A 54096-nucleotide genomic window follows, 5' to 3' on the forward strand; every position below is an offset into this window, starting at 1 on the left:
TCTGATGGACTGGGTTAGCCTGTCTGAATTCTTCAGAGACTCTGCATTACATTTGCGTGGCTTCATTTCTGGCAATCGGGCCCTCTCTTACCGGACATCCATAAAGATCCCCCTACCCCGTCAGTCGGCCATGTCACCGGTAACTGTCCCACCTCAATCAGTTAGCACAAGGATGAGGAGGCCGAGTTTTCTGCTCCCCACTGCTCCTTCCCGCGGGTGAGTGGGGTTCGACTTCAAGGCTGCTGCGAGTCTGACGAGGGGACTAGAAGAAGAGGGGTTAAAATAGGTCTCAGAATAGCAGGAGGGAGGGGCCGGAACATCTGCCTGTCTCCTGTCTATGTGCTCTGACACAGAGTCCTGGGTGAGACTCTACCTGGGTGGGGGCCCCCCAGCCCGGGGTCGGGAGGAGGAATCAAAGGGTGCTGTGCGAAGGCCCAAGTAAGGAAATGTCAGCAGTGAGGGGACAGAGAGCAGAAATGCAAGGAGGGAAGAGAGATTTGGAGGCAGAACGAGAGTAAGAATCCCTTTCTCCAAAGCCTTCGATTGCACTCTGTTCATTTCTCTTTCTTGGCTGCGGCAGGCCTGGGCTGGGGGGCCTGTCCAAGGAGAGAGTCTCTGAGGGAAGCCTCCCTGGTTCTTGTATCCATGATGAAGTGCTGCAAACCCCTGTGCTCCGGTCCCCTGGATTCTCCCCTCCCACATTCAGATTCTGATTTGTCTGATATTGTGTTTGGCTCTGCACCAAGCTGCCCTTTCCATCCAGGCTCTGCTGCTCTCTTCCCTGGGGCGCTTGGTAGGAATTAACAAAATAACCGGCTTCAGCGTATTTTCAATGACTGTCCATCTCTGGCAGAACTTCCCTCTGCCTCCCCCGCCCGCCCTCCATCCCTGGCTCCTCCAGCAAAGTGCCTGGAGCCACAGTTTGAATGGTTTATTTTTCAAACTCCTAGTTTGAGCTCCGGGTCTCATCTGGGCTGTTGTACATAATGAAGGGTGCACGCTCTATCAAACACAAGTCAGTGATTTTCCCCTGCCCCCCAACTCTCAGCAGCAGGGCTCTGGGCAAATGGAATCACTTGTGAGTGGCCGATTGGTCCTGGAGGGAAGGAAGCCCTAGTCTTCCTGTTTCTGGCTTTGTAGCTCCGTTCATCAACCCCCTGGATAACGAGCCCTTGAGGCGCAGAGTAGCTGCAGTTCTCAATGCAAATCCTAGAGGAAGGATGGTCTGCAAGTGAAGCCACTGGACTTAGATTTGGGTTCAATTCCTGGCTGTGCCACAGATTTCTTGTATGACCTTGGGCAAATCACTCAATCTCTCTGTGTCCTCAGTTCCCCGTCTGAACAGCGGGGCCGATAATACTTCCCTGCATCACCAGGGGTGCTTTCAGGATCAAGTCATTAACTTTTAAGGTGCTCAGACTTTACAGTGACAGGACTATTGAAGTGCCTAGGTTGATGTTGACACCCTCTTGCTGATCGGTGGTAGATTTTGTGGCCTTGGAAGGCAACTCCCTGCTGGAGAGGAGATCAGTCCTGTGGAGTCTGGGTATTTTCTTAGTTTATCTTGTGTATTTACATGAGACATACCAACCCTAACACAGGGGGTGTGTGTCACAAATGACGCACACACCATTCCTCCAGTCCAACAAATGGTGCACACACCATTCCTCCAATGCTGTGTTGTCTGCAGTAAACTCTTTTTAGCCTCTAGTTAAAATTTTTGGTAACCCTCCTTAGCTGTTCCTTTGCTCCACATGTGTTCCTTAAAGGGAGGTTCATGTCATAAAAATAAAATCTGGACCTGTATCGTCTTCAGAAATTCCTTGCCCATGTTTTAATAGCAATGTTAGCTTATGAAATATGAATTCTAAAGGTCAAATTTGTCATGCTGTGTGTGCTGTCTACCTTTTGCCTCTCTCTGGGGCAATGGGAGCAGTCCAGTGGGTTTCACTTTTGTTTATAGTCAGTTTCTGGTCAGTTTCACTCTGGGCTCTCCTGCCCTATCAGGGGGCTGCAATGTCTGAGCTGCACTGCTGGGGAGACAACGGTTTAAAAAACCTGTTTCCATGAAATTGCCAAACACACATTTCCTGGCAGGATTTCCATCGCTCTCAGCTTTTCCAGGAGCTTGTTCTGACACAAAATTAAATCTGTGCCATTAATTAAGGTGAAAGTGCCTCTGGGTCCTTTGCGCTGGCGGTCAGGCTATTCAGGGAAGTGCAGGTGTCCCTGAAATGCTGCTGCACTGGTGGAGTCCCCTACGGGGACATGCCCTGCACCGTCTTGGCTCAGATCCTGGGTCCGGCCAACCTTAAACAGAATCAGGAACATGAAACACGGGGTGACACGGCCATGTAATAAATCTCTGACATCCTGTATTCCCAGGTAGGCTACAGTTCTGTCAGGGAAGAGCTTGCCTCCCTTTGGTGGTTAATATCTACCATGTGAGGGGTCTGAGCACACACGAGGGAGGGTGGCAATGGGGGAGCGCATTAAAAAGGCGTGGAAGATGAATCATCCACCGAAGAGACATCAAATGTGACGGAATAACCATCCAAGCTGAGGGCCACCAGGTATTTTATTGGACGAAGGCATCTCTAGGGCAAGGGAGGCTTCGCAAAGCACTGCGTATAACACTGCGACGTTGCTGTTGGGGTGAAGTCTGCTCTGCATGGGGAAGGGGCAGAACCAGAACTGCTCTGACTCCACCGGATCGCCCGAAAGGGGAAGGGGAGATGTCAGAAATAGTTCCATGAAAGGATCAGAGAGTGCAGAGAACTGAGAGAGCAGCTCCGTGCGACACTTGCTGGTCCCGGTCTGCGAAGGGGACTCTGAAGGCGGAGCAGGGGGTACATCAGGATGTAGTTTTAGCTGCCGGGGCTGCAGACACTGTGGTGGATGGAATGGGCTGAGCTGGTGGAACGAGTGCTGCTCATCTCCTCCATCTCTGCTGCAAGTCAGGGCTGGCTCAGTGCAAGGGCCGACGGTCCTTAGCCCGGAGCCTTAGCCTCCCATAACAGCACGGGATGGAGCAGCGTCTCCCCAAACACCGGAGTGTTACTTGGGTTTAGGCTGGAGCTGCTGAAGTATATGGGCTAGAAACGTTGCATCTGTATCCTCAGCCCATCTCTGCTTCTCTGAAACTGCCGGGCTTGAGCAGCTGGGAACTCCAGCCTGACTGGGGGCAGCGACGGGGGCAATGGAGAAGGGATCCGCGGTGCTCATGCCGTTGGGGAGGGTGGGAGCGAAGTGGGACAACTCAGGCACAGCAGAGTGTAACATGGGCGCCATGAGCAGATGGATTCTGATTCTCCTCTTGCACTGGCACGAGCCAGGTGTAACTCTGTTGAGTCTATGGGGCCACGCGTGCAGGCCCATGGGGAACGCTGTGTGTCTGTAAAGTCCCATGGCCCCTTCCCATCGAGAATCCCTAGTTTGTTAGGCCACAGCCAGAGAAAATGCGAGGACTGCAGGGGGCTACCCAGGGCTGAATGGCCAGTGGCCCCCATGCCTGCTGCTGAGTTTGGGTGCCCAGTTTTACAAGACTTTTATATGCAAACAGCTGGGAGTGGGCCTGGGCAGAAAATGTGGCCCATAATGGAGATGCCCTAGAGACCCTTCAAAAGACCGAGGGAAGTGGCCAAGCCAACAAGGCCTTGTTGAGCTCTAAGCTTTCCACTAACCGCCGATAAACCTGCCCCCCTCCTCCTCCCTCTGGCTGTGCCTCCATCTCATGATGCAGGCAAAGGGGCTACAGAGGGTCCAGGGAGTGTGGGCCCGTCTCCCCTCCCGTCTTTTTGTCACATCAAAGTTGCCCTTTGGCTTCAGAACGTTATTGCTTGGAAGCACTTGCCCTCCCACGTACGCTCCGCAGGTCCCAGGCTTCCCAACGAGCCGGAACTCGCCTGATCCACAGACTCAAAGGAGTGCAGACGAAAAGAAACCCTAGTGCCTTTTCCTGTACCATCCTCTCCCCGCCCTTCCCTGGGCTCGGGAGGGATGGAGCAGAGGTGGGAATAGGGTTGATCTGAGTCCTTACAGCTGCTTGATTAGAAATGACACTGCCCGAAAAGACATGGAGGCTGAAACAAAATAAACAGCCCTGGTAATGTAATAGTTGTAACCTTTAAAACTCAATTACCAAGGGGAGTGTGGGGGGGAGGGTGAAGTGGAGGGGAAATGCCTTGCTCGCTGAAATAGGACTGAGGTCGATGGGATGAACAAGCTTGCTGCCTTCATCCCGTGGCTCTCTCCTGACTGTGCTTGTTTGGGGCCAGATTTTGAGGCCGGTGCTGAGGTTTTTCTCCTGGAAGGACACTGCTGCAGTGGCTTGAATAGCCCATTTCTTGCCCTTTCTCACTCTCAAGTTTCGTCCTTTTCTGATAGAAGGAATAATCTGAGAAGTCAAGGGCCAAATTTTCCACTGCAATCCCCCGAACTGGGTCTTCAGAAAATGTACCCGCAGCTGTTGTGAGCACATGCCTTGCATCTGTTTGTGCAACTGGAAATTTGCTCAGGCAAATCAGGTGACTGTGAAAAAGCCCCAATGGGTTCATGTGGAACATCTCATGCTGCATGCACACCCGTGAGGCTGGCAAGCACAGATGGGTGCAGGAGCATATTTTAGGGGGGCATCTTAGTCTCTGGGTTTGAACATCTCAGCCCAAGAGTGGGCTTTGCACACTTTTTGCAAGGGCAGTTTAAATGTATGGCTCTGAAATCGGTCTGGCTAAAAGAGAGGGAAATGAAACAACATCCACCAAAACAACCCCCAGAATTGGGACGTCGAGCTGGGGTGGGATTCCAATTCCCGGCCACTCTCCTCAAAACAGCTGATGTAGCAGCGTCCCTGGTGCCCGCTGAGAGCTTCACTTGCCATTGGGACGATTGCAATGGGGATTCAATGGAGATTGTCAAAGACACCTCTGGGATTACAATACCAGTTTCCCATTTGCTCTAATGGGAATTAGGCATTCAGTTCTCTTAGCAGCTTTGGGAAACACCCAGTCTAACAGAATTGGCGAGTCAGTCACCAGTTTAGCAAGAGACCTCCAGGTGTTTCCACATTTTCCTTATCCCCACTTCATCCTTGGGATGGGATCCACCTTCCGTGGAATAAGATGGGATCTACTCATTCAATACGAGGTTTCTTCATGCTGTGTCCCTGCTCAGACTGTAACTTTGAGCTTGGACCCAGATTAGTCTGAGAGGGGGGCTCAGTGACCGTGCAGTTATCACCCACTTTTCCAGAGACCGGTCGGAGACATGGAGCCTCCTACAGAGGGATGGAGAGTAAGGGGTAAGGGAGAGTATGGCTTGTACTGCTGCTGGAGGCAATGCTGATAATAGTAAAACGGGACGACCGTGACAGTGGGTAATTCACCCAAAGAAGAGCAAGAGGGTTATTGATGGTTACTATAAAATCCTTTATGTGGAGTTCGTTAGAATCCAGAGGCAAACCACCTCTCCACTCGCATGGCAGCTCTTTAAACACCACCTGCTACTACACCCTCAGCCCTTCGAATAAATCGGAATGTTACACCATGCTCTGGACTTCTCCCAACCCCCTTTTTTTAATTACTTGTTAAACTGCTTATTGCATAATCAAAACCCGGATAGAGAAAGCCCAGACCTCGCGTAACCCAGCATTGGATACATGTACAAAGCGTGCACTGCAATGTGCTGGCTGAAATGTCAGAGCCACTCGTCCCCGGGGTGAGTCAGCGGTCAGGCTGAGACAGGGGACAGGGCTCGGGTGCTATTAATATGAGAAACTGATCTGAGAACATCTGCATGTGAACTCAGGGAATCCTGCTTGCCCAGAGCGAGAGGGCCCGGGGTGGATTCATCATCCACGCAGTGGACAGGCGTCTGTGCTGGCGTAATGCTCAAGAGCTGTGCAGCTTTCTGGGTTTAAAAGCCAGGAAGCTTTTGGTGCTTGTTGAACACCGAGATGCGTGCAAAGGAGGGAGAGATCTGGGGCTAGGAGGAGTGGGGGTCCACTGAGTCTAACAGGGAAACGGCTTCCCTGAAAACAGAGAGGGGAACAAAACGCCGGTGTTCAGATTCGACCCTGGCCCTGGTTGTGCAATCCCATCTGTGCCTGAAATCTTCCACGGCCCCTCTGTACCAGAAAGGGGCAGGCCAGGTCACAGGCCTCCTGTCGTTGCTGGACAGGTAATCTAGGGACAACCTCCCTCCCTGGCTCCCCGTTAGCACCGCAGCAGCACTGGGGGAGCTGAGCTACTGCAAGCAGATGCAGAGACCGACCCTGGTCCGTGCTGCTGCTAATCAGTCAGGAGTGTGGGGTCATGCGGGAGGGAGTGGGATGTGGCTGGAGGGGGATTTTGTGGTGGTTTGGGGCAGGGGAGGGGATGGGCCCTCCCGCACTCTGCAGCCGTGGGGAAGGAGCGCCAGGGGAGCTGTCTGTCCTGGTGGTGTCAAGCCCTGGGTGGCTGTCTCAGCCTGACAGACACTCACACAGTGGGGCTTCCTAATGACACATCTGTGAATAGAAAAATACAGTGTTTCCATTCGACCCAGGGGTGAAAGATGCTTGTTAAAGCGTCGGGGTTAATGCCCCTTCCCCCTGGGTGAGCCAATAACCGTGCACAAGACAAACCGGGTCTAGGACAGCTTGTCTGGCCACCGGTGACCCCCTCCCTGGCCCAGGGCCCTCTGTTCTTCAGCATGGGAGGAGGGGAGCAAGAAGGGGTGGGCTGCGTCCCTTTGAGGCCAGGCCGCTGGTGGGAAATAACCCTGCAGCAATACTTGGTTCTAAACAACGCGACAGGCTCTGTGGGCAAACCCCCCAAAGGCACCGTTGGTCGTGGACGCTGAGCGTGAAGCGGCTGGAGAGCTGTGGGTCCAGAGCTCTGTGCCGGCTAGTGCAGGGAACGGGCTGTCTCTGATCGGGGGGGCCTCCTGCATTTCTGTCTGTTTTCCTTACACTGTGTGACCCGCTCTGGCCCATCATATTCCAGCCCTCCCGGTGAGCATGCTCCACGTTTGACCTCTAACATCCTTTCCCAGCATGAAACACCGAAACAAAAGAAAGCCCCTAGGAAAAGCTCACCTGTTTTACCCACCGGAGCTAGTCAGAAAACAGCAATTATTTTCCACAAAAACTTTTGAAGGAAACAAAACGATTTTTGCTTCGTTTAAAAATTTATCGTGGAAGTTTTGGTGTTATTTTTCATCAAAACAATGTGCTGCTGTTGTTCTGGTTTCTTTTCAGAAAGGAGAGAGAAAGGGGACAACGATTAAAAGGAAAACAGAAAATGTTTTGTTTCAGTTTGGAACAGAACTCTGAATCTTCCCGCCAGCCCCACCCGCTCCCTCTTTCCTCAGCCACGTGGACCACCCCTCCGTTCTCCCCATCACTCAGGCCCGTAACCGGGGTGTCATCGTCACTGACTCTGGGCTCTCTCTAGATCCTCACAGGGGGCTTCCTGATTCTTTCTGCAGATTCTTTCTTCCTGATTCTTTCTAGGGTACGGCCTTGCCTAGCCATCCACACAGCTTAAACCCTCGCCCAGGTTCTCGGCATCTCACCCGTCAGTCACTGCAACGTCCCCCTCTCTGATCTGGACAGATCCCACCTTAACCGCTCACACCAGTCTGAACTCTTCGGCAAGGGTCTCTTTCCTAGCCCTTCCTTTCGCCCACGCCGTCCCCCTCCACTGGCTCCCCTTCTCTAGCACATCAGACACAAACTACTTGGCTTCACTTCCAAGGCCTTTCTCAGCCCAGCCTTGCCCACCTGGCCTCTCTCTCACACCACTGAGATGGCAGCTCCACCGAGCGGCCCACGCCACCACCCTCCAGCGGTACATCTTCAAAGAAACCCCCCGGTGCTTTCTCCGATGCTGCCCCCTGGCCGAGGAGGAGCTCTCATAACTACCAACAAAGCTACCTCATCGTCCACCTTCGAATCGCTCCCTAAAACCTGCTTCTTCCATGGTGCTTGTAAAAACTGGACACCGCCTGTCACGCTGACCAGCGCTGCCCCATTGTTTCTTTGGCCTTCCCCAATCGTCTGTATCCATCTGTTATCTCTTGTCTTATCCTTCGAGGGTAAGCTCCTTGGGGTAGGGGCCAGAATTTTGTTGTGTCTACACAGCACCTGGCACAAGAGGGTCCTAGGCAATCCAGATTCATAATAACACACTCCGCTCAAACTGAATTGCAACCAACTTTGTTTTGATGAAAAACCAGAACATTTCGAAGGAGGCACAAGGAGGCCATGCACGTTTTGCAGCATTCGGAAAGCCGTTTATAAAAGGTGGAGCCTCTCGGTGAATCCCCCTGCAGAGGCCTGAGTGGGCTGTCACTCGCTGTGTGTTGTAACAAGAATGCACCAGGCCGGAGGAAGGGGTAGATCTGAAACCACCCTAGGATGGTGAGACAACGGATGTGCTGCCATAAAGCTGGCTGGGCTAAGGGGAAGGGTTTATCAGCACATGGCAACAGGGTCTTCTAAGGAAGCAATTGCAGTGCTGCTCTGCAACAGCCACCCGGGACTGTCCCAGCTGGTCCCAGGCGATGACCGTCTCCGATCCCCTAGCCTGGCAGTCCGTGGATAGCTGTGCACCCCACAGCATCTCCCTACGCAGCGGGGCCGCCATTGTGCCGAGCGGTGCGGCGTGCTATGGGACTGCCAGGCCGCGAGGGCTGTATTAATGATCGCCAGGCAGCGGTATGGATGCATCTGCATGCACGACGGCGCGTGAAGGCGCCAGGCTGAGCCTGCGGTGATGCGCCGTGAGGTCACAGTGATGACAGGCTGCAGCGAGCGGCGGGTGCGATCCTGGCACAGGATACGCGATGGGTCGTGCACAGCAGGGCCCAGGTTAGCACAGGCTCAGAAGTGCTGAGCGGAAGAGGCAGAGCCGTGGGTCCTGCATTCATTGGGTGCTGCTGCAAGCTGCCGAGTTATTCCTGCCTTTAGCTGGCGCCGGGGCAAAGTGTCCCTCTGCACTGCAACTAGGAATGTGCTGCCCAGCTCGGGTGGACACACACCGTGCTCCCTTCGCTCGAGGTGGCAGCGTAGCCGGGGGCAGCATGGGCGGCAGCTCAGGCTAGCTGCCTGGGTACAAACCCGCTGGACCCCCAGGGTACGTGCCTGGGGGCCCACCCCAGCTATGCTGCCATTGTTAGTGCACTAGCGCACGCCAAGCTAGCGCGTGTCTGTCTAGCCGAGCTGGGAAGCAGCTGCAGTGTGGACATACCCTAAGAGGCGAGCACGGAGCTATGCGTTTTGTTAGCATGGGACGACTGCACTTACCACGTGTGATGAAGTGGGACTGTTCTTAATGTTTCCTCTGAATAGTGTGGGGGTGCCTCAGTTTCCCTTGTGCAGTTCTTAAGTATCTAGGTGGTGGGATAAGGGTGTATGATCACTGCAGAGCCCTAGAGGGCAGGTGTGCGCAGGGATCTGGACACAGAGAATGGCCGACACCCTGTTTCCTGGCAACTGATGGCCTGGGCCCTTCCCCCCTGCAAGGTGAGAGCTAAAGGGTTGGAGAACAAAGGAATCAGGTGACTTCCTGGCCCGGGAAAGGGACAAAGCCCAGAGGAGATGGGGCTGGAGAGAGTTTCAGTTTGGGGCTGGCTGGGGACATGGAGTGAAGTGCAGACATGGTTGTCTGGCTCACTGCCCGCCAAAATGGACCCAGCTTAGGGGTCCTGTTCTCTGCACCTGCAAGCTCTGTTTTAGACCATGTTCCTGTCGTCTAATAAACCTCTGTTTTACTGGCTGGCTGAGAGTCACGTCTGACTGTGGAGTTGGGGGGCAGGACCCTCTGGCTTCCCCAGGAGCCCCGCCTTGGCGGACTCGCTGAGGGAAGCGCACGGAGGGGCAGAGGATGCTGAATGCTCCGAGGTCAGACCCAGGAAGGTGGAAGCTGTGTGAGCTGTGTGTCCTGAAGACAGGCTGCTCACAGAAAGGAGACTTTCCCAGAGTCCTGCCTGGCTTCGTAGGGAGCAGTTCCAGAGCATCGCCCGGGGACTCCGTGACACCACGTCTCCCCAGCCAGGCCCATTCTCTGCCCTCCCACGCCCCCCCCGTACCTTCTGCACGTGCAAATTAGGGAGCTGGTGCGCTGGGGACTTCAGATGTCAGAAACGCCCAGCGCTAACCCTTAGCCACCCCAGGCTTAGCCTCCACTCGCTCTCAGGCAGTAGCCCAGCACACAAAAGAGTGGGGTGTGTGTGTGTGCGAGTGTGTTGAATGTGGAGGCTGGTCTTTCTAGACCGTGCCCTCTCAACGTACATTACTGAGCTCATAAGCCGACGTTCATTCCATCCACGTGGGCGTCCTCCTCTGTGCACCACGTTCCCTGCGCAAGGCCCGGCTCATGCTCTTCTTGCGCAGACGGGTTTTGCATTTGGGTCGGGAGCTGGCTTGGCAGGTCCCCTTTGGGGAAAAACACAAGAGAGAGCCCAAAGGCAAGTCCATCTTGCCTCTCCGGCTGGCTTGATCCGTATCATAGAGTATTAGGGTTGGAAGAGACCTCAGGAGGTCATCTAGTCCAACCCCCTCCTCAAAGCAGGACCAACACCAACTAAATCATCCCAGCCAGGGCTGTGTCAAGCCGAGCCTTAAAAACCTCTAAAGATGGAGATTCCACCACCTCCCTAGAGAACCCATTCCAGTGCTCCACCACCCTCCTAGTGAAATAGTGTTTCCTAATATCCAGATGCTCACAGGGCTATCTCACCAGCCTGCTCTCTCCTCGTCAGCCAGCTTCTGCAGACAGGAGCGTGCCTTCAGGAGCCGGGTGGCCATGTGGCAGTTCAGAAGCAGGGGAAAACAAGGAAGGAAAAGAGTGGAGTGTTTCCTGGAAACATGCTAAAACCAATTAAAACCAGACCCCACCGCAAAAACTCTGTATGCGCCACACTATTCCTAGCTGCCACTCGGAAGGTCTTTCTCAGCCACTGGCCCTGGGTGCAGCAGGCTCCCTTTGTGGTCTGGATGATTTCCCTGAAGATGATACAACATAGAAAAGAATCACACTGGTCCGAAACAGAAGCCCAATACTCGTAATTCACACCAATGGGACGGTTTAGTTTTTAGATATTTTTTTCTGATTTTTCTTTCTTCTCCTCCTCCTTGGAGGCCCAAGAGTCCAGGCCCAGAGTCATCTCTCCGCTTAGCTCCAGGTCTTCCTCCTTTCCCTTGCGCTGGAGCCCCAGGCACTGGGTTACAAGACCCTGCTCCTGCTAGGATGTGTCCCTGTTCCTTTGCCATCTGTTGCTGGTCTAATGGTCCTACCAGTTCCACGATGGATTGTTGCCTGCCAGTTCGGAGGCCTGGAGCCTGGCTTGCCCTCTGCCCCACCCCGCTCTGGGGCGCTAGAAGTCTGAAGGTCTTATCATCATGCGTGTGCCTTTTAGAGAGTAGCTGGGCCCCTGGAAATAGTGCCATCTGATCCCGTTGAGCTTCCGGACATTGTGCTTGGCAGGATAATAAATGCCGTTCAGGTTCGACAGACCACAGGCGTCAAACCACCAACCTGAGTGGGGGACATAGAAGGGAAAGGTTAGAGAACTCGCCAGACCGAGTTTGGACTTCAGACAGAGCGTGAAACTTCTGGGCTCTGAGTTCAGTTTGGTTCTAGCCAAAGGCTTGTTCTTGGGAGCATGCCTGGCTGTCATTACCCCGGTGGGCCTAGACGCGAGGCATGAATAGTGTAAAACAAAAGGCACAGGCTTCCGCCTGGTTAGAATACACAACCATGGGGACTTTTCCAATTAAAATTCGTCAAAAAGAACCGGGTGATTTTAGGAAAAAAATGTTTCTTGACATTGGAAAGAGAGTTTTTCAAAAATCAAACCATAAGAAAGTGGGAAAAAAAGAAACCCAGCCCTGAGTTCTCCTGCCTGCACTAAAGCCAGCTTTGCCGTTCCTCAAACCGGGTGACTGGCAACTCGACCCTGCTCCCGCTGGCTTCAGTGGAGCCGGGTGAAGCCCTGTGTGAATTACAGGCCGCGGCTGAGATCACAACACCCTGGACTTAGGTGCTGTGCACACACAGGGACAGGAGCAATGCAAATGTGAGAACCCCAGGTATCAGGAGCTCCTGTACAAAAAGAAAGTCTTCGCACTGAAGGGACAGGGTTGTCCCTGACAGTATCCTATCACTGGCAAAGTGTGGATAACCTCGCCCTGTGGATGCCAACCCTTGGGGGATCCTGGACCATGTTCCAGCAGTTCAAGGGTGTAGTAATCAGTACATTTTTCCTGGCCCGGGAAGATTATGCCTCATGGCTGTGATTATGCATGTTCTTGCATCATAAGGGGAATGACCTTCAGAGAACCGCCTGGCACCAGGACATTATGATCCTGGTGGGATTATTCTGGCTTTGAGATTGTTCAGACATGGGCTCTTATTGTGCTGTCGCTGTGCCAGGGCAAGTCTGGTTGGAGCAGGAGGTCCAGGTTCTGGCCCATCTCCATCGTCAACAGAGAATTCAGTGCCCGCCCGAGAGAGGAGCAGGAGACAAAGGGCCAGATCCTCCGCTGCTGTAAGTCTAATGCAGCCAATGGGGCTCTGCTGATTTACACCAGCTCAGGATCTGGGCCATGGAGAACATTCTGAAACGTGTGGATTTTCCGCGCCCCGCCTGGTGGGGATTCCAGGCTCCACCATTGGACAGGCACGTACATATCCATCCAAACCAATTCCTTGGGCTCATTTCAAGGGCCCCAGCTCTGCTCATGGCTTTAGTAATAACCCCAGACAAACTAACCCGGATCCGGGTAATCGAACCCCTGGCTGAAACGATCCGAGCTAATCCCCTGATCCGGGATCCCCTCCCCATCCCGGCACAGACGGCTGCCTTGAGTCCGGCACTCCTTTGCTTGAAGAGTTGCCAGTTGGCCAGAAGCATCGAGCCTCTCTCTCTCTCGCTATTCCTAGTCCCACTGTTGCAGCAAGGCCTGGGCATGTGTCTGATATAGATCTGCTGGCCCAAGGCCACAGGGATTTGCCACTGAAACGTGGGGGAGATCTGGTTGTATGGGGGTGCAGGGGGGGACCTGGTGGGACAGAAGGATGCTCTTCCTCTCTCACTGTCTTGGCATGCCCTCCTTGCTCACCAGCCTTCTGTCCTGGTCTCTCCCCGTTCTGGTCTTTCCCCCCTTATTTCTCTCCCCTCTGCTTCCTCGCCATTTCTGCTCCTGAAAGCCATCTTGGGACAGGGCTGCCCTGGCACCCGGGGTGGATGGCAGCATTTTGGAGGTTAGTTGGGTGACAGGGAGTTTGTGGGTGTCCCTCTCCAAATGTGGGTGACTTGGCAGCCCTGCATAAAGCCAGGTGGGGAATGCAAACTACAGCCTTCGACTGCCCGTAGAAAGCACAAGCCCAAAGCTGGGGTCCCCTGCTGGGAGGGGAGAGAGATTGGCATGAGGCAGACACTAGTCACGTCTCTTAAGCCACCTCTGGAAGGTTCTCAGATACTAGGGAGATGGGCCCAGCGTAAGAACCTGACTAGAACAGAGTGTGACAACATCCGACCCGTGGCTGCAGCAGGCGATCAGACTCTTGGGCTCTGTGCATGTCTAGGAAAATTGGGTGAAGAGAGACAAGGGAGAGCTCTTGCTCAGACGTCCGTCTGTCTGCCTACATCCCTCCCTTCCTCATCACTGTGGTGTATTTCTGAGAACACTAAACAATGAGATTCACTGAGAATGGAGCATTCCCAAGAACTCAGCCTCAGTTGCTCCATACCCTGCCCCCTCTGTCCACCACAGCAAACAGGGCACGTGGGGAAGGCTGGTCCCAGGCCCCCCTGCACCGAGGGCCCGCTGCACCCACCTCCCGAAAGCATCTGGGCGCACTTGCAGAGGCAGTTGTCGTTATCCGAGTCGCGGGTGCTGAAGTTGGTTCCCTGGAGGACCATCCCACTCTGCTGCCCGGCGGTGCCACTGTAGCCCTTCAGGGAGATCCTGGAGGAGCAAAGCAGAGAGAGGGCGAGACGGGGCAGAAAGAGGAGAGGAGGAGGAAGAGGAGAAAATGAGGCAGAGCACGAGAATTACTTTTCAAACTCCTGTCAGCGTTTCCTGGGGTTTATTTAAGAAAACGTTCCCCTGTGTCCTTGCAAATAACAACGAGCAGAGGCAGATAAGGGAGCAATCCCATCCCAGAGTTTATCAGCAGTGCCGAGCGATCCAAATGTTCTAAACCCTCGCAGGCTCCAGCCGGCCGCCAGGTCGGGTGGTGCTGCCAGAGCTCATGAGCTAAGCTGGCTGGAAGGCCGGGGTGCTGTCTGCAGCAGCGCTGACGACTTGGTACCCCGCACTCGCCTGAGCGGGCACCGAGAGGGCCTCCCCACTTGTGGTCCTTCTCTCCTATACAGAGTCCCATGAGTCCTGCAGGGCTCAGTCCCGCAAGGTATTACGTGCTCTGGCCCCAGTCCAGCCAAACACTGAAACACAGGAGCGGCTCCAACGGGACCACACGCTTTTTAAAGTGAAGCGTGTATTTTAGTGTCTTGCTGGGGCAGGGCCAGAGAGCAGGGCGCCTGGCAGGACTGAGGCCTGAAGATACTGTGATACTTTTAATGGTGCTTTTAATTCTGGTCTCCTGGCCGACTTTCAGCCAAGATTATTGTGCTCTGCCTTGTGACTCCCTGCTCCTGCAGCTTCAGCTGGCTAGTTTTTACCTGTGATGTTAATGAACCGTTGGAGCACTTGACCAAGGGGGGTGGTGGATTCTCTGTCCCTGGCAGCTGGGATGTGTTTCTGCAAGCTCTGCTCTGGGAGCGATTGTGGGGATGGTGCCTGGCCTGTGTTATGCAGGAGGGCAGAGGAGATGATCACAGCGTCCCCTTCTGGCCTTGGAATTTAGGCATAGTCGTCTTCGCTCCCGGTCCTAACCTGCAGCGCAGGGTTTCTGGGGTGGGGTTTGACGGTGGGCAAAGCAATCCCTCTGCATTCTGCATCGCTCAGCTGCCTTGCCCCCCGGCCTTTGACCGCTCTGGTGACCGGTGTCCTAGCATCGCCAAGCTTCGCTGTTCTAACGGGCAAGCTCAGGCGATTATCCTCAGCTGCTGAAGGGTTGCAGAAGTGGAGACAGCGTCCGTCACAGAGGAAGAGAGCTGATGGGCACATACAATCCCCCCAAACTGTCCCCCCCCCCCCCGCCCCGTTCTGTGTCTTTAGTCGATTGTGTTTGGAAAGTGCCTGAGCTGTGATCCGTGTACCCCGATGGAACCACCCATGGCCAGAGCTGCATAGCCTGGGGCCACCCTATCCCTCCTTGCAGCTGGATATTACTGGGACAATTAAAGGCTTAGCTACCTGACTAGGAGTATGAGCTGCAGTTACACTAGGGAAGGTCAAATTTTGAGGGAGGTTAGGATCCAGTCAGGGCTCAGCTCTGAAGCAGGGATCCCCAGAACCAAACCATAGACCAGAAGGCCCTCTTCAGCAGGGTCTGGGCTAGCTGGATTTGTGTCTCATCTTCAGACTTACTGAAACTTTACTGTTCTGCTGGGGCCATTTTCATAATAGGGGGTTTGGAGAGAGGCAGCCAGGGGCTTGTCCTCAGTTTCCCCTAGACAGGGAGGGAAGAATGAGTCTCCCAGAGTTGTTCAGCTCCCCACCAGGACCTTCAAAGGGCACCTGCTCTCTTTCTCACTTTGCTTTTCCCACAATGCTTCAGTGAAAACCCACAAAGCCTCAGCACTGTATTGATTTATAAGCTGAGCTTTAAAGGTTGCCATTGTTCCATGACTTGATCATGGCTCCGGATACAGCAGCTGGATACGTCAGTTGTATTTCAGAGCAAGTAGTGGAGCTTGATTTCTTGCTTTCGTTAGATTTTTTTGCAGTGAGGCCTCTTAGTTTTGCACAACCATTTGTTCTTTTTTGCCAGCGCAGTTACAACAGTTGCGTGCACAAATCTGAAATGCTGCTTATGCAAACAGTAGCTTATTGCTTGATCCTGTGAGGGGCTCGGAGCACTTTGACCTCCGTTGAAGCCCGTGGGAGTTTTAGGTACTCAGCACCTCACAGGAGTGCTCAGCACCTTGCAGGATTGAACTCTAAAACCCAGCTGTGCAAGTTGTGGCCACAATTACACCTGGAAAAGTACACGTGCAACTAAGTGCATGCCCAGCTCAGGCCTCGGTGTACGCAAAAAAGCAAGAAAAAGAAATCCTTTTTCCTAATGCAATTTTATGCATTTTTTTTCCTTCCAGAAAATTTATTTTGGCTTCCAAGAGGAGAAAAAAGGACAATGAAGCAACACTTCTGACCACAAAGTTCACCCCGAAAAATCACTGCAAAATTGCCACAAATTGACAAAATACCAGGAACGCACAAAATTTCATTCTGCAGGCCACTGTGATTCAGAGGCTGCTGAGATGAACAGCTTGGTAAAGAGGGTGAAATGCAAAACCCTAGAAACATCGCTCCCAATGTACTGGTTCCTTCCCCAGCTGCGCTGTCTAGCCCGGCCTCTTCCACAAACGTTGGGGGCCCACCAGCTGGTGCTGTGATTTTGGCTTCAGTAGGATTCACATCGATCCCTGCATGGCACTGGGGGAGTTTACTTGTCTAAGTGGGGTTTGAAGAAAGACCCAAGGGAGCATTTCACTGGTCAGTCTATATCCCACCTGTAAAGATGACGCTCGCTGCCCAGCTGGAATGTCTCATAATGGGCGTAGGCCTGGTTTCCTTCCCAGTCCAGGAGCTCGACTCTCAGCGAGTAGGAAGCCTGGCTTGTCAGGAGATGCACAGCTTCGTTCCCCAGCCAGTACTCCCCGGCAGGGTCTCCAAAGCCCTGTGGAGGAGGAGAGCCAACGGTGGGGAGGATTTAGACTGTGTCCCTGGGCTATGCAATGTCCGTTATGGTCAGCAAAGGGAGGTGGCAAAACTCCATCAGCTTTAGAAATACTGGAGCAGATTCTGCCCTTGGTTACAGCCCTGCAACCCCAGTGAAGCCACAGGGCTGCATGGGGGTAACTGGCCTGTTTATCTACCCGTGCTAATCCAGGATGGAGCTGGGAGAAATGTTTCAAATTTCAACGTTTTGATGAAATTTCCAAATTCAGGGGGGAAATGGGAAAACGTTGACATGTTTGCAAAATTCATCTCTGTCATCCTGTCTAGAGCCGGAGTCTTCTCTCTCCTGTTACCCTGGCAGCCAGCAATTTTCATTCACCTCTGCCCACCAGCTCTTCTCTGTCTGGCCCTGGGAGTCTTATCTCCAACACCCCCTCCGAACACCCCGAGGTCTGTGGTCCTTTCCTGCTATAGCTCTGTGGACTCTAGACGGCAGATCCATGAGACCTGACATGGGTCATGGAGCCTGTCCCCCTGCCGTCTGCAGAACTATGCCCTGCAACATCAGTCTCAGCTACTGTCTTGTGTCCTCTCCTTGTGCATGTGCTCAGTGGTAAGGCTGCTTTCCCGAGAGTTTATTGCATTGCCTAATTGGGTACCCTGTTAGGTTTTCTTCCCACTGGGTCTTTTCTTGCCTAAGCGGAAGGGAGCTCTTTAGTTCCACCCAGTGCATGCCTGAGGTACAAGCGTCCCGTCTCTGCACGACCCACCCTCTGCCCCCAGGGTTGTCTGTGGGTCAGTTATTGAACAAGGCTGGGGGGAGGGGGCAGGAATGAGGTCAGACCTGTTTGTATTCTTTCCACTTCCTCTGGAAATTCATGCTGCCATTGGCTCGGCGCTGTATCACCGTCCACCCGCCTCTGTCTGTCTCCATATCGCAGAACACCTGCAGAGGACGCAAACAGCCAGTGCTGCAGGGGAGGGATCCCGGGGTGGAGCGGCACAGACAGGTTGCACTGTGCAGGGAAGAAGTCAGGTCAACACAGGTCTTGTGGCTACGGCGTGGTGGGAGCCAGCTCCCGTTGACAGGGTGTTTTGCAAGTCGGGACTGAGATGCATTGAGCAGACTTTGTGGGGACCAAGAAGTGGCATTGCTTTGGGAGAGCCCCACTACTGACACACGAGGGCTGGCATGGGAGAGGCCTGAGGTGCATTGGCATGGCAGCAGGTAGGGAAGATTGGCAGACTTGCCTTTGATAGGGCCCATCTTACTCGTTCTTGGGCACTAAACTCCATGTAGTGCAAGGCCTGTGCCCTGTCCTGAGCCTGTCACTAACCTTCCTGGGTTCCGTCATGTTGGCGATGTGGAGGGTGTAAACCCCGCTGGCGTTAAACCCGGCTCGGCGGGTCTGAGCACAGTCCTGGGACACCTGCTCTTCCTTCGCGAGGGGAGCTGGCAAGGCAAACAAAAGTAGCAGTGAGCTGCAAGCATCCGTGATGGGTTCTGATCTCCGGGACTTAGGGTAAGGAACATGGCCTGAGCACAAGCCCAGGAGCTAGGAACACCCCAGATGGTTCTTTTATTTGTATGTTAATAATTTGTCATCAATATTCTCTATTAATCGCCTTTTCAAAGCCTCCCGGGCCCCTCACAGTTACAACCCAAACCTTCTTCGTCACCAAACAGCTGCTACAAGAGTAAAAACACCTTTAAAAAGAAGCAAGGGGCAAGATCCGACACAGGGGAAGGACAGGGGTTAGAATACACAAGGAGCCGATGGCTTCATCCCCCATAGCCTTGCGCCCTGTGTAGCCATCTGCACTAGGGGAAAGATGCTTCCAAATCCGACTGGCGGCATTTGACAGCACAAGGGGGAATCAGGCCTCAGCCAGGTGCAACTGAAAACCAGCTTCAGGAAGAACGATTCAAAGGTGCTGTCTAAACGCAGGGAGGTCGAAGGTCAAGAGAAAGACCCTCCGCCCTGGGTTCCATTGCAGCTAAGGTGCTATCCTCTGCTGCCCCACGACGCATCAGTGGGGTCTGGCTGGGAGGCATCAGAGCTACAAGCAGAGGCTGCCGTCCTAGCCTCCGTCTCCGTGCTTGCAGCAGGCAGACTCCGAGCTGCGTTCCTCTGCTGTGCCAACTCCTCGGCCAAGACAAGGGCTGGAGTCAGACTCTGTTCGCTTCGAGCCTCAGGCACCCGACCCTCCCGTGGGAGCCGAGATACCGTGGAGCTATTTCTCTTGTAATGACTGGAAAATAGAAAGTGCAGTTTGATTGCCTGGCTCCATCTCAGGAAAAGTCAGTGTGCTTCAAAAATAAATAGGGTGAAATCTTAACAGCCCTTTCCCCGTAAAACCATCTTATTTACAGTGATGGCTCTAGCTTCTTGGCTGTGACTCCGTCAAAACACTGAAGCCCGTTGGTGCAAGTTTTACTGACTCACTTCAAAGGGAGCAGGAGCTACAAGTGTCTCGGGGTTCGATCCTGCAAGATGCAGAGGGCCCTCAGCTCCTGCCATGGGCAGCAGGTGCTGAGTGTATGCAGGATCTCTCCGGGGTGCTGCGCATCGTGGAGGAGCAGGCTCTTGGAGACCAGATAAAAGAAGTGTCAAAGCAAGCGTGTTAGAAGGAATGTTCATGGCCTTAAATTGAGCGTGCTTACGTGATGCCAGAGTTAGGGAAAGGAGCCCTGGTGTAAGTGAGAATTGGGCCTCTGTATCTCCGAGCACTGTGGATTTGCTCTGGTTGGGCCCTGCTCTTTTCTTCTTGGGTTAGACGTTTGTGGGTTCTAATGGATTATCTTTCTTTCTTTCGTGGTCTCTTTGTACGTCTGTGTGAGCACAATGTCTGTGCCACCTCGGGGTCACAGATCCCCAGACTAAGCCTCGAGGATTTAACGTGGGTGGGAAAGGGACTACACAGAACAAGGTGGCTTAGTGCAAAAACTTTTCACCCGTGGAATCTTGGGCACTGGATTGCTCTGTGGCTCTTGCGGATATATTTAAAGCAAACCCTGACGGTTCAGAGCAGTTTCCTGTCTGTCTGTCTAATCTAGCGATCGATTGATTGAAATCTATCGCACTTCTAATGTAACCCTACTATAGATTGACCAGCAGTAATTATTAGAGAGGGCTCCTAACTCTGGCGAAGTTGGGATCTAGATTCAGGTTTAAATCTGAGCATCTCAGCTTGCTTGCCCTGCTGTCACGGGATGGGCCAAAACCTTGGTCCCTGGCTTTCCCATCAGCCCCTGCCTGGCGTGCATTGTTCTGAGACCAGGCGGAAGGTGGTGCTGGACAGACGGAATGCCGAGGAAGGCAGGAGCAGTGGTAGCAGAGAGAGGACATTTTCCAGTTTTCTAACCCAGCTTCTCTGAACACCTACTGTCGCTAAGCAATGTGAATCGAGAGGTCTATCCGTCATTTCTACTGGCACTCCGGGCACTGCTGTGAGGAAGATCACACTGCTGCTGCATGAACAGGGCGCTGGTCAGAGGAACATCACAGGGCGGGGGTCCAGCTAACACAGGACGCTAGTGTGGGGAAGTTTGCACTCTGTTATAGCTCCTACTGACAGGGAATGGGGCCGTTATCAGCGGGGAGTTCCAAGGAGCGTTAGTCGCCCACAGAATCCGGGACGTGCTCTCTTCTCCAGTCAGTGACACCCTGGCTGAAGGCCAGGAGGTCTGTGCAGCTCTGGCAAGCCCAGGGCTCTCTTGTGGGATGAGCTCACCTTTGCCCTGCGAGACCAGCTGGACCAGGCTCTGGACTGACTCGAGGAGCTGCAGCTGCTGCCGCTGGAGCGAGCTGGTGTTGCTGTTGGCAGCATGGAGGGACTTCTCCAGGTCCTCGATCGTGTGGCTCTGGTGGCTGACTAGGCGCTGCAGCTTCTCCTTCTCTGTGCGGATCCCTTCCAGCTCTGCCTGGTGCTTGGTCTCCATCTCCAGCACCCGGGTCTCTAGGATACTGCAAAGGGACAGGCCAAGAGAGGAAGGGTGAGGTGCTTGCCTGGGGGAATCTTCTCCCCCGGGGGACCGCACGAGCCACACAACACCAAGGTTAACAGTCAGACAGCTGCTGGAGCCCGCTGACATTCATAGGAGGCTTTTCACTGACTTCAAAGGATTTTGGCTCAAGCGGTTACTGAGGTTCTCTGTGTGGTTTGCGGGCCCCCCCAGAGGCTATGCTGGTCTTTCATGAGCATGACCGGGGGGGCTGCTTTATCCTGAGAGCTGGAGACAGTTCTTCATCCCACGAAACCATTCCTGATCTCCCATTTAACTCAGTCAAGTGCCTCCCTCTTCCTAGATGCAAATCTTTCCACGGTAAAGCAGCCGAGAGAGAGCACTGAACTGAGCTTGTGCTACTAAAGAGAGCTCCCGAGCTCCATGGGTTGGGTGGACATGGAAATAGCCGCTGAACTTTCTCTAGCCCAGGCAAAAGCTCCAATGTCACATTTGTAAAATAGAGCATCCAGGAGTTAGTGCTCTGGCTTCCCAGAGCTATGTTGTCCATGCAAATAGAGATTTGCACCCTCAAAATCTGGTAGATGAGTGTCCAGCTAGCTAATAGGCATGGCTAAAGGTCCACTTGCGTGTGCGGTTTTTGCTGGTCATGTCAAAAAATGTGTCTCTAATCCTTGCCCATTAGCCTGTGCAGAGAACGATCACATATCATCCTATCTCACATCATGTTACCTGACTGACAAAGCAGCTGCAGGAAGTGAGCAGTCTTTAAAATGCCAGCAGAGTGAAAGGGCTAATATCTGACAGGGGAGTTGCTGTTGTAGCCCCAGATCACAGTCTGATTCACAGGGCTCCTGCCCCGAAATCTCTGCCTGCTGCTTTGACAATGGAAAGGTACCACCGAGGAGTAGTGGACAGACTAGCTCACGTGTATTAATCCGTCTTGGTGACTCATTTCATTTACGTCAGGATTCAAACTATTCAGATCAACCTGCCAGAGCCGATGGACAAAGTACAAAACCCTGGCCCGACAGATTGTTTTCCACAGGGTTCAGAATGGAGCAGCGGTGCAGCCCAGGGAGCTGGCCAGCATGTGGCTTGTTTAATAACATGCGCAGTGGGTGCATTTTAAAAGTTCATTCTGGTTTTAAAGCTATTCCCCATTCCTGTGATATTTGCTACCCTTAAAGCCGGGAATACGGCTAGAACCCACTCAGGCTGCCTCTGGGAATCCGTAAGAAGCTTCTGTCCTTCTGCCTGGCCTCGCCCTGCCCCGCTCTGGGATAGCTATTCTGTTCGGGGCAGTTTTTCAAAGGCCCAAAGGGCAGTGGGGCCCGACTCCCATTGGAAGTGCCTGGGAAATGTGTGCCTAACGCTCACTTATCTTGCAAATCTCCCCTCTAGTGATCTTGTTAGTGCCACCAGCCCCTCACTTCTCATCCGTGTTCATTGGTGATTCGGGCCAGGGGGACGATAGACCCACCTACGCCCAGCTCCAGGACAGGGATTAAGTCCTGACAACAGCTGGGCCTTTCTCATACGGAAAGGAGACAACAGTGACCCCCAGCTCTACCAGCTCTGGAGCTCGGTGGTTCTGGCAGGGACTCAGCGGCCGCAGCAGATGAAGATTAGACAGCTCCACCCAGGACGGCAAATGCTGAGCGGCCCCCCTTTAGCAGCTGCCCTGGCGCCGTGCCCACCCCGTGAGACTGTCCGGGAGCGAGCCGAGAGCAAACATTCCACAAACCCAAAGCCGAGAGCAGGGAGCGAGGCACATAACACGTGAAATCATTGCATTTTCCAGCCCGGGGGAAGCAAAGAAGCACTGACGTCACACGGGAGTCAGAACATGGGAGCATGTGGAGCACACAAGGTGCCACGGTGGGGCAGGACCCTGAGCAGGGGAAGAGGGATACAAACCAACAGGAACTGCATGAGGTACTGGGAACTGGTAGCCGTCTGGGGCAGGTTGCCACATGGTCCTGAAAATAATTGTACCCTGACAGAGGTCACCATAAAATGTCAGCGTTTACCCCTGAGAGCTGCTGCTGATTAAAAGACCCTCCTTCCTCACTGTCCTTTTAAACATCTTAAAGACACAAGAGTCGGTCAAGGGAACCAAAGTGAAACCTCAGTGGCGCTGAGGCTGAGAGCCATACTTGTTCATGTTCTGCAGCTTGTGAATTTCATTCGTCTGCAGCAGCAGCTGCTTCTCCAGCTTGTTGGTGGACAGGGAATTCTCCAGCAGCTGGATCTCGATTCGTGCGGTTTGGTTCAGAACCTTTCCGAGGAGCAGTTGGGAAGAATAATTAGTGGGATCCCTCTTCTATTCCCCAAATGCTCCCTCCCACTTTAACCTCCCCTGGTTTTTCAGCAGCGTTACCAGCCCCGGTATGATATTTCACCACAGATGCACTACACCAGCTCCAAGGGAAACCATTCAAGCCAATAGAATGTCATACCATGCATATTGGCCGCAGTGGGGGAGAGCGTATCCTGGTCTATCCAACACAGCGGGCCATAGGAGTAATAGGGAGCAGAGGTTGATTGGATGAATTATGTGATCCCTGTTGGTCACACTAGCCTAAAAACTTTGCACTCAAAACCCATGGTCTCTGCTTCTTTTACATGGACCACATCGGCTCCATGAGTGGGACTGTCAGAGCCCTGTGGGGGGCTTTGGGTGTTCCCTTCTCATTAATTTTCATGGGGATTGAGCAGCCAAATCCCTTTAGAAATCTCAGCCCACCCATAAGGCACGTGAGCCATGAGTTCTTTGTGACTGGTCTGCCTCACTGGCCGTCCGAATCCTGCATGCTGCAGATGGGAGCCACGCGAAAGTCCTGGGAGCCACATGTAATGGCTTTCACTTCACCCCCACCCTTTATCTAAGCAGCTCAAAGCTCTTTACAAATGTGGCTGAACTAAGCCTTGCAACTCCTTTGGAAGACTGGGGAAATATCATCCCCCTTTTACAGGTAGGGAAACTGAGGCAAGAGGTGACGTGATCTGCCCAAGGACGATCACGCAGGGAGTCAGTGGGAGAGCTGGATTAGAACCCAGGCCCCGTGTCTCCCTCAGGGCAGCCATGGGTGTATCTGGTACGAGCTGTTTCCCAGAATGCTCCCGCTGTACCTGCGCTTCCACAACGGTCAGTTTCCTGCTCTGCTCCGCCGTTTGGTTCAATAGGTTAGTACCGATCTCCAGCATGGCGGCTGTTTGGTTCTGAGCGACATTCTGCTGGATCCGGACCATCTCAGACTTCACATTCATCTGCACGTCGCTCTCCAGCTAGATCAGGGGAGGGAGGGGAAGCAGTCTGTTATTATTACATGGTATCAGAGCTCTCCTCATCCCCAGCCCAGCCTGCCACAGACACTCCCTCTCTTCATTCTGTGGCAGCAATCACTCTGGTGAAATCACTCCCAGCCCCGTCTCCGGTGAAACACCTTCGCCTCCCTGCCGTCCAGCTGGTGTTAAGCCAGCCCTGGTGTTACTGGTCAGAATGGTGGCTTGGGGAGGAGAGAACATGGGGCTGTTGCAAGCGTTTCACCCTGGCATAAACTCACTTTGCCCTTAGATGTTTATCGGGAGGACAGTGTGTCCTGGCCGCAGCCTGGCCTACTGGCATGAGGAGGTCCCCTTGGAGAAATTAATCTCACCAAGATTCTCTGGCTTAGGAATTGTTGGAGACTTGCTGTGTCCTTAAAACCTCTCTCTCCCCCGCTCCCCTCACTAATCTGAGTGAGGAAGAAGGGCCCCTTCTCCGCACTAACGAGGGAATGTGCACTTGTGATCACAGATCTATCCCCCTCCCGCCCGTGCTCACACGCTGCATTAGCCGGGTGACACGCTGGAAGGCTCTGCTCTTCCATGCCTTTGGAACATTGGTAACGGGGTTCGATGGATGCAGGATCAGATGTGCTGAGGGCCTGGGGCCATCCCTGGCTTCATCCTGCACTGTGGGCACTTGGCACATCTGTAGCTCAGGCCCCCACAAACCAATGTGATGCACGTGTGTGACGATGTGACGCAGCAGGGAGGGGGGAGTGTTGACCTGGGAATGTGCCCTGGGGATGGGGGACCTGAGAGCCTGTCACCTGAGCCAGGAGGGGACAGGGGAGGTAACACCTCTGCCTAGGAATGTGAACAGAGGCTGCAGGAGAGAGCCTGCTGGGGGGGTTTAGTTTTCACTTTGGGGCTGGGTGGAGGAACGCAGGGAACCCCAGGGCTGGGGTCTAAGCTCCCTGCTCCCCCAGAAGGACTTGACTGAGGGGTCCGGGTTGTACCCACAAGCTCTGTTTTGGACTGTGTTCCTGTTGTCCAATAAACCTTCTGTTTTACTGGCTGGCTGAGAGTCTCAGTGAATCCCAGGAAGAGGGGTGCAGGGCCTGGACTCCCCCACACTCCGTGACAATGTGAAACTCATGTGGGGCAGACCCTCCTCAGCCCAGCTCCACTGAAATCCACACAGCTGAGTTTATGCTGATTTGCACTAGCTGGGGCCCCGGCCCAGCGTCGACAAGCCTGTGGAAAACCGGAAGCACACTAGTAATGGCATTCTCCAGGAGATGTCAGATTCCCTGTGCTCTCCCTTGCCCCATCCTGGCATCGTGGGATGCTGGTGCAGGGTCCTGGCACTACTGCAGACTCAGGGCACAGCATCCCTGCTTCTCGGGGCAGCTGGTGCCAGAGGCTCCCCGTCTCGAGTTGGGCAATACGGAAACATGAGTGGAAAACAAAAGTCCACTTATGCAAATGCATCCCCAGGGGTTCTTGGAAAGAGAGCTGGATCTGCGTTCACAAGACCTTTAGACCAAGGCCTGGGTAGCCACCTGCAGTGATTCTGGGCTCTCCGAAGCAGTTCATATTTGGCCCCCCTGTAAATGATAGGCTTGCTTGGCCAGGCTGAGAGAGAGCTAAGCTTGCAGAGCTGCGCTGGGAAACAGGAACCCTAGCGCTGCAAAGGCCAGAAGACAGACAGAGCTCACCACATGGACGATGTTTTAACTCTCATGATTTGGGGGCGGGGGAATGACTCATGATATTTGAACATTTGGGGTCGGCAATACGGAGGCACCACTTCACCGACTCTACAGAGGAAGGGCCACTGTCTCTTGCAGGCTGGGCAGGGATTTCAGCCCTCAAGGCTCCCGTGCTGCTCCATCAGCAGTCTCCACACCTGGATTTTTCAACGCCGTGAATTTATGGCCTTCCCCTACACATCTTGCTTGTTTCATTATTTTATCTTTTCAGTACAGTCCCTGGAAGAAGGGTTTATTTCCAGGTTGTCTAATGATATTTCAGTGATTCCCCTTCCTCTCCCAGCACCAAGTTTTTAAAAACAATTCAGCCTGCGTGTGAGAGAGAGAGAGAAAAGAGAGAGATCCAATTTTAAAGCACTGCTTCCTGCTGCAGGGGAATGGGTCTGACTCACAGCAGGACTGCGCCGATCACTCGGGAATAGTGTGGACTGGCCTCCCGGCATGCCTCCGCATGTGTGTGTTAAACCAAATGTCTGCAGGTAGAGAGTGTTCCTGAAGAGAGCTGGGAGAACAGGGGGTCGCACAACATTAAAATGAAAGGCGGCTTCTCCAGGCACAGATGAGCAGAAGCTCCAGAATTTCACCTCCCACCCTTTTGTTTTTGTCTTTTGCTGACTGTGCCCAGCTCCGACAGGAACAACTCTGCTGGCTTAGTTCTGCGGAGATGCTCCCACTGGTGTTCACGTGTGTGGACAGAGAAGCCTCGTGGGCTAGTGGCTCGGGCACTGGCGTGGGACTCAGCTCTGGGTTCTATCCTGGCTGACCTGGGACACGTCTCTTCCCCCTGTAGGTCCGTCTACACAGCCAGCAGTAAGGAGTCTTAGAGCCTGGGTCAACAGGCTCGGGCTACTGCACTAAAGACAGTGGTGTGGATGTTGCAGCTTGGGGTCTGGAGCCCCTCTCCCTCCCCGGGCTTCAGAGCCGTAACATTACACAGCTGGTGGTAGTGCGGGAGCCCAAGCCTGTCAACCCAGGCTCTGAGACTTGCTGTGTAGACGTACCGAATGGGTCTCTGCTGCACCACCCACACTTCATCCGCCTCGTGTATGTAGAGTCTGAGCTCTTTGCCGGCAAGGACTTGTCTCTTACTCAGTCTAGGTACAACACCAGGGCGTAAATTCTCACCAAGTATTTCCCGGAGAGTCGGGGCTTCAGGCCGCGGGAGGCGCCAGGGTTCAGGCCTTCAGCCCGCGGGAGGCGCCAGGATTTGGGGTTTCAGCCCCGCGGGAGGTGCCGAGGCTCTGGGCTTCTGCCCCACAGGGCATGCTGGGGCTCCATGGGTTTGAAAATATTTACTGGAGCTCTGCTCTGGACAAGCTGGCTGAATTTAAGCTCTATAGCACCTACCACAGTGGGGCCCAGATCTTGGTTGGGGCTGCTGGCCACTCCTGCAATACAAATGCTAACAACAATCATAATGCGTGGGGGGGGCGTCAGTGAGAAGCCAGCCGAAGGGCTCACTGTGGCTGACGTTGAACCCAAGGGCCTCGATGACTTTTGATGAAACATGGCGCATGGCAGACATGTGGAAGAGAAGTGCTTGCTAAGACCTTGGCTTTTGCACCCACTCAGGGCTCTGCTCCCTGGATCACCACGGTTTAAATGACCAGAAAACCAGCCAGGGCTAGACACACTCTTTATTTAAATGTACGTTATTTAGGGCGAGGAGGTTGGTATATTTTATTTTTGTCTCCCTGCCAGCGGCGTGTGGAATGTTTTGTTTATGTTGCTTGTTCTCCTCCACTGGTGATCTGAGAACAAGAGAAGACAATTGTACAGCTGGAGCTTGGAGATGCAGTTCAGACTGTTCTCTCTGCTTTTCACCCTTTCATTTCCAGTTTGATCGGAAGTGCTGGATTTTGCCTTAAATTACCAAGGAGATTTTGGGGCTTTTTTTCAAGGAGATTCTCTGTAGGCGTTTGGAGGTGAGAGGGAGCCACCCAGCCGGGCCACCGTACACTTATTTACATTTTGGAAGACTGTAAGAAATGGGATTGACCCTCGGCTTTCCCATCTTCATTGCGCAATGTACCAGCGACCTCTTGGTAGAAACCATTCCCTGATCACTCTGCCCTGGGCAATGAAGAGAAGATAGGAGAAGAAGTGGAAATGAGAAAAGGACACCTATGACATCAAAGTACTGGGAGCTGAGCTGACAGGCAGGGGATGGTACAATCTCTCCCTGTCTACTGTTTAGTGATTCTTGGCTCTTAGACACCTGTGACAGGGTGGTGTTGGCAGCTCTAAACAGACCCCTTTTGGGATCCTGCAGCCTGGTCCCTTACAACAGGCACAGCACCAGGTCTGGCTACCGTGGAAGGGAGCTGGGCAGTCTGACTGGTCTGGAAGGACAGCGGGGATCACGGTCACTTGCAGGGGGTATAAGGAGTTAACGAGGTAATCAGCTCACCAGCTGGGATAAAAGGCTGAGCCAGGAGCAGGGGGAGGCCCCTCTGCCCGGGCGTGGATCAGCAGAGAGGACATGCTAGTAAAGATACTTCGGGAGAGGACCTGGCGGAGTGTGTGCTGTGAAATCACCAGGAAGACTGGCCCGCCAGGGTTTCCAGGGCGGGAGGGGAGTACTACACCCAGGGGTGCATTCGAAATGCCTGTCACTGGGGGTTTCAAAGTAGTCTAAGGGGATTAAGTACCCATGTTCCATTGAAATTCAATGAGATTTGGGGACCCAATTCCCTTGGGTTCCTTTCAAAAATCTCACTGAAGTAGATACAGCAGATGTGGGATGTCAGTAGATAATGCACCGTCAGAACTGGCTGCTATGCAACAAGTGCCATCACTGTTCGTAATTATTTGTGATCTGTATTACGGTAGCACCGAGAGTCCTAAGCCAGGGATCGGGGCTCCATTTTGCCGGGCGCTGTTAAGTCTAAAGCGAAAAACCAGACAAACCAATCTAGACACGACCAGGCGTAATCTGTGCTACAGCTCAACGGGGAGAAGCTGCCGGTTACATTTCCCCAACCCTCTTGTCCTGTTCTTTAATCAAGCCAGCACCACTCTTCTCTTCACTCCTCCCAGAGCATGTGCCCCAAGCAGGCCAAAGTGCCCTCCAGTCACCCTGCCCCCCTCAGGCGGGAGTTTTTCTGTCCCCGCCTCCCCCATCCGTTAAGCAGATGCAGAGTGGCAGACCCTCGCTATTGCGCTCGGATCCAGTGACACGCCATAGAGAGCTAGGCTGAGCGATGTCCCAGAGGGTTGCTCTGTTTTGCGGCATGCACACTGCAGCCCTGGTTCTGGTGCAGGGCAGAACAGCAACTCTCCAGGAGGGGAGCCACTGGCTTGCATCTCACTGGTGACTGATCTATTTGGGGAAAATAAAACAAACAGAAATCGCTCTGGGAACAGCTGGGAAATGTCTTTTTTTAGCCACTCAAGATCAGGTGACACCAGCCCCGCAGGCATCGGATGGTCTTTGCCAATGTAAAATAAATATGTCAGTTCTCTAAAGTGACCCCTTGGCCTCACTGGACAGAAGATACTAAACACTTGCAGTGAAATCCTGGCCCCACGGAAGTCAGTGGCAACCCTCACATTGAGTCAATGGGGCCAGGGTTTCATCCGGGATATTTTGCTTTGTGTCTCAGTGAGGTGGGAGCAGTGGCAGGAGTCACGGCTGGCCGGGGGCTGGGAACATGGAGGGCGGAAATGGAAAGGCTCTGATTGGGCCAACGTCACAAACGCTGACACTAAATCTGGGCACCTGAATCCTCCCCAAACAAAGGCAGCTGGACGGAGAGACACAGAACTGAGTGTGGGGCCACCTGAGCTGTAGACCTGGCTTTGCTACGGATTTCCCGTGTGGCCCCGGGTGGGTCACTTAGCCATTTTGCTAAGGCGGGGAAATAATGTTTACCTACTGCAGAAGGGGGTGTGGTGAAGCTCATTCAATACATAACTACAAACCTCTTTGGGTTCGTTTATTATCTGCATATGCAAATCAAGGAGCTAGCCACCTCAGACTCTATTTTGGAAACACGAACTCAGAGCTGACAGAACAGCCCGATCACCTCTGGATAGTGCAGGACATTCCGTACAGAACGTCTCCTCTTGTTCTTTCAAATCAGCTTCCACCACCTTCCTTGGGAGACCATTCGACGAGCCAAGGGGTTGTCTAGACCAGGGAAACTGGCACTGGTGTTAGCAGCGTTGTTATATTTGGGCCGACCCCTAATGGGGAGACACTGCCCTGGGGCAATTGGAGTGTTTGCTGGTGTGACTTTTAACTAGATTGGTGTCCCTAGACCAGTGTGAATAAACCCAAGCTAGACAGTGCTAAGGCACCTCATTCCAGTTCATTTCGCTCTAGTTCAGTCATGTATAAACCGCTGGCGCTCGTCATGCTGAGCGCACACATGTGTATGTGTGTCATTCGGTGAATGGATGAAATATACATGTCTCCATGCGTGTTTGATGTGTTTCCATACATGTTCATCTCCATGTGAGTTTCGGAGTCATTCCCAGCTCTCTAGCTGGCTGTGGGCCGAGGAAGGGAGTGTGGAAAGTTCATATGCTGAATATTTGACCTGCTGTCTGTCTGTTGGCCAGCACTGTCACAGATCTCTTAATCCCCTTGTAAAGAAGCTCATTTACACTGAACAGCTGTACACGATCCAGCCAGGAACGAGGGTGCAGCCACATCTCTGATGCCTGCACAAGTCCTTTGTGGTGGTCTTTTTAAAGCTGGGAAGAAGGTTGGAGTTTGTGCTACAAATAAAAATCCGATGTTACTTCCTCTTTCCTAATCCGTTGGGGAAATGCCTCTTCTGAATGCTTTCTATTCTTAGGAGGATTTCACATGAGGTTTCCATTCAAATGAATTCCAGGGTGCACGTTTCGAGCAGGGACGTGATCAGAAGCGACACATCATACACAAAGTTACGAGGCCAAAGGGAAGGAAAAACCTGAAATGTGTTCGACCCAGCTGTGGTCACAGCTGGGAATTCTACCCTGGTGTGGAAGGAATCAGAGCTCATGAAAAAGGCAAAGGGAATTCTCTTGGGAGAGAGCCAGATTTGCAAAGTCACACAGACAGGATAGCCTGAGGGACTAGCAGGCTCAGGGTATTGTGACGGAATCTCCCATTGGTTCTGCAGAGCAGAGCTGTTGAGGGCAGTCAAGGCTCTGGAAGATGGGCTGGCCCTTTAGGTAACCTGAGCCCAGCCCCTGGATGGCTTTGAAAATCAGGCCCGAGAACGGAAACCTGACTTGGAGTTTAATAGGGAACCAGCCGTGTGAACCTCCTCCAAGGGTGAGATAAGTTCGGGAGCCCAGTCGTATTGCCGAGGATGCGACCAGCTGCCACATTCTGCAGCAGATGCAGCTCTTTCCAGGCGGATGCTTTAAAGCTAAGTTGCACAGCATTGCAATACCTAAGCCTGGCAGTAATGAACATGTGTCTGACTGAGACCTGGTCATCATCCCACAGGCCGGCATGCAATCTCCCAGCTAGCCACAAGACGGCAGAAAGCACGTGGCAGCCAATGCGATGGGAGAGCCCTGAGCCTAAAGGGACCCCTATGCTGCAGGTTTCTTTGAAAACTTGGGGACAGATGACCTAGGCTGGAGGAGGTCTGGTGGCAGAAAACTCTTCTAAATATTCCCCTCTGCCTATTAGCATAAGCCTCCACTGTGCTTGGGTTTAGCTTCATCCAGCTCCTCCTCCTCCTCCTCGTCCATGAGGGACGTCCGCTGGACACGGGGAAAGTTGGGTGCTCGTGGATCAGCCCTACTTTGTCCTGTTCACGCTTCTCATGGCAGAGCAATGGCGGAGATCAATTGAAAGTCGATGGGATTTATTTAGATCATCTTTGGGGCAGGGGCGGTGTTTGTGCAGTGCCTGGCGCCGCGGGGCCCGGAGCACTACGGCAATGCCAAAAATAAAGAATAGTAATCCTGGGAGTTAGGTGCCAAACTCCCATCTGTGCTTTAGAAAATTTCCCCTGGACTCGTTGAATGGGAGTTTCCCCGGGGCTCTGATCCTGCCTGTGTCATTGCAGTTTGATGGGTGAAGTGCAACATGTTTGGACCACAAGCCCTGCAGCGTAGTCAGCAGTCCCCTCCATCCTGGTAGAGTCTGGGCCAGATTTTAGAACCGCTCCTACCTGGTGACTCTGGGAGGCAGAGACTATGTTAATTAGTTTTCCAGCCAGATAGCTAGGAAGAATTACATGGTGCATCATAACCGAGATCTGTCCTTTCTCTGCTAGTAGGCTGAGTTCAGGTGCTCAAATAAACTCTCTGGACTTCTTGAGTCCTCAAAATTGGACTGGGAATGACCATGAAAATGGGCCCTGGTGAGTCGCCCAGCACCAGCGAAAGAGTATCCTTGCTCGCAGTATTTCAACACTTCTGCCTCCAGCCCTGGCTGCAACCCGGGAGTGAAATCACAGAACTTTAATAGAGGGTTGTTTCTAGTTCAGGTCTGGAAATGGCCAAAAGCTGGGTGGCAGAAGATGGGGTCTTATTCTCCCAGAACCAGCCCTCCTGTCCACACCACTGACTCATTGTGTGATCTTGGGCAAAGTCACCCGGTCATCTCCTGTCCCTGTCCAGCCAGTGGGAAAAGGGAGGGACGTTAAGTGAACTCAGCTCCACTGGGGAAGGATTACCCCAAAGGAATAGATGGGACCAGTCAGGAGTTGGTAGCAGGCGCTACACTGGCACTTGCTGGAATGGAGAGGACAGGGCAGCTGCAGTGAGGGAAATATTCCTCTGTTTTGAGCCCTCTGCACTTGTTTTTACATGAAGAAATATTGCTGGCAGCCGCCCCAGCTCTCTGCTTTGTTGGGCTGAAATATCCCTGTGCAAATATCCATTGCAGGGGGCGTTGGAATCCCGGGGCGGGGGGAGCTTGGGGACATGAGCAAAGGGGGTTTTGTTTTTGGAGAGGCTACTGAAATCCCAGAGCGATGTTAACTCCGGCCACTGGGACGCCCTCTCGGACCGCTACTTTTGGACAGGCCTCCCCAGGCTGCATACGTTCTAAGGGGGAAGAAGCTTCCTATAGCCAGGGAGCAAAGAGAAGCCGGAGAGCCATGTCTGGAAAACATTTAATGAAGCTGAATGATTTCTGGAGACAGTCCCTTCAACCACATCATTAATCTTGTTGCTTCACAGAGCAAGGGAGTTTTTGGTTTGGGGTTTTAAATAAACAGTTCTCTTAACTGAAGTACAATAAGTCCACATGGAAAAAGCCAGTGGGGCAGAAACATGGCCGATTTCAGAGTGGGGAGTTGGGGGAGATACTTGGCTTCTGCCCCGGTGCGATTTTGGGGGAGAGGGCAGCACACGTACTGGCTGGTGTCTATTGCAGGAATCTGGGGAATACCTACGCAGTGAAGGGCCAACAGCCCACAGGGATAACCACTGACCCTGGGCACAGTTTGACGCTTCGCTCCAGGGAGGAGCTGGGGAACCAGAAATGGGTGTATGCCACCACTCCAGGTCTGCATGTCAAACTGCAGAACCAGCTCAGATGCTTTCGCAGAGGATGGAAACGACTCCTCGCTCTAAGCAGGCAGCTGTAGCCATAACCGGCTAACACTGTATGAGACTTGACTCAGTCTCATTCAGCTCTTGCTCCGCTGCAGGTTTTCCTGTACAAAGAAATCTCGAGTAAAATCACAGAAGCAAAATGTTCCTTTTGGCACCCACTTCGCTGCTGTGTGCCTGCTGCAGGGGTATGGGTGGGTATTCAGGATATTCAGGAACTCCATGTTGCGATGCATTAAAAGGCTCTTTCATGCAGATGCCAGAGGTGAGAAGACAGTAGAGAAACTGAGCCTGGAGAGTGAATTTCCATCCTACCCTTGCAGGCTAAGATCCCTGCCTTTGAAAGCCGCTGGGGCAAATTGGCGGGTCCACTTCATCGGATGCATAGAATGGAACATACGGTAAGAAGATCTATATATACACACAGAGAAGGTGGAAGTTGCCATACAAACTGTGAGAGGCTAATTAGTTAAGATGAGCTATTATCAGCAGGAGAAGAAAACTTTTGCAGTGCTAATCAAGATGGCCCATTTAGACAGTTGACAAGAAGGTGTGAGGATACTTAACATGGGGAAATATACACAGCTGCTTCTCTGAAACCTACATTTCTATGACTCTCCACTCTAGGATAAGAAGCAATCTGTGGTCTCTACGCTCCTTACTGCTAGTGGAACAGTCAAATTGCAAGAGCAGATTATAATGCATCTTTGTCCAAATGGTTGAATTTAGCCAGTGTGCATAAATCCCACCAACTGGGAAAGCCTATCTGAAACACCCCCCCAAAACTAGCCCAATGGAGTTTGTGTGCTACTACACAAGGGTCATCTAGTCATGTAGTCTAACCCTCTGATTGCATCAGAGCGTTCTCATCTCTTCTCTTCTCTTGCTCCAGTCTGACTTTGTTTAGGCTGCGGTGAGTTAATGCACAGTGTCGTTGCCAATCGAAGCTGGGTGAGGTGGGTGGACACCAGCTGAAGAGTGCAGAGAAGTCTCATATGGCGAAGCGTCTGTCTACTTTCAGCAAGCTGCTCTCATATGAGTAATGGCAGCTCTTCTGTTCCCAGTGCTCCATGGGGCATGGTTCCTGGTGCAGAGGGAATATTTCCTTCACTTTCTATAGATTCCTTGTAAGAGAATCTTTTATAGACATTTCCCCTTTCCTGCAAAGGGCTCCTTTCCTTCCTGTAACCCACCACAGATGGCTCATGTGTTGTCATGTCAAACTGCTTTCCCTCTGCATGTGAGAAGGGTCACAGGCAAGATTAGTGACCAAGGGACCAGCAGTGATGGAGAAAGGAGCAGATAAGAAAAAGGCAGAATAGTGAATTAATCCAAGAGTCTCGGGTGCATGACAACAGGATCTTTGTGTCTTAGGTCATCTGCTCCTATTCATCCTTCCCAAGTGAGGTCATCACAGCTGGTTATAGCCAGAATAATTTTGATGTCACAGACCAAGGGTTATGAATGTAGGATCTCAAGCAGATTCTAGAACATTACTCACCCGGTGAAAGAGTAGAGCAAAAGGTGTAAGGGAACTGACCTGGGTGGAAGGAAACAACTTGTGCAGGAAACGGTCTAGATTGGAAAGGGAAGTAGCATCCCAGACAAGCTTAATGGCTTAGCTGCCTCTGATACAATACCAAGTGTGGTGGGCAAAGGGAATGATACAACAGGCCCAGATCCAGGCTGTTTTTACCCAACCCAGGGTAAAAATCAGCACGGAACTGCCACGATATAACAATGAAACACACTGATCACAACGAGTTAGAAAAGCCAAAGGATGGAGCGAAGTGCGAAGACCATCAGACGGCAGGTCTGAGCATTACGATACAGCAGGGTTTATGTGCAAGGCAAACAACATAGAGAGAAGGGAGTGCGGGGAGGAGGGAGGTGTCACCCAGCCCAGGAAGTGAGCTGTAGCTCACGAAAGCTCATGCTCAAATAAATTGGTTAGTTAGGAACCAATAGTTAGTGGCAACCTTAGTTAGTCTCTAAGGTGCCACAAGTCCTCCTTTTCTTTTTGCGAATACAGACTAACACGGCTGTTACTCTGAAACCAGCCCAGGAAGGCGTCACAGAGGAAGTGGTCTTGCAGGTGGGGACTGGAAGGGGAACAAAGATGGGTGCTTGGCAGGTGGAGAGTGGAAGGGGAAGTTAGAGAAAACTGGCTTTTGATTATCATGATTATTACTTATCAATGCTATGAATTAGGTTCATGGAAGGTAGGTCCATCAATAGCTATTAGCCAAGATGGTCAGGGATGCAACCCCATGCTCTGGGTGTCCCTAAACCTCCAAACGCCAGAAGCTGGGACTGGACAACAGGGGCTAGATCACTTGAAATTGTCCTGGTCTGTTCATTCCCTCCGATGCATTTGGCACTGGTCTACTGGGCGAGGTGGACAATTGGTCTGCCCCAGTATGGCAGCTCTTATGGTTTTATGTTCTTATGAATCTGCTTGGTGCTTAATTTTCCAGATTACAATTTAGATGGATACTTCAGAAGTTGTGCCTGTAGCACCCAAAGAGTTACGGGAGCTGGGTACACGTCGCTGAACGAAACACTCCCCACCACGAGAAAGTGTGACTCAGAGTTAGTTTCGTGCTAGCAGGTTGCTGCGTGTGCACTGGGGAGCGGTACCTAGAAGTTGTTGTTTACTCTTTTTAGAGCTCGGATTGGTGCCGCGGTTGCTGAACTCGAGCTACTGGTTCCACCAGCTCTTCTTGTGTAAATCAGGAGTAACTCCTTCCCAAGTCCCGGAGCGTACAGGACACCAGAATCTGTCCTTAGGCTTGAGGGTTGGGCTGCAGTCAAGGCAGACTTTGGAGTCCAAGCACAAGCTCTGCCAAGATTCAGAACCTCAGAGAGAATTGCTGCTGGCCAGCCAAGAAACCAGACAATAAGCAGGGAAGGCCAAGAGGGAATGCGGGACAACAAAGTTCTCCACCAGGATTCAGCGGAGCTGAAAGGGCTGAGACAGCTGCAGGGTCAGAGACAGGGCATGGCCGAACTGGAAATGCACAAAAGCTGCAAAGATGGGACAGGATGGTGCTGAGTGAGTTCCCTTGCTTGGCAGCTCTTGGGCCCCATTCTCCAGCCTGTTGCCCGAGTGGAGAACCTGGAGTGGTTTGTCTTTCACTTGCCTTGAAGCAACAAACTAGGCTGAGATGTCGTGGCTGGTGCCTCTGCAAATGCTTCCATGTCCTTTGCTGAAATGTGCTTGGTCATTTTGTACAGCTAAGTGACTGGACCCCAGAGGAGCAGGATGCTTCCCCTCTTCCAGGGTGGAAAGACATTCGTGCTGTACTGGCACTAAGGAGCCCAGTACAAAAGGCCTAACTGTGAGCTAGTGGGGACAGGGAGTGTAGGGAAGAGCATCCAGTGCTGTAGCTTGGACCCTGAGTCTGAACCCGGGACTCTCCACAGTACAAGTGTGGGGCGGGGTGGGGGAGAAGGGACTCTTCTGCACTGATGAACAGAGCTGGGGTAGGGAGAGGGAAGGAGGTGCTGGGAATCCTTGGCCTCTTGATTATTAAAATAGACTGCCCCCCCCACCCCTTCCTTTCCTTGTGCACTAAATTGATCCTGTTTCTAGGAGAGAAATGGAAGAGGCAGAGAGGCTCATTCAATACCCCTGGCAGGGCTGAGCTGGAGTGGTGCACAGAGGGCAAAAAGCTCCATAGGACCATCGGTGTGTGTCCCATAGGGCAGGGCAGGGCAAGGACTAGCAGTAGGAATTCCTATCTTTGTTCCACTTAAATTACCCTTACACGGTGGCTGTTTCTCTCGGTCCTCTACGAAGCAGCTGGAAATAGATCCTGGTGCCAAGTCCCTTCTGTGAAGACACCAGATGGGCCTGGGCCCAGCACCTGTGCATGTTCTGCTGCTTCTTCCGTGCAGCGTGCCTGGGAGCTCCTGCCCGCTCTGGGCAGCAGACCCGGCTTTAGCCCCCAGGCTTCAAGGATCCCGGTTCGAATCCCCACCGTGGTATGACCCAGCATGCTCACACAAGTCCAGCCACCAGATGTGGGGGACTCCGCTAATTGGTTACATCTGCTCCAGTGTTTGGCCACCAGCTGACAGACGCAGCAAGTGGTGACAAGGATGGGAGCGGCTCCCATGTGCTGTTCCCAGAAGGGGAGGAAATGGGAAGATAAGCAAAGTGTGGCTCCCAGCTGAGCCAGGCCCAGTGCGGCTCCTCCAGGCCTAGCCAGCTCAGCGGTGGTGCGGGAAGCAGCCCTGTGCCTCTGGCCATCGCTCGACAGGTTCTGCTGAGGGGATGAGACAGCCCTCCACTGGCCAGTAGGGGACACCCAACAGCCAGGACATGGCTCTGGGCTGGGAGCTTTGCTTCAGAGTGTTGTTCTGAGTCACTTCGGGCCTCGGTTCAGTGTCACGCCCCAGGTCTAGCAGCCTCGAGGCCTGCTCTGAGCACCCTGCTGCTGGCCCCGGAGCCCAGCACTCTCCCACTAAAGCTACTTAGGGACCTGAGAGCTCCTTCTGGCCGAGTCCCCTTCCTGCTTCTCTCTGGCTGATGGACGCTGTGCAGGAACTGGGCAAGCTGCAGGCTTTTCTCCCTCTCTCTGCAGTGCCCCGATAGCCATTAATCACTCAGCCTCCTGCTGGGGTGCACGCCCTGCTCCTAGCCCCAATCCCTCCACTACATGTTTTTGTTTGAACTAAAATTAATTTCTCCCGCGCTGAAAATAGTCAGATGGGAAGGAAGGCCCAGCTGCTCCAACTGCAGATAAAGCAAGAATAACAAACCCAGCACGTCCAGCACCATTGAGAGGGCAGTGTTGTGTTATTCCTGGTGATGTCAAGCATTCCTGGGGCTCTCAGAGCTGGGCCGGGACCCGGTGAAGTTAACCTTGGAGGAGAAGGATGCTGTAGCTAGATGCCTAAGAAGAAGGAGGCAGAGGCCCTAATGAGGAGACAGTGTCTGCCTCTAGGGACTCTATAGGGATCTGGAGTTTAATTCAAAAGAGAGAACAAGGGAGAAGGTAAATCCAGCAGTGGAAGAGAGGAAGGGGGACGGGCTTTCTCTCAGCCACCCTTTCATTCCCAGCACCTCCTCCTCTCACCTGTTCTTGTCTCTTCCTATTTCCCCTTATCGTGGGCGCCTGCACCATCCCTTTCTCCCTCCATTAGCAGCAGCCGTGGGACATGACACCTTTCAGAGGTTGCAAGAAGTGCCCGCGCTAATCAGGTGCATTGTGCAGCCCGGTTTCAGGCGATTCAGGCAGGAACTGTATCTCTGCGCTCTAGGGCTCTGCGAAGGGAACCCAGCAGAATGAGGTTCTCAGTAAATTGCAATGCAGTCAAATGGCAGGTGACACCCCGATTCGAGCCCTGTTTATCAGCCAGCTCATTTCTAGGTCTGCTTAGTTCCCCAGGAGTCTGAGTGCTTCCAGCATAGATGGACCAAAGTCAAGGTTATGTTTTAACTAGGGCAGACTCAGCCCTTTATCCTTCCATGGCAAGTGCTGTTTTTTCTCTTGAAAACGGAGGTCGTGAAGATCCCCTGGGGCACTCTTTGTAAGAGCTCAGGTTTGCCCCAGTGTCCTTCACCAAAATGGCCTCTTTCTGTGCTGTGGTGCTGTGTGCTGGCTGGCAATCTCCACCCCAGAGGTGGTCACATGGCGGCACTTAGGCATCTCCGTAAAAAGGCCAAGAAACATTATCAAAAATATTCGGCTGCTGGGTCCTTACTTAGGCATCTAGGCAGGTGCCCTGATTTGCCAGGGTGCTGAGCACGCCCCGTAGCACCGCAGGCCTCAGTATGGATGGAGGAGCCTAACTCTGGACATTTATTTTTGAAAACCCTGCTCAAAACGTGAGGCACACACTTGCATGCCTAGGCTGAGATCTGCAAGGCTGACCGGCGTCACACAAAACCCATTAATGGCGACGGGAGCTGTATGGCTGAAACTCTTAGTCAGTTTTGAAAATCTCACCCTTGGTCCCCCTGCGTGCGGCTGTCGTACTTGTGCGCGCCATCGGGAAGTTGCACACACACGTTGAGTTGGGTGTGTTTTCACGTGCAGCTCCCCGGTTGGGGCATACAGTCACAGTAACTGGGCATGTGCAGGTTAGGCCATGTGTATGCCTTGTGCACCTGCACGCCGAAAGCTTTTGAGAATCGCCACTTAAAATACAAAGAGCTCTGAAATCTCACTTTGCCTTTAGAAAATGTTGGGTCTTTTGCTTTTTACACAATAACACCACAAAGGTACCGCAAGGGGTCCAAATAACTGTGTTTACTAAATACACACAACACACAACTGCACAGACACTCTGCTGCTCTAGTTGGTCTTTGGCCCGCAGAACACCGTGAGCACCACCAGAGGGTTCACACGCTATTTAAAAGAACACAACTCTATTCCTACGCACTGTAGAAAACAATAAAGAAAGAAAGTGGTCCTTCTTCCCATGCCGTGCACAGCTGAATGTGCCTTGAATCTCATGGTTTGGGCACCCCCCTCACCCACGCTAAGGGTGTCCGTCACTAGTGCCTTTGCACGCACGCTGCAGGCGCAGAATGCCAGATCCCCCCTCCTGAGACCTGAACCTGCATGACAGCAGCCGAAGGGGCCTACGAGCCAAAGCGTGCCTTGAACTTTCTGGCTTACTGGCAGATGCAGTGCGTGTTTTGTTTTCAATTCTTTCATAAACCCAGTGCCGCCTTTTACCCGCAGTTTGTTTATTCAGGCCTTGAATCCAATCAAAACAGGTTCCAGTTAAATTAGAGGGGGGAAAAAACAACAACCCCAAACCAATCCCTTTCTGGGAATTGCTGTGCTGTGGGACGAGGTTATACGGGCACCGGCCTTTGGAGTTCCTCTCTAAGGCCCTGCCACCCTCCCCTCCGCCGCTGGGCCATTTCTGCAAAGCGACTTGGGAGGTCATGGAGATCTGCAGGCACCTCCCCTCCCCCCGCTATTATTAGCAGTTCTTAGCATAACACGAGCAGCCTGAGACCCCAGCTAAGATCAAGGCTCTCTGTGCTAGACGCCCCGCAGCCGCGTAATGGGAGAGAACCCCTCCCCAAAGGCCACACAAAGACAGTCGTCTTATCTGCCCATGGGATACTGGGGCACAGAGCGCATTCACCGTAAGCTCGGCTCTCTCCTCGCACGGGGCTGGGCAGCCTCTGATCCAGCAGCTAACGTCTCAAGGAAGGGGGGGAGGTTGGGTTGCTGCCCCCCCCCACCAGCACACCTTAAAATACAAGGGCTAGACCCCACACGCTCATCCTACCACCTATTGCATCGGGGTCCCAGATGAGGTGCTTCCCTGGTGCCCAAGAGCTGCCCAGATGTGCAGCTGCACTGCCCCCCCCATCCCCCCGCTGGGAATCTTCACCAGGGCTAATATTTTGGCCCTGCTCACGGGCCACATTCCAGCTGCACTGGCCCCCGCCCGCAAGCCCCAGCGGTCCTGAGCGCTCCTCGGCTGGAGAGGAGGTTCTAGCTCTTTAGTTTGAGCTCTGCTGGGAGGAGCCCTGACGGATCCTTTCAGGCGCGGTCAGGCACATGAGCAGAGCAGGCAGCCACCCGTGGCCGGGCACAGAGACGTGACTCCAACTGGAGGACCGGGAGTTGCAGGGTATCTCACACACCCCAGCATGCAGAAACCCCCGTGAGGTGGAGGGGAGTGGCTGGGACATCCAGTGACACACGTCCTAAAGGATACTTGGACAAAGGTATGTATCCATTGTACCCGTGTGTGTCAGTAAGGCTTTCGACGTGGCCATGCCAGCTGCCGCTGTGTGGATACACGAAGAGTAGGGCTAGAAACAAGGGGAGAGAAGTGTGCCTGCCTGCATGTCTCCAGAGGAAGAGGGGATTTCAATTCCCAGGTAGGACGGTAGGTACCCTTCCAAGGATGGCTCTGAACAGGTCTGCAGCAGGATGGCGGGGCGGGGTAGAGGAGGGGGAGAATCGGTTCACAGACCCCTTCAGTTCAGATCAGCTCAGTTCAAACTACAGCCGTGGGACCCACATCCCAACCTCTGGGATGTCTCCAAGCCCGGGAGTTTGGTTTGGCCCAGCCTAAAGCCAGGAGTCAGAGGTGACGCTTGGCTCGTGATGACAGAAGAACAGCGTGACGGTACAGAAGCTGGGCCATGCTCACAAAGCAGCTGTGTCCTGAGTATCGAAGCAGCGTGATAACCTATCGCAGGGCATGTCAGCATCCTCAGTGCTGCAGCTTGATCGGAGCTACCCACGTGCTAAGGGTCCCTCTGCCTCTGATCAATGGGAAACTTTCAGGCAAGGCTGGAAATTTAGAGACAAGCCTCGGCCGGGAATATGCTGGGGCATCTATAGGGCTTCTTGTCCAGGTCCAGTGGTGCCACTTCACACTCAATAGGTCGCAGCATCACTTCCTGCTCTGGGAGGGAAGGTTTAGCCAAAAGAAAGCGGGAGACGTGGCACCTGGAAACCAGGATCTCGGTAAGAACTATGTCCCCCAAGAACCCGACACGATCTCGCTGGAGTACTTTAGAACGAGCTTTGCCTGCAGCAAAGATGTGGCTGTGGGAATAGCAGCTCCCGACAGTGTCAGCTGTCTCACCTCACTGGCAATGGGTAAACACCATGTGGCGCCGATGTAAATGGGAAAGAAAGAGGCCAGTCTCTGCTCCTTACCAAGATCCCTTGCAAGCTAGTCGTGTGCCAGGATGTTCTGCGCCCCAAGAGCCTCTGACCATGAGCAAGGTGGCCTGCTGGGGGGAAGGAAAAGTCTGAAAAAGCCTTTTAATAACACAACTTTCAGAAACAGTGCTTCCTAATTTCCCTGCGTGTGGCATCATGTTAGGACGCCCAAATTAGAGTGCAGCAGTCAGAGCTGGGGACTGGGATCCAGGACTCCTGGTTTCCATCCCTACTTCAGCTGCACTCCATGGTCCTGAGCAAGTTGCTTAACCTCTGTCTGACTCAGGCTTCTTCAGCCTCGGGGTGCTGGGAGGATTGGTTAAACGATAGGAAAAGGGCTTTCAAATGCAGGGCTGGAAAGAGCTGGAGAAAGGCCAAACCGATGATACCTTTATTCAGCTACTGCCTTTTCTGCTCAGGGATCCCTCCAGTGCTTCCAAGCATGCACATATGGGGGGTGTGTGTGTGTGTGTGAAGTCCTTTCGGCACTGAAATGCAGGCACCTCTGGGGCCAGGCGGAACGCCACTGCTCGGCGAGCGGCACAAGAGCGCGTGGGGAAGAATTGATGGCAAAGCCGCAGGCTTTGACTGTTGTGAAAAGTCTCACCGGGCCTGCTGCTGCACCCCATGGTACAAGGAGCCGGCCCAGCTGAGAATCCAAGTATTTTTCCAAGCTCCAAACTCTGTGTCTTGCGTGTACACTGCCCCGGTTTTTTTCAAAGGCCAGGCCTCCTGCATCGGGGTGTGTCTGGCTGTGGGTGCTACATGTCGATAGTCCCACATATTTCCATTCTAACATCTCATTTGTCTAAAATCTCCTGCCTTTGGAAGCCTGAAGGAATTTCACAGGTGATTAGAAGGAGGTTTAGTAAAAGCCCCCTCTGCCTGGCACCTGCCATGGGTGGGTGCTATTGAAATCTCAACACTCATCACCCCAGGTCTCTTCCTGCATTGGGCATAGACCAGAACACACGGTCCCAATACTGTGATCCCTGCACAGTAGTAAATGTAGAATTCCTAATGGCTCCCCTTGTAGGGTGGTTCTCCAGAGGTTTTCATGTGCCTTCGAGATGACAGAAGCATGTAAACAGGGCTAACGCCTCCCTCATTTACATATACACTAAATCTAAAGAATACCTAGGGAATACTGGAAGTGTTGGACAGTCTCTACGTAAAAGAATAAATGGACACAAATCAGATGTCCAGAATTATAACATTCATAAACCAGTCGGAGAACACTTCAATCTCTCTGGTTACTCGATCTCAGACCTAAAGGTCGCAATATTAAAACAAAAAGACTTCAAAAACAAATTCCAACGAGAAACTGCTGAATTGGAATTAATTTGCAAACTGGATACAATTAACTTAGGCTTGAATAGAGACTGGGAATGGATGTGTCATTACACAAAGTAAAACTATTTCCCCATGTTTATTTTTCCCACCCCCCACTGCTCCTCCAACGTTCCTGTTAACTGCTGGAAATGGCCCACCTTGATTATCACTACAAAAGGTTTTCTACCCCCCCCCCCGCCACACCCTCCTGGTAATAGCTCATCTTAAGTGATCACTCCCCTTACAATGTGTAGGATAACACCCATTTTTTCATGTTCTGGGTGTATATAAATCTCCCCACTGTATTTTCCACTGAATGCATCCGATGAAGTGAGCTGTAGCTCACGAAAGCTTATGCTCAAATAAATTGGTTAGTCTCTAAGGTGCCACAAGTCCTCCCTTTCTTTTTGGAAGTGCTGAGGCACTGATACCTAGTTATCCACCTACATTTTTTCAAGAGATGATCACCTAACATGCACCTAATATTGGACCGTCTGGCTCCAACTGTCCAAGGCACTGTGCTTCAGGGAGAGCAGTGCACCTCACCCTGCTGAATGATCACCAGTCCCTTCATCAGCTGGTTGCAGAATTCCAAATCAATTGCACCAGGGAGAAATTCCTAGGGAGTAGCACCATATGCACCCTCAGCTACTAGTGCCAAGCCTGAATCAAAATCCTACGTCCACGCGCCCACTAGTGCTGGGAAATGTCAGACCCGGGTCCAAACTGTGCAGCTCAAACAAATGCGAAGCAAAGGAATTGTTCCATTGAGAGAACATATTATTTTTCGGTTTAACACTCTGGAGTATTTTCTCTGCCCCGGGTTCTTAGAATCCACCCGGTAGTTTTGTCTGGGCTGGCTAACTGCGTGGGGAATGTCTTCCAGGAAAATAAGAAAATAAATGTGCCACATCTTGAAAGGATGCTCCCCAATTCGGCAACTCACATAAAGACATAGACCACATGGGGCACAAGGCTTTCAGAGGAAAATCTTTTTTTTTTCCCAGAAAAATTATTAATAACTTTCCAACCTTCTGGAATGAAGGGCCACGTGTGCTGTTTAGTTGGCTCACTTCAATAGGGTTGGGAGGGAAGGTTGGGAACTCTGGTTTTAAGACACGGGGAGGAAAACAAGTGAATTTTGTGAACGGTCTTAAAGTGTTAGAAGATCAAAGCTCTGGGCATGTTGTGTGGAAGCTGAAATTTCCCTCTGACTGTGCAATCTGGCAGAGGCAAATGCAGAGGATGTGCAGGTATTTTTATTGAACCTGACTGTAGCACTCCAGCCAGTCATTTCAGATTTGGCTGGAGAAAGGATCTGGAGCCCTCCTCCAAGCAGGGATGCAGAGACGGCCTCGGTCCCCTCTTCCTTTTCTCACCAGAAGATCCCCCACCTTGTTCGCTGTTCCCTTGCTGCAGCTCAATATTTACAGCTGTTTAGGGACCCTGTCCCTCGCCCCGGGGCCAAGAAGGGACAGAGCTATTTTTGGGTCTGACGCAGGCAGCTGTTTGCACTGCTGGCAGATGTGGGGTCAGATGGAACTTAGGAGAAACCACTGAAAGGCAAATTCTCCTCTTTGCTGGGCTGCTCTTTCCTGTCATCCGCTTTCAGGTCTCTCTGGGGCCCAAGCTGCAAAATTCAGATTCACGCACAGATTTCACCCCCTCCCCAGGCACCTGGAGCAGAGATTTTGGTTTGATCCATGATAGGAACCAGGCTTGAAACTCAGGTGTGGAAGGATCCGAGGCTGGATTCTCATGCCCCAGCCAGAGTCTGAGGGTGTAGAGATCCGGGGCGGGGGGAGGGTGCAGGCCCATCCCTAGCTGTGGGGAGGGGGGATGGGTTAGGTCAGCACATGTGGACAAGGGCATCCGTCTGTGATTTTCCCCTGGACGCTGCCACTGTTTGGGAGTGAGAGCGGCTGCAGTGGGCCTCGTTCCCATGGGTGCTGCCCAGGAGGTAAGTGGGAGCAGAGTGTGCGCACGGCGGGTTCGTCTGCACCGGGTGCTGCATGGAATCTCATCTTCTGTTCTTGGGAGGTGGCACAGATTGCTACCCGGGCTCCGAGAGGGCCTGCTTTTCACAGTGATTTAAGCCTCATTTCCGGGCATGGTCTAATGCCTTGCTGGGGTGGGGCTTTGCAGGTGGAGTGTAGTCACCCGTCCCTTCTGAAATTGCCCAGTCTGGGCCTGGGCCTGGATGACCTTCAGGCTCAAGTCAGCTGACAGGGGTCAGCCACAGGTGTTTTAGTGCCTGCAGACATAGCCCTAGGGCCTGGGAACCTCTGGGGGCACGGGGGCACTCTGCTAGCGGGGCTGGGGCTTCATCCCTGCTGCTGAGAACTCATCAGAGACATCAGAATGGCCATACTGGGTCAGACCAATGGTCCATCCAGCTCCGTAGACTGTCTCTGAGAGTGGCCAGTGCCAGGTGCTTCAGAGGGAATGAACACAACAGGGCAAGCATCAGGTGATCCAGCCCCTGTCAGCCAGTCCCAGCTTCTGTCCGTTGGAAGCTTAAGGATACCCAGAGCATGGGGCTGCATCCCTGTCCATCTTGTCCAATAACCACTGGTGGATCTATGCTCCATGAACATATCTAATTCTTTTTTGAACCCAGTTATACTTTGGCCTTCACTAGATCCCCTGTATAAGGGGACTGTTGCTCCCTTACTAACATTCAGTGGGGGTGTTTTAGTTGGCTAGCTCCCAGTACTAAAAGGGGAAGGGTCAATGGGAAATCAGGACCCTGAGACTGATAGTCCCCAGGAACAATGGGGAGAGGGGGTCAGTGCTCCAGGTCAGCCTGAATGACAGGGCGGGCAGGCTAATCAGGGAGTCAGGAGGCCAGGGAGGTCCCTTCCTTTGTGTGAGCTGGATTTGCCTTGGTCAGACAGAGTGGGGCCAAGCTAAGGAGAAAGCAGGGGTGCAAGCTGAGCTGGGGAGCAGAGATAAGCCAGATCCAGAGAGAGCAGATCCTGTCCTGGGAGCGGAGCTGCCGCCCCAAAGCCAGAGGCACAGCCCAGAGAGAGCAGACTTGCCCTGCAACCAGAGCCAGAGGGGCCAGAAAAGCAGCCCAGGAAGCAGGTCAGTGCTGGGAGCAGAGTCACAGAAGCAGCCTGCAGAGCAGACCTGTCCTGGGAGCAGAGCTGCAGCAACCAGAGGCAGAGGGGCCAAAGAAGCAGCCCAGGAAGCAGGTCAGTGCTGGGAGCAGAGTCACAGAAGCAGCCTGCAGAGCAGACCTGTCCTGGGAGCAGAGCTGCAGCAACCAGAGGCAGAGGGGCCAAAGAAGCAGCCCAGGAAGCAGGTCAGTGCTGGGAGCAGAGTCACAGAAGCAGCCTGCAGAGCAGACCTGTCCTGGGAGCAGAGCTGCAGCGACCAGAGGCAGAGGGGCCAAAGAAGCAGCCCAGGGAGCTGGAGGCAGAGCAGCAGAGACCGAGTGCTGGAGCTGGGGCTGGAGCAGTCCGGAGCTGGGTGCGGTGAGCAGCTGGGGAGAGCGAGGGGGACCCTGGGCAGCGGGCCCAGCACAGGGAGACGCCTCAGCCAAGAGGCTCTGCAGGCCAGGCTTGGACTGTAACCCCAACAGGGCGGGGGGGTGACACTGGGAAGAAGGGTCCTTCCACTTAGAGCCTGAGAGCGTGTGGCCACCACCAGAGCAAGTGTCCAACCCACAGCATCCCTGCAGCACAGCCAGGGCCTGAGAAGGGGCCTGGGACTTACAAGGAGCAGACTGTGAGCTGCCCTGATGTTCCAGAGACACTGTTTGTGATGTTCCCTGCCACAGAGCGGGCTGATGTGTTTCCTTTCACCTTTCCCATTTTTCCCTTATTCTTTTTAAAATTAATTGTTGATTAAATAACTTGCATTTGCTTTAACTTGTATGTAATGGTCAGTGGGTCAGAGAAGTGCGCAGTGCAGAGAGAGTACCCCGGAGTGGGGACACCCTAGCCCCTGTCCTAGGTGACCACAGCAGGGTTGGGGGTCGAGCCCCCGTAGGAATCCTGGGCCCAGCCTTGTTGGGGTTACGAGGACTCTGCCAGACAGGAGAGTGGAAGGGGAGTCCTCAAGGGCAGGGAGGCCACTGGGTAAAGGAAGTGGGAGCGAGGACTCAGATCTTTCGCCAGCCCACTTCACCGGGGTAGTGCAGAAGTCAGGAAAGTTCCCCACAATAGCGGGACTATTCCCCCACTTACACCTGGGAAAATTTCCGCAGGTTGTCTGTGCATTGTGTGAAGAAACACTTCCTTAGGTTTGTTTTAAACTTGCTGCCTATTAATTTCATTGGGTGACTCTGGTTCTTGTGTTATAGGAAGGATAAATATCACTGGCCTATTCACTTTCTTCACACCAGTCATGATTTTATAGATTTCTGTCATATCCCCCCTTAGTCATCTCTTCTCTGAACAGTCCCAGTGTTTTTAATCTTTCCTTGTATGGAAGCTGTTCCATACCCCTAATCATTTTAGTTGCCCTTCTCTGCACCTTTTCCAATTCTAATATATCTTTTTTAAGATAAGGTGACCAGAACTATGCACAGTATTCAAGGTGTGAGCATAGCATGGATTTATATAATGGCATTGTGATATATTCTGTCTTCTTGTCTATCCCTTTCCTAATGGTTCCAAACATCCTGTTAGCATTTTGACTGCCACTGCACGTTGAGAAGATGTTTTCAGAGAACTATCCATGAGGACTCCAAGATCTCTTTCTTGAGTGGTAACAGCTAATTTAAACCCCTTCGTTTTGGATGTATCATTGGGATTATGTGTTCCAATGTGGAGTACTTTTATCAACACTGAATTTCATCTATCATTTTGTCCCCCAGTTTAGTGAGATCCCTTTGTAACTCTTTGCAGTCAACTTTGGACTTAACTATCTTAAGTAATTTTGTATCTGTAAATTTTGCCACCTCACTGTTCACTCCTTTTTTCAGATAATTTATGAATATGTTGAACAGCACAGGTCCCACTACAGATGCTGGGGGGACCCTGCTATTTACTTCTCTCCGTTGTGAAAAATGATATTTATTCCTACCCTTTGTTTCCTATCTTGTAACCAGTTACTGATCCATGAGAGGACCTTCCCTCTTATCCCATGTCTGCTTACTAAGAGCCTTTGGTGACGGACCTTGTCAAAGGCTTTCTGAAAGTCCACGTATATTATATCTGCAGGATCACCCTTGTTCACATGCTTGCTGACTTCCCAAAGATTTCTAATAGATTGGTGAGGCGTGATTTCTCTCTACAAAAGCCACGTTAACTCAGCCCCAACGTATTATGTTTATCTTTGCGTCTGATAATTTTATTCTTTACTATCGTTTCAAACAGTTTGTCTGGGGCTGGAGCTAGGTTCACTGACCTGTAATTGCCAGGATCAGCTCTGGAGCCTGGCGCTATGCTGTGGCCTGTCTCAGCCATAGGAAGGGCTGCAGTGACTCAGAGCTGGGTTCGCCGCTTTGGAGACTCTACTGACAGCTCTGGTCAGACAAACCAAGTCCTGACAGAGTCAAGAGAACCGTCACTGTCTGGCAGCTGGGAAAAGGGCATCAAACAAGTGAGCATCTTGAACCTCTGCCCATTTCCCAGGCAGCATTCCCACGTGACGAGGTATGTGGATTTCACGGCATTCTCATATGCTATTCCGAGAGCGGATCCTTCCACCCTGAGGGTCAGAGTCAACATGCAACTGCAGCAAGGTTCCTGTGGACAGATTTTGTTGCGTGCCAGGGCTAATCCTGGTCCCATGGAGATCAACGCGAGCTTTGCGATTGACTTGAATGGAAGGAAGAGGAAACCAGAGTCTGCTTTCTGGTGTGAGGGTGTCTCAGAGCTCTTCTTTGCTAACCATGGAGGATCTTGTTCCAGGCTTGGCTTTTGCTCTGGGATTCCAGCCATCTGGCCATCCACACTGAGCTTTAGAATCATACCCTAAGTACAGCCTTCAGCCCCCTCACTTCACCCTGGGGGGTTAAGCAGTAACGGGTCGATAGAGGCTCTCACCACAGAGCTCTCCTCTGGAGCAAGATCCCAAACACCCAGAAGTTTGCTGTTTTAGGCCTCGGGTTTGGGTTTGGCCCAATATAAAGTTTTGGGGCCATTTGGATCCAGTTTTGTTTTCAAATATCCTCCCCATTGAAGCTGAGATCTGGAGTTTTGGTTCAGGCCCCTCTAAAGTGTCCAGGCTGCTGTCCGTCGGACTCTGGAGATCCTGTACTGCTCTGAATGGGCAGGAGGGTTTGAGGGATCTCGTGGCATGCACCTCTTCTCTGATGTGCAGTGACACACCCAGGGGCTGATCTGGCACAGAGCAGGTGTGACGAGCTGCACGCAGAGACACACAGTGCCGAGCAGGACGGCTGTGCGGCTGCCGTGCGGCTTGTGCTCCCAGCTGGCACCCAGGGCACAGAGAGGAGTGTTCTTGAAGTGTCCCGTCAGCCTGAGGCGGGTGCGTGTCTCCATGGACACACCCGCACTCAGTCTCTTCTTTCCCCTGCCTGCTTGTGAGTACGGCAGCAGGGCTATGGGGACAGGAAGCGCCCAGCCCCTCCGGGCAGAGGACAAAGCCTCCAGTTTAGCCTTACTCATGTTGCCTTCTCTTGTGCTTTCCCCAGAGCCCAATACACCCACACCACACACAGCTGCGCCTGCAGTGTCCATGCCAGCGTGGGAGCATTTCCCGTCCTGCCTGTCTTCAGTCACGCTGCTCCAGTTTCCACTTTGCGACAGGCTTTCAGCTCACCCCCCAGTGGCTGTCCGGACTAATTGGAGTGGTGAGGTCCCCTGGCCTGAGTGACAGCGGTCTGACGAGGGGAACCCCTAACCTGAGACCAGGAGCACTTCATCCCCTGGAACTGCAGGACCAGGTTTATCACTCCTCTGAGCTAAGAGTTGGAGGGTGGGGAAAAAGATCTCGTTCTACCAAATTCTGACCCCACTCCAAACCCTGTGGGTTCTAGAGATCTGGAAAGAGCTCCAGCCTCTGGAGGTTCTAGTTCCACTCATCTCTGGCAAAACACGGGTTCTGGACAGGTCGATGTCATTCCCTGGGCAGGAGGGACTGTCAAGCACAACCCTTTGCCTGTGGTTTGCAATGCCTCTTTGGGGATACGGCTGCCTCATGGCCAGGAATGTTAGTGGGAATTTGGTGTCTACGTTGACTAGGTGGCTTTGACAATCACAGCCTTTATTGTTTGCCTGGCACAAGCATCTGTTGGGCTAGACACACATTTATTGCAATGGCTGTTCCCACAAAAACAAATGGTGTGCAAAGCTTCACAGAGCTCCAAAAAGTTTTGCAAAACCTTACGTTTAAAAAATGAGACGTTCTAGAGGTCTGACCCAGCCCCCGTCCCTCGCTCTGCCAGAATTTCCCCAGGTGTTTTACAGTAAACCAGAGAGAGTCAGTGCCAGATCTTGCATGAAATCAATAGGTGAGCCGAGGGTACGATGAATGCATGGCAGGGCCACAAGTGACTGAAATCATGTGAGCATACAGCACCAGTTAACATCAAGATGAAACATTAAACAAGTACTAAAGTACTAAACAAGCCTTCTGGAATCAAGGGGGCCCGATTCTGACCAGAGTTCTCCCCCGTGAGAGCCCACTACGCTCCGTGAAGTTGCACAAGAGACGAACCTGGCCAGTAGGATGGCAGGGGGCATAAGCCAGTGCAGAATTCAGCCCAGTGTTTCCAATCTGCCTTGAAAGGAGCTAACTCTGGGTCAGTCAAGGAGCTATCCCATAGCTCTGGCGGTGCCCAGGCAATGACAGGAGCAGGTCCCTTCCTGGCCATGACAGACCTATCCCGCCGAGGTTCAGGGGATGGGATAGAATTCACAGGGGCAGAAGCTCAGGAAGGTGCTTGGGAGCCAGATCATTAAAGGTCTTGGAAGTTGGACCCAAACCTGTGCCCACTGAGTGGTCCAGTGCAGTAGGAACTCCCCCTGCCCATCATCCCTCCATTCATCATTCCACTCCATGCCCATCACTGGAGCATCAGGGCACCTGCCCTGAGGGTAATGAGTCAAGGGGCATGGTAGTGGTGGTGAGAACCTTCTCCCCACTGTGGCCCCTCCACTCCCGCAGCCAGATGCACCCCTTACCTTCAGCAGCCACTGGGTGGTGTTCTCCAGGACCCTCTCCAGCTGCTGCACGCGCTGTGCGGACCAGTTGTGGGTCTGCAGCGTGGCGGCGGGCGAGTCCCCCTGCAGCGTGTTGGCCCGGAGGGTCGCCCTCGTCGGTGGGCAGGGCTGCGGATCGGCCTCGGGCAGGACGAAGGTGTAACTGCACTGCCCCTGCTGGACCCGGTGGGATCGCCGCCTGCTCCCGCCACCTGTCGCCCTCCACTGGCCACCGTCCGCCCAGAAAGCCGCCGTCATGCAGGCAAAGGCCACCAGCTTGAGATTTACACCGTGCATGGTGCTCTGAGACCTCTGCTCCAGCTGCTCCACACACCGCCCCAGCTAGACCCCGCACTCCCTGTTCCTAGCCGAAAGCTGCCGAGGGGGAGGGGACATTGTGCTCCAGGCTGCAGTTTTCAAGCCACTGTTTGCACAGGACAAGTTATTGGGCTCTTTAAACGAAGTCTAAATCATGTAATTTTGGCACTTCCTCCGTCCTCGCCCCTCCAAGCAGCCCCAGCTCTCCCAGCCCTTTTATCATTCTCCTGGCTATGCAGCAGCCCTGGCCCTCTTGCGGGAAAAAAAAGTGTTTAAAAACAATACTTCTGTCTTTTTTCTTTCCTAGCCCACTGCAGGGAGCTCAAGTTTCACATGTAATCATAAATGTTCACACACACACACAGACACACATACCCACCCACCCACACCCTGCCTCTGTCCCTCTCCTGGGCTGCCTCCCCCCCTTTCTCCTCTGCCTGGACCCTGGCTATCTGCCTGCTCCTCCAAGGACCCGTGGAATGACCCCAGCGAGAAATGGGAAGAGAAACTCTCCCATCCTGCAGGCAGGGATGAGGTCTCTGCTCAGCTCCAGCCCCAAACCTCCCCTGCCGGCCCCCGCTTTAGGTTCTCCCCCATGGTCCCAGCACAGCCACATTTCCCAGTCTGTCCCTCCCTGATCAGCACCAGCTGTGACCCTGCAGGGTGCAGGGAAGTGACATGGAGGCAAATATATTTCCCTGCCCGTTTCTATTTATAATATCTGAGGGGGCTGGGGCCTGTATTTGACTGACTCCGCTGCAAGGAAAATCCGCCGGGAATACATCCCAGCCAAAGCTCGTCCTAGAGCTTAGAGGAACACGAACTCCAGCGAGGGCACTTTAGGAGTGATTTAGGGTCCCTTAGAGATGTCGTTCGGGTCATCCCTGGGGCTGCCAAATCCTCTTTAGAAGCAAAACTCCTGTCCTGGAGGAACCAACGAGAAAGGAGCAGCTTGTCCCTCTGGCATGAGCAAGAGAACCCAGGACGTTCAGCCCTGCGATCCAGGCGGGGCCGTATATTTTGGGAGCCTGGTGCAAAACGTGGACCTGAGCCCCCTTTCAGAAAAAAAATACCTCTGAGAGGATGTCCCGGGGGACAGAGTGAGCCTGCCCTGGACTCACCCTGCAGTGGGGGTCCTGTCCCTGCTCTGAGTATCACGGCCTGCGGCACAAGGTCACACAGGTTTGATCCATCATGGAGGGGCAGCCAGGCCAAACCTGGGTGGTGCTGCAACCCCCTGCAGCAGGTCACAACACCACTCGGTGTGGGGCCCTCTCAAATGGGGGGGGACGAGGCAAACTGCGCCTTTGCCCAGCCCCCACATGGCCCTGGATTCAGGGGGCCCAGGACTTCTCCTAGGACCATATCTAGAGTGACCCAGTTCTTCTGCCAGCTGGTTTCCCAGCACTGACGCTGCAGCTTGATCCCTCTGTTTGGTATTGTTTGTCTCCTTTTGCTTTGGGGACTTTGAGAGCACTTTGCAATCCAGGATTTTTAGAAGGATTCCTGCTTTATCTCAGTTGGGAGCGAGGAGCCGGCTTGGTGGCTGGGGAAGGAGGTTTCTCTGAAACATCCACTCAGTGTGCAGCAGCAGTCAAAAAAGTGAACAGAATGTTGTGAATCATTAAGAAAGGGATAGATAATAAGACAGAAAATATCATATCACCTCTTTATAAATCCATGGTACGCCCACACCTTGAATACTACGTGCAGATGTGGTCGCCCCATCTCAAAAAAGATAAATTGGAATTGGAAAAGGTTCAGAACAGGGCAACAAAATGATTAGGGGTATGAAACGGCTTCCATATGAGGAGAGATTAAAAAGAATGAGACTTTTCAGCTTGGAAAAGAGATGACTAAGGGGGAATATGATAGAGGTCTATAAAATCATGACTGGTGTAGAGAAAGTTAATAAGGAAGTGTTATTTACTCCTTCTCATAACACAAGAACTAGGGTCACCAAATGAAATTAATAGGCAGCAGGTTTAAAACAAACAAAAGGAAGTATTTTTTCACATAACACACAGTCAACCTGTGGAACTCCTTGCCAGAGGATGTTGTGAAGGCCAAGACTATAACAGGGTTCAAAAAAGAACTAGATAAGTTCATGGAGGATAGGTCCATCAATGGCTATTAGTCAGTATGGACAGGGATGGTGTCCCTAGCCTCTGTTTGCCAGAAGCTGGAAATGAGCGACAGGGGATGAATCACTTGATATTTACCTGTTCTGTTCATTCCCTCTGAGGCACCTGGCACTGGCCACTGTTGGAAGACAGGATACTGGGCTAGAGGGACCTTTGGTCCGACCCAGTATGGCCGTTCTTATGTTGCTGAATTCTTGTCCCAACCA

General features: G+C 52.8%; 1 protein-coding gene across 1 annotated transcript; it reads right to left on the reverse strand.

Annotated features, from left to right (window-relative positions):
* Nucleotides 1-5405: 5405 nt before the first annotated feature.
* On the reverse strand, nucleotides 5406-52345 carry ANGPT4 (angiopoietin 4). Its single transcript, XM_027824945.3, has 9 exons — nucleotides 51411-52345; nucleotides 23898-24053; nucleotides 22922-23043; nucleotides 20531-20763; nucleotides 18133-18248; nucleotides 17640-17741; nucleotides 16627-16793; nucleotides 13824-13954; nucleotides 5406-11519 (listed from the first exon to the last, which is right to left on the reverse strand). Exons 1-9 carry the CDS (start codon nucleotides 51723-51725, stop codon nucleotides 11359-11361), a joined length of 1503 nt encoding a protein of 500 aa, XP_027680746.2. The 5' UTR covers nucleotides 51726-52345; the 3' UTR covers nucleotides 5406-11358.
* Between the last annotated feature and the right edge of the window lie 1751 nt (nucleotides 52346-54096).

Source organism: Chelonia mydas, chromosome 13 (genome assembly GCF_015237465.2).
Source record: "Chelonia mydas isolate rCheMyd1 chromosome 13, rCheMyd1.pri.v2, whole genome shotgun sequence".
Taxonomy (NCBI): Eukaryota; Metazoa; Chordata; order Testudines; family Cheloniidae; genus Chelonia; species Chelonia mydas.

Coding starts and splice junctions, on each gene's coding strand:
- ANGPT4 (XM_027824945.3), bottom strand. CDS start 51,725: ATGCACGGTGTAAATCTCAAGCTGGTGGCCTTTGCCTGCATGACGGCG. Junction 17,742..18,132: donor ACATGACGGAACCCAGGAAG/GTTAGTGACAGG, acceptor CGTCCTCTGCAG/GTGTTCTGCGATATGGAGAC. Junction 16,794..17,639: donor AGTGGAAAGAATACAAACAG/GTCTGACCTCAT, acceptor CCTCCTCCACAG/GGCTTTGGAGACCCTGCCGG.